Below are 72,089 nucleotides of genomic sequence, written 5' to 3' on the forward strand. Positions count from 1 at the left end.
ATTACCTTTGGAAAGATACATTTCTTCAAAATGCTGTTTTTTGAAGTCAAATGCATGTAGTGCTATCTGCCAGACCCTTTTCTAATGGTTAATCCTCATAACAGCCCTATGAGCTGGGTACCTCAGCCTTATCTTACAGACATGCAGAGATCACACAGCCACCAAAAGGCAGAGCTGGAATTCAAACCCAGGGACTCTGGCCCAGAATCCTTGCTCTCAAACACTATGCCCCCCTGGTAAGAGCACGTGCCTGGGGCTTGAGGCGGAGGGTATAACTGAGGGCTTTTGGAAGCAAGGGTAGTAGGACAGAAACAGTCTGATACGATTTTGTTCTATTTGAATTTTTGCCAGGTGTGCATTACCTTTTTTTTTTCCCCCTGAGGAAGACTAGCCTTGAGCTAACATCTGTGCCAGTCTTCCTCTACTTCATATGCAGGTTGCTGCCACAGCATGACTGACAAGTGGTGTAGGTCTGTGCCTGGGATCCAAACCTGTGAACCTGGGCCACTGAAGTAGAGCATGCAGAACTTTACTACACCACGGGGCCAGCCCCATAATTTTTAAAATAAATTTTAAAAATAGATCATGTACTCAAAATGTCTAGCTGGAAAAACATGGGTGGTAGAAAAAATAAGGTGAAGCTAGATGGTGAAGTACACAGAGTGCGAAACTGGGAGCTCGGGTTTGAGCCTGACAAAGCCTTTGATGTACCTGAATGTAGGCAAGTCTGGGTGGCTCTGAGCCTCCGGATGCCTGGAATGGCTTCCTCCCTGCTGCCCTCGCCCTAATTCTACAGCCTTCCAAGACTAGACAGCACCTAAGCATAGCGGCTAAGAACCAATGGGCTTTGCTGTCAGAGCCCCTAACTCTCATTCCGACTTGGCACTTTCGAAGGGTCCCAGGGCAAGCTGCCTTTCTTTACCTCAAAGATCTCATCTGGAAAATGGGGATAATAGTAAGCACCCCCTAGGGTTGATGGGAAGGTTAAATGAGGTAATGCGTGACACGTGCTAAGGATAACGTGGAGCATGAAGTGCTCCATTAGTGCTCGCTGTGTTACCCTGGTATTGACCACGACCGAAACCTTGACTCTCATTCCAGTAGAACTGTGTTCTTCCCTAAGGTCAACACATATTTTCCCCTCCACGTCTTTCCTCTTTAAAAGAAATGTCAGGCCCTGGACCAGATAATTACATTGAATGCTCCAACAATCCTACCAGGTATACTGTTTTTTCCCTTTTTTTTTTTTTTAAAAGATTGGCACCTGGGCTAACAACTGTTGCCAATCTTTTTTTTTTTTTTTCCTGCTTTTATCTCCCCAAACGCCCCCTAGACACAGTTGCATAGCTTAGTTGCACGTCCTTCTAGTTGTGGGATGTGGGCCGCCGCTTCAACGTGGCCTGACGAGCAGTGCCATGTCCGTGCCCAGGATCTGAACCCTGGGCCGCCCCAGCAGAGCTCGCGAACTTAACCACTGGGCCACGGAGCCGGCCCGTCCCCAACTTTCTAAATGAGGAAACCAAGGCTCAAAGAAACACTGTAACTTAGCCCAGGCACCTCGGCTGGGGCCAGGTGAAGCTGTGGTTGAACCCGTGATTTCAACCCCCACTCCTCTCCTCTGCCCATTCCACCATGCTCCCTCCCTCATTATCCTGCTCCTCTCTCAAAGCCAAACTGACCCTCACCTCATCTGAGAAGCCTTCCCAGACTCCTGTCTCTCTCCTGTGTACCTCTTCAAGTCACGTGCCACCTTTAGTTAAAAACTTGCATTGCTTATTGTTCTCCAAAGGTGACTGAATTCCTCACAGGTCAGACATGGACCGAGTCTAATCTTTGAGCCCCCTAAATACAGAGCAACTCATACAAGTTGCCACCTAACAAGAAACAAGTACTTTCAGCATCTGTACATCGTGTGTACCTCTTCTTTCCATTTGTCAGAATAAGTGAAATTTGATTTGAATGCATTTATGGTTACACATTACATGGAATTCAAACTGAACAGTCAAGCACCTGGAATCCTTTCTGTGGTCTATTACTTTTTAGAAGAAACTATGAAATATACTGGAAACTTATCTACACCTCCTCTATCTGTAACACACTTCCAATAGTCAATACAATACGAAAACATCATAATGACAAGGCACTGCAAATCCTACTGCATTTTGGTTCACCAAATATTAACATGTATTTAGTAGTTTGTGCTCAATCTATAACCCCCAACTTTAAAATAAGTGACACACCTGGAGAGCTGTTGGATCCTCCCTGACACCCCTCACCCAGTGGAGTTCGCATTCACACGGCCACAACTGTGGCAGAGGCATTTTTGACAAACTCACTTTAGAAACTGGTCCACATCTTTCAATTTAAACATTATAGATGCTTAAGTTATAATTCACTCACATTAAAAACTAAACAGCTTCGTGTATAATGGCCTGAAAGCTACCTGTATTTCTAATAATTTATATAAGAAAACTGTATTCTAAATTCCAACCACTTAATTTTAGGAACCCAGTCAGGTTTAAAGTGGGAGATTATGTGTGTTCCTAAATGCACATGGGAACTGTTAGTCACCAACGACTAAACTTAACCCTTCCATTCTGCAGTATTGCAAGCAAGGCAAAGAAACAGTATGATCCGAAAGGAAAACAGCCAAGTTACTGACCACCTATTTCCTCCTCCAAGTCTCAGCAAATATAAGCAGAATTAAAAGCCTATATTCAACTGCGAGGATTTCTTGACGCAAGCATTATTGAACAAATATCAAGTCCCGTCATACCGTATCTAGAGCAGGCCTTGGTTTGTTCACTGACACAGAAGTCTCCTGTCACTGGGATGCACATGTCCTGGTGATTCGCGGACTAACTGCCCATGGATTTCCTGTCAAGGACATCCGACAGCATGTACTGCTCCCAACTCCACAAACCAAGCAGCCAAGAAAGGCTTCAGGGATGAACTCTGCACCCTTCAAGCAGGCAGAAAGTAGTCACATGATCGGTAAAACAAGAATCTAAAGTGGATTGTGTAGACAGCATGCACAACGCTCACTTGATTTCTATTACCATTTGCCAAACACAAGGCCAGCTTGTAAGGTTAAAAAAGGAGTCAACAGTGGAGTCTGCAGACCAGGACACAAGGAACGGCTGGCACTTTTTCTGTCATTATTTTTAGTTAAAAAAAAAAATGCATTGCCTTTGGAAAGGAAAACCCTGAAAGTTTACAAATAAATCCAAAGACCACAAACTCTACTGTTGATTTTAAACTAAAAAAATGTCTGTTGTCCTGAAACTGCTGGAAGACAAGGGAATAGTGTACTACTCTTCATTCTCAACAGGCAAGCAGCCTGAGACTGTGCATCTTCTTCCTAGTCAGTGGAAGAACCAGTCTTCGTATCATCAACCCAAAACTCAGTCCTAGCTATATCATTTAGTAAAAAATAAAGTGGGTATAAGTTAGAGATTAAATGAGAAACTGAAACCCACAAATACTTACATTCAGAAACAATGCTGATTAGCACGTACTATCTCCTGAGTTCAGAGCTACAGATGCTACTATCTACTATCACCTACTGTGCAGTAATGTGTATTAAGAACGAGAACCCAGAATTGAACAGAATCTAGCTGCTATCTGCCAGATACCAGGTTTGAGTTGCCCAGCAAAAAATCAATTGTCCGTTCAACTCGGATGCACCCTCTTTGCAGAAATACCCTGTTATCACTTAAGAAACAGAGCTATAATAAAGTCATGCATTAAGCTTTCCTCCCTAGAGATGAGGAAATGCTTGTGGATCCTGAACTATCTGAGGTGAGTGGGGAGGGGGAAGCCGAGGGAGTGTGAACTATGACAGCAAATAAAGTAATTCCACACATAAAGATATTATTCTAATTTATATTTTATTGCATTATGAAAATAATACATTTATTTGGCAAAGTAATCTAGGCTCCAAGTTGAAATAAAAGAAAATTCTGAAGAAAGTGTACTGAATTTTTTATGTGAAATATTAAGATGTATTCTAACCAATACATACTAGCATTCTTATTAGGCTAATAATCCAGTAAACCTAATTATAATAATTCCATATTAAATTACAAGGTGTTTTTGCATTCATCCATTTTACGATTAGCACAAATCTCAAGAGAGAACTGAGTTTCATTTGATCAAAACCAATGTATTTAAGAAACTCCTGTTCAAAAGACAATTTGAAACACTACCCAAAATTTTTATTTCCTTTGGTTCTAACAAGTTGCATTTTCATCCTTACCACAAGTTACATTTCTCATAATCAAACACTGTAGCAGCTTTAGATTCTGCCCAAGTACCTTTTTAAGTAAACTAGTATATTACATTTACATTACTTGAAAAATTGCTGATTTTACAAATGCAAAAATGCATAAATACATGCCTATCTACATCGTAAAACAAAAAACCTGAACCTCCATGTTTCAACAGGCCATACCTTCTGGCCCAGGATTTGTGGGATGCCTTTCCAAGGCAGGGGCTTACTGTTCCCTAATGGGCAATTCCACTGCTCCGTCCACACTTCTGAAAGGTGTAGTTACAGGAAATCCTAAGCAGATCAGTTCAATTGATCTAATAACCAACATTTAAAATATGACATTTTTCAGTACTTTTTCCATTCCTGCTACATTTTCAGAACTGAAAAGATATTTTTAAAATACACGAGGATAATCTGTTTTTACTTTTTAAAAGGGAAAAGTGCTAAAAACATTTTACATATATAGTCTCACTTGCGTCATCAGCATTTCGAATTCTTTTTATATGCTGGGTTCAGAGTCTAGAGTCTAACAGGTAAACAATCTGCTCAAGGCCAAAAAGGAAAATAATATTTTTAATCACTGAGGTCGTGATTGTTCATTCAGATCTTCTAATATGACTCTGCTGATGTATGTTAACAAAATGTGCCTAAAATCAGCCTTTTAAAAAATTCACATCTCTTATCAGTTATCGTTAGAACTGACATTTTCCTGAAGCAAAGTCTCTATGAGTGCACCTATTCATACCTGCGTAAATTTACTTTCAAATGGGCATCACTATCTTCAACCAGCTCAACAAGGTTTCCCAGTTTAACTACAGAAGGGTTCCACCTATCCTAAAGAAGATATTCCATGAGCATTCTACAATTATCTGTATAAACAGCAACAAGTTTGATCTATGATCAACATATGAATAGCTAATAAATATTAAAACTATTAAACTATAGATTAAAATGCAGATCTCTCATAGAGTTAAGTGATGGCATTTTGGTACATTCACCATTATTGTACTTTATTTAATAAAGAAATACTTTTGCCCTTGCAAAAAGAGCAATTGCAAGTTTACAAATAAAACCACAGACCTTAAAGTCATGATGCTAAATCTTCAACTTATAACCAACAAAAGTAAATCGATTTGTTTACAAATGGTCCATGGCACAATTAAAATAAAAAATATCAAAAGGTCACAAGATCTGAAAGAAAAGGTTTATTGACAACAATTTCATAAATATTCTAAAGAAAATTTCAAAATTTCTAAACTTAAAATGTTTAAAATCTGTTCTCATTGGCAAAAATATCCCTCAACAAAGTCAAGTAATAGGTCACCAGAAATGAATGTCACATTTAAAATTTGCTTCATTTTAACATTTTTTGCAAAATTAAAAAAAAAATTTACAATGTGTGATTTTTCTCCCCTCTTGGGTACAATAAATCAATATTCAGTTTTTATTTCAACTATTAGACATATTCATAAATATATCATCCAGCTGCTGTGAACCTGGCAGTCAAGTCAGTCAGTAGTATATTACCCTACAAACATAAATGGAGCCAAATCATTTCTGTATTTTTAGTTATAGTAATTTAAGTAGTCAAAACAAAATGCAAAACTTGTGGTTGCCGCCCAAATCACCCCAAAGCATATGATACAGTGTCAGAAAATGTTTGCATCAGTTTTATAAGTTCATCTGTGTACTTCAGGTATCTGAAACTAAAAAAGGGATTCTATTTTGATAAAAATGTACTCAAATATTTCATAACATTAATATTTATTGCTTTATATGAATACTGTATTGAAAGCCCAAGCATTCAGTTTACACACAGAAATTATACAATTATATACCGCTTCACAAAGGCAGTGAACACATTACATTCTACAAAATCTACTTTACAGAAATTTAAAAATTCTAAATATCAAAAGGTACAGCTGAAGAAACAAGTATAAATTTGGCAGCCAGTAATTTTGACAGGGAAGTTGCAGCTTGCATGACTTTAAATATGTGAATTTGAAAATATTGAGTTTAGAGTAATCATTGTGCTTTGTGTTGATCTGAAAAATATAACACTGGCTGTCGAAGAAGCATGTTCAAAAATATTTAATTCACTTCAAAATGTCATACAAATTATGGTGGTTTCTATGGACCCTAAAGCTTCAGTCATTCAGCTCTGGTACATTACTAAAGTAATATATTAATCTTCCAGTACAGTGGTGTTTCATATCATTGACATTTGCATACTCTAGAATAATTTAGAAAGAAATGTGTAATATTCACAATGTTCAGAAAAGCAAGCGAAAGGTCAAGGACTCGCCCAGTTCTTCTGAGATGGTCTCACATCAGCTTTTATGAGCATTCATTCTACAAAACAGTAAGCTACATTTGAACACAATTTCCAAGATAAAGCACATTTTCTCATAAATAATGAAGTCTTTTTCTCAGGCACCTCAGAAGTATACAAAAGAATTTTAGTTTGAACAGATCTCTTGGAATGTGTTTAACCTGGTATTTCAACAGACTTAAGATTTCCAGGGTTTCACAAGGGCCAGATTTTATTTGAATTACTCAGAAGAGAAAGAAACTGTCTTCTGAAAGAGGTGAACTCAATCATTATCAATAGAAAAAGTATCCACTGTATTCATCTCTTATAGAAACAGAAAAATATAACATTTCCCCCCTTAGAATAATATATATATATGTATATATGACTTAAAGTTCCATTGTACATAGTCAAACAATAAAATCTGGAAACCAGCATGAAACCCTATAATTCACATGTTAAAATGTTGAAACTATGACCAAAATATGAAAACTGCTAGAGCTGTCAGAAAGGGACAAGACAAAAAGCTTTCTTGCATATATATCAACTAAACGTGATAATCTCCAAAAGGTTTTCAAAATTATAATTATTACCTTCCAGTTTAAAAACTTTAATTCTAAATTTAAAAAAAAAAAAATCTATACACAAACCACTGATTTGACCAGACCAAAAAAAAGTCAGCGGTAAGCAGGACCCAGAGGAGCTGATATTCACAGTTCTTACATGTACAACTCTTTCAGGATTTATCCCATAAAGTACTTTATTTTACAACCTGCTTCTCTTGTAAAACTAAAGGTCCACTTTATTACATAAAAGTTTTATACAGTGTAAAACCAGAACTGTATGTAAAATACTGCATCTAAATGTTTCTAAATAGTTAGTCTTGTTCCATTGGTTCATCTGTGACTTCTGTGGCTTCGTCATCATTTTCCATGGATGATTCTGAGAGAATCTCTCCAGTTTTACTGGAATTGGATCCTACTAATGCTTCTGTTTCATGGCAATCAGAACCACTACTTACAGAGCCTGTATTTTCACTACCTTCAGAACATAAATCTTTCTCAGCTTGAGTCAGATCAGATTCCTCCATTTGATTACTTTCCTCAGAAGTCTCTTCATTCACAGTTAAGGCATCATCAGATTCTTTTTCTTGATTTTTTCTTTCTGGGATCATTTCTCTTGATGTCATAAAAGACTCTAAAAATAAGCAAATGTTGTTGTAGTTAAATTTTATTTTCAAAATACCTCCACAGTTAAGTTTCATGAATTCTGATATTCTACAGTTCAAATCATATCCCCTGAAACTCAGCAGCAACTACATACAGGTAGGAGAAAAGCCCAACATCAGAATTATAAGGAGTTCCATTATGTTAAATTCTTTCACGCAAAAATGAAGTACAAGAATTTGAGGATCTCCTTACTCCACCCTTTTACAGATGGTCTCTAAATACCTTCTTCTTCCTCTTCATCCTCTTCTTCATCCTCTTCAGTACAGTGCTGCCTGGTACAACTACTTTCTTTATCTTTATCCTGAGATGAAGATGATGCTTCTGTTCCTTCTACCATAACTGAAGAAATTTCACTGGCAGATGTTTGACTGGCCATCTCTCTGACTTCACTTTCTTTGTCAAACCTGAGTCTTTTTACCTCGTGCCCCTCCGCTTCCACAGCATCTTCATCTGGATGTTTATTTTTTATAGGGCTCACTGAGGAACCTTCTGATTCAGATGTCGCAGAGTCACTGTAAATGTTTTTTTAAAGCGTCATTAATAAAATGGTTTTCTTCAACTTCTACATTCTCATTTTTAAGGTCTAAATTTTTTTAATTGTATTTCACTGTCAAAGTTAAATTGTAACATCTGGGCAAAGAAAAACACAAAAGAATAATTTTGAGGAAACGTCAACTGCTTAATGAATATTCTCCACTAGGACTAGTCAGCAAGTCATATGACCTTTCTGTTCAAATCATCAGTAAGTTAAATGTCCTTTTATAATAAAACAATAAGTCTTCCATATGGACATACATGGTCTTTCTTTAAGACTTTCTCTTTTTGAGATGGGATATAAGGTTTCTTTTTATGATCTACAATGAGAAATTACTTACAAAATTTCAACTCATTTACAAATAGCTTTTCCCTTTTCAAGTAACTTCCAAAAACCAGAAATTAAAGGTATCATGACAACTTTACTTTCTTAAGAGTCTACTATAAATAGGATCTCCCCAAATTAGCAATTTTAAGCCTTTTCTATATCCATCGTCAGCATGTACTAATGCTGCAAACAGAAGCCATAGCTCCTATAACCACAACAAAACCTTGTTCTATCCCTCAAAACAATTCTAAACTGTAAATGAGTGCTAAAAACCATCAATCAATGTTAACATTTTACAAAACATGAAAACATTTTCTGTTATTAAATATAAATCACATACAAACCTGTGATTTTTGTCCTCATTTTGCTCTAAGTTTGACTCTTTGCTGTCTGTGCTCTCAGGCAAGCCATTTGTTGTCATGGGGACTGACAAAGAAACCTTTGGTCGATTAAGTGGCCTAGGTGTTCCAGGCCCATTTATATTAGACCTACGGTAAGATAAATGAACATCATTTTCCCATTTTTGTAAAAAGTCATCCCTCCCAAGGTTGTTTACATGAACACATCACCGAAGTTTTTGCTGAAATTTTGACTTTCAGATCCGTGGGTTACTAAATTAACTAATTCTGTTTACTATATCCTATACACTCCTTAAAAATGTCCAATTTTTTAAAAAATCTATTGAACCTGCTACTCAAAATTAGGAAAATGCAAACTCTTAGGATATTAAAAATCAATAATCTCACCTCTCAGTATAACTTGGTGAATTTCCAGGAAACATAACACCATTCATTCGATTTAAACTATTAGAATTGTTTTTCCTATGAGCAAAGAATAAAACATTGTTATCGATGCTTTACTTCTTTAATTTTGATTAAGAATCACAAGTCTGTAAGATCTTTCACTCTCACAGAACCAAAGAAAATGACTTCTTTGAGAAATAACATAATTATGGAATTATCTCAGTATCTTATTCTTGAAAGAGTTCTAAAAACAATTTCACCGCTATTGTCTATGAAATCTGAGATATTTTAACCTTAAACCAATGTTTCTAAAGGGGGGGCAACAACTTTCTCACAACCACCCTTCCCCAACCCTGTATCCCCCGGGGACATTTGGCAAGTCTGAAGACATTTTTCAGGGCAAGAGAGGCACACTACTGGCATCCAGTGGGTAGAGGCGAGGACACTGCTAAACCTCCTGTAATTCTTTCCAGGATATCCACTCATAACAAAATGTCAACAGTGGCAAGGACTATGCCCTAAACTGACATCTTAACTTGCTACATAAATCTTGACAACTGGAAATACTTTTCCATCATGAAGAGGAACGTCATCAAGCAGCTTTCCAAACCTAGGAGTTATGCCCTAGAGATGCCCTGGAAAGGTACCTAGGATGGGATCCCAGGGCCCTGAGCGCTCCAACAGTACATGAATCCAACAATGTTAAGATTACAGTAAATCACCAATCTCTTTAATCCAAATCTCTTTACTACAAAAACATATAAGTAATATTACCAGTAATATTCTACTCTGGGGACTGGTTAATAGATTCACAAGTACTTATCAATGTTATCCCTTTTAATTACATATAAAATAAATGCAACCTATTTTAAGACTAACATATTAGAAACGATGTAATAAGTACAATATACCAGGAACAGAAAAATCTCAATACTTACTCTGAAGAAGGATAAACACAGCTAACAACCATCACATTCTGCAATAATGAAAATTGGTGATTTAATATGAGGAAAAGTACTACAACATAAAGTTGAATCATTTGTTTTAATTTCTTAAAAATCACCCTGATAGGTTAAGTTTCCATTTATTCCAATTTTACTAAAACTGAAAATAAAGGTTAAAAATGAAAACTTCCAATCAAACAAGAAAAACTAAAACAATAACAAAAGATCAAAATCTAATATCCTACTAAACCATTTATTTTTTTCCCAGTCTTATTTTTTTTACTCTAGTTAATCTGAAGCCTTCACATCATTATATGTAATAGAGTGGAACCATACTCTCTCATTTTAGATTGAATCATCGAGATATTTAGAGATTGTAGTATTTAGGCCAAGTATGATGGAGCAGTACCCAATCCAAGGCTTGATGTGTAGCAATATATACCCCAAGGAAAGAGACTCAAACCTTTTTTATAATATAATCATCCTGGTAAAAACTTTATTGTCAACAACCACTCAAAGTTTGCTGCGTGCCAGAGTAAGTGCTTTACATTTACTCCCCCTCACACCCTATTATTATCCACATTTTACAGATGAGGAAACTGAGACTTTGGGTTAAGTAACTGGTCCATGGTTATCCAACTATGAAACACTGCAGCCCTGATCTGAAGGCAGGGCCACCCCGATATGACTACTGTAACACTGCCTCTCCATCCAAAGGCCACCAAAGTGCACTTATTAAAGTCCCTGAGCTGAGAAATAAGTACTGATGAACCATCTCAATTCCTTGCCCTTCAGAAATCTCATTAAACTGAGGGCAGGGAAGCTCAGCAAAACATAGTAATCCAGCAAGGCCCTAAGGTCTACTGCAAATCACTAAATAGTTTGGATTCCTGCTCCAAGGGTAAAATAAATTGAATTTGAATTAGAACCTTAAAATGAACACTGGACTCTGTTTTAGGTTCAATCACCAGCTGAGAGAATTAGCAACCCATTGGTCCAATCTTGGTTCCCATGGGGCTCCTTCATTAGTTCTTCATTCCAGACAAGTAAACTTCTTACTTTTCATTCCCTCAAACACCTCAATGTCTTTGTTCACCACGTTGTTTCCTTTGTTCAGAATGCCCTTTCCTCATTACTAACATCCCCCTCACTCACAAAAAACCTAATGCTTCCCTCATTCTCTCTTTTTTTGCTGAGAAGTTTCACCCCAAGCTAACACCGATGGCCAATCTTTCTCTTTTTGTATGTTGAGCCGTCACCACAGCATGGTCACTGACAGATGAGTGGTGTAGCTCCATGCCTGGGAACTGAACCTGGGCCACTGAAGCAGAGTGCACTGAACTTAACCACTAGGCCACGGGGGCTGGCCCTCTCTCATTCTTAAATCTGACCCGTATCTCTCTCAGTATCTAATTTAAATGATGTGCATCAGTGTTTTACCAAAGTTTTGTCCCTCAATTCCAGAACCAAATAAGTGAATTCTGTGGGTTAACAAGTGTGCAAAACACTCTATTAAAGTTAAAATGTCAACTATAAAACTCCATAGAACCTTTAATAATATTGAGGTATACAATGAATTTCCAAGAAACAATAATCTGCTTTTCCCCAAACTTAACTGATCACAAGCCCTCCTCTGCCCCTCCTATTAAAATCTCTCCTTCAAACTTAGAACACAACTCGGAAAATAATTTAGGAAAAACTTCAGGTAGGCTGAGAAAACCTCTTTCAACAAAAGGTGCCTGAACCAGATCTTACTCAATGTTCTTCTCTGAAATCTATTATGCTAGGTTTAATATAATTCCAATGATAAAATAAATACCTTTTCTACTCCTCTGAGAAATTTGTCTGTTCCTGTATAGTTTCTCCTTGGATCTGTTAGCAATTCACATAGTCGCTGAATAGTAAAAGGGATACTGCAAAAGAATATAATTTTATAGTTTGAGGTCATTAATTATCAAGAGAATTAGCAACATTATTAAACTTGCTATTTAAAGCTTTATCTAGTCACCCATGTGTTAACCTATAAAAGGAAATGCTACAATAGGGGAATGAATGGCTGAGTCACTTAAAAACAGGCAACAGAATAAGCACACCTGTCTTTTTATTTAACAAGAAAACAATTTTCTCTTCCTTGCCTTAAAAATAAAAAAGAACATCAAAACTAACAAAAAGCTTCAAAACTGACCAAGAAAAAATTTCAACATTCTCAATTCTGAAGATTCAATTTTAAGTTTACAAGCGAAAGAATACAAATAATAATAAAGTTATTTTAATACAGAAACTTTTCCTCAAGTATTCTCTTGCATACAAAGACTTCTTTCCAGTGTTCAAATAAAACTACAAACACTTTGTTACTGGACAAAATAAGACAAATGATTCCAATGAAAAGTATTATAAATACGTCTTTGCTCCATAATTACAACTTTATATACAATCTACGTTTCATCAAACTTAAAATACTCACAACAAACATACTCAAAGCTCCTTACTTTCCCTTACTTTACCAAATACGTCAACCGTAATCAAATGTTCATTTGATGACAGCAAATACAAAAGTGACCTAAGCTGGAACTAAAATCATTTCATAAATATAAAAATGATCTCACATACTGTTAGCGTTCCTCAGAATTACAATCAGAACAGCAAACATGAGATTAGATAGGACAAATGCAGGTAAAAGTACAAACACAAACTTCAGACTAAGTATGTGCCATGCAATCTATTCTTCTTAGAAAGAGAATTACAAAGCCTGAAATTATCAGAGTTAGCATTCGCAAAGTTCTTTACTAGATTATAGGCAGTTTGACAAAACACTCTCCCCCCACACAAGGTAAAGCAGCTACTGAGTAACACTGCCAGGACTCAAACCTAGTTTCTCTAATTTCAAATCCTATGTTCTCCTTTCCACTATACCACACATATTAAAATCATAACTTTATTTTCTAATTGGAAAACCTACATTTAGTTCTTATATTCTTAGCATCAATATTATTATGTTCTTACAAAGTCAGTATAAGATTTATAACAAATTTTGAAAAGGTAAAAAGTAAATGTTATTCATATAAAAACAAACATTTTACTTATTTGAGAGACCAAGAATCAATCTTGAGAATTCTCAGGTAGCATCAAAACCTAAAAGTCAGAAAACTATCGTTCTGACAAAAGACTGGGCACTAACTAAAGATGAAATGTTTGCCTGATATCACAAATATCCAGACGCAGTTAGAAATACATAACTTCTTTGATGTTCATGACAGTTATAGGAAATTCCTTTGGGTTTCTGAGAAAAAATACTCTCTTCCTTGCTTTTGAAAATCTATTCAGAGTGAAGTATACTGTCAAAACTAAGAATTTTTTAAAATGGATGAGAGAAGCACAAGGCACGCTAACAACATTACTAACAGTGAAACAGTAAGCTAACACATCCGTTTTGTTCATTCCTATAGAGACAATTCATACTTGGAAACCCACAGCTAATATGCAAGACAGCTGTTAACTCCGTTGAAAAAAAAATTTAAGCACTTTTCCAAACTACATATATAATAAACAACATTACTTTCCAAATTGTCTTTGTTCATATTTGAAAGCTTCTTAAGGGCAGGATCTCTTCACATATATTATGTTCAATATGTAATTTATGTGAACAACGTGATTTCAGAGTATTAGTGGTGTACCTGCACCACAGCCCTTCTTCTCGCTCACTACTCTCCAAACCTTACACACACACACCACCTATGCTATTCCCTCATTAATTACCTCACAGTGATTCTGTAATTAAAAGTTTATAATTTATTCAAAAATAGCAGCTAGTGTTAAGAATATTCAAACAGTACCTAACGGGCAAATACTTAAACAGATATTGTCTACTTATGTCTCTTCCTCTAACTAAATTTCTTTCAAAAAACACCAAAAACTAGTATTTTCTCTTAAATTAAAATTACCTTTAAAAGATGAGTAACTTCTATTTAACAATGTTTACAGTATATGATTTGGCTAATTTTCTTTAGGAACTGTGCCAATTATTAACACTGTATGTGTTGGTGAAAATTAATACTGCTTTTAGGGGAAAAACTGTACTATGTTGCATAGCGTGTAACAGAAATAATAGCCAATGATAAAATCAGTTTACTTACTGTCTTAGACATTTTCAACAGCTTTTAAAGTCATTTTACCAAGTGTCCAATAGATGGCACTAAAATGTCACACAACACTTCCCTTCCTCAATGGACAGGCTAAAATTCATGAATAAAACATTACTGGTAAATAAAAGTAACCACTGAAAATACTAATATAATTTTGAGAACTGCATTAAAAGGTCTCTTTACAGTTTGTATTTTTTAACCTTTTATATAAATATGAGAACCTACTATAAAGCTAGAAAAACTTAATAGCCAAGCAGATAGACATGTAAATAATTACAAATACAAAAACAAATGCTAATAAAATTGTGTACACAGTGCTATAACAACAGAATAAACTATATGCCAGGGAAGCAAGCATGAAGCTTAATTTGAGGTAGGTCTTTAAAAGGAAGCATAAGAATAAATCAGATAAACAAATCCAACATGAAGCCCTGGTACAACTCTATGACAGTTTGCCTGCTATTACTCTTCCATTGGACACAGCACATAAAATAGTTTATTTAACTCCTGAAAATATTAAGGCTTTTTCCAATAAAAATGTGGCCAAAGACACATGTGCTAAGAAGAAAAAATGCATACCACCCACTCTCAATGAAAAGTCTGAACCAGAATCCCCAAATTTTGGAGAATGGAGGAAGGATGTTCATTAGCAGAGGTACACTGTAAAATAAATAACTTAGTAGAAAAGTATTCTTCGTTGTTTCAAATAAAATACATGCAGTTTACTCTGCAATATATTATCTTTTGTGCCCACAGAATAAGATGAAAAACTAAGATTATATAGGGAACTAAAAAAAGCTTTTTAAAAAGACATGCCTAGCTAGCATTAAAAAAAAAAAGTATACCTAGAAAATCCAATAAAACTTGGGAAAAAACAAAACCAAACCACATAATTAAGTAAAGCATCCAAAGGTTAACAGGTCCTTTCAAATGGTATTACTCAGAAACACTACAGAAAACTGTCAACCAGTCCACTTTTGTGTGTGTGTGTGTGAGGAAGGTTGTCCCTGAGCTAACATCTGTGCCCATCTCCCTCTATTTTGTTGTATGTGGGACAGCACCACAGCACTGCTTGATGAGCGGTCTGTAAGCCTACGTCCAGGATCCGAGCCTCTGAACTCTGGTCCGAAGCAGAGTGCGTGAACTTAGCCACCACGACGGCCCCTGTCAACGAGTCCACTTTTAATGTACAAATTATAGAGTAGTGTGGTTAAAAAAAAAAAACACTGGCTAGCCCACTGGGAGACCTTGCCCAAAGTGAATTTACCTCTTATGTCTTCACGTTCTTATCTAGAAAACAGGGATTCTGAAAGTACACTTCTCACATGTGTCATGAAGACTAAACATGACATAATATATAGAAACCACTTAACAGCACCTGAAATATTTTATAAAGTGTTCAATAAATCTTAGTTTCTACCTTCATCCTGATTCCATCTATTATTTAATGAGATTGTGGGGAGGCACAAACGCTCCAAAAACCAACTACAGAGAAACAAAATTAAAAAGTATCTTTGTCTCTAAAAATATTCCTTTTAATCCCAAGGAAAACAACTAACTCTGATTAAATAGGATCACACATTTTACATTAGTTATGTATCTTAATTTTACTGTACTCTGTCCCCATTTACTAGTTTAAAAAAAATTGTCAAATCTTATATATCTAAAAGCTATGGGAATTCAAATATCAAGAAAAGCTACTGAACACCAGAGAAAGACATCTAAGCATAAAATAGTAATTCAATGCTATTTTTTAAAAGACAGAAATTTTAAACACTAAAGTAAGCCCTAAAGGAATAATTTCCCACCATATTTTAATCTGAGATTAGACTATACTTTGACTAAAATTTATCTTAATCTGTCTAAATGTCTAATCAACAAAATGTGCAAATATTCTGAATATATAACCAAGGTATTCAGCTGGAAAAAAAAGCATTCAGAAAATAAAAAAAAGAAATGTACATTTCATTTACAGTCTAAGATTAAAAAAAATCAGATAAGTGACTACCTTATTCTGTATTGTATGTGCAATTTTCCTCATGAAAAAGATAACGGAATATAAAGTATAACACAGATCATTAGAGTAAAAAAACTAGAGAGATAATCATAAAATCAGACATCCTATTAAGAAAAATGCTAAAACAGCCAATTCACTTTTGTTTTATGCATAAAGATGTGCTTTACTACGTCTTCATTTTCTGACTATTAATGGCCACATTTATACTATGCCTTAGTTAACAGAATTACTGAAGTCAGACCTGAACTTTTTAGGTGGAAACTAACTTAAATGTCTCTCAGTTATCCAAGGCTGAACGGGTTCCGTTTTGTTTGCTCTTATGAACTGCGAAAGCCAGAAATACCACTGCAATCTGTGATATTACCTTTAAAGCAGTGTGCTCTTTCTGTACACAGGCTTTGACATTTGCATAAATATACACATATATAAATATTCATATGTGTGTATTTTATACCTCAAATCAAACGTCAGAAATTCTGAATCAAATGTCAGAAATTCTGGGATCTACTGAAAATGTCATTGTGAAATGACAAGTATAAAAAATTAAGAAAATGAAGAATTAGCCTCTTTCAATAACTGTAACTAACCTAGTTTTAAACTAATATAAGTAAACTAATATCTGTGTCATTCCCCATTCCAAAATAAACCTACAACGATTGTCAATGCTTTTAATCAAGTTAACTATCTTGCATAGTGCCTAGAGTAGTCTGAATTATTTTACTTGCATCAAATAAAAATGTCAAGAAAAAATTAGATTTCTGCTAGTTCCTATCTTTCAATTTTAAAAATTTTATTAGAACATCACACCAAGCCATATGAGGAGACGAGACAAGGAGGGGAGTAGAGTAGGAGGAAAGGCTACTCAATAATTCTGATTCTCAACTAGTTATGCTAAGAGAAGAAAAGGGAGTGAAGAAAACAGAAATAAATACATTTTAACTAATAGATTCAATACACCCAACAAACAGTGACACAAATACTTAACAAAAAATGCAAAACCTCTATTTTTCCCAACCAACCAAGGAGCAGAAAATCCAGCAAGCAATAAAATAGTTGAGAGAAAAGAGAACTAAGTAACAAAAGGCTAGAACCCACTCTCTTATCCCTGAATAATGGCGAACCAACACAAAATCAAAAAAGGAGCATGTGTTTTATATTTACAATCCAGATTTAAGAGTATAAAAATCTCATCTATGACCTTTAAAACAAGTATGAAGAGGCAAGCTCTCAGGTGCAGAAACTTACGAGACATGTCCGTGTGCATGAACACACATATAAAACAATCATGTGAAAGTTTTCAGGACTACGCAAAATCTGGTTAATCATGTATATTAAAATAACTTCAGAGTAAAAAATGCAACAGTCAGAAAGACTATCAAGCCAAAAGATGATAAGCACTCCTCAGTTGTGACTATACCTGCCTAAGAGATGATTTAACAAAGATTTTTAGTTATTAAATGGTTGTGCACTTTTTCCAGACTCCCTCACAAATAAACAGCCATGTTATTTTAGTGCTACCCACACTAAGTGAAACGTGCTGCTTATTTTAGAGGGGTCTTAGGTCTAACACCACCATCAAAGGAGGGGCAAGACTTAAGTGATTTATACTTTTACAGTATTCTTCCATTCTAAGTAATTCAGAGGACACAAAAAAGTCTTTTTAAAACTACTAGGAATGTAAGTTACATTCTCTGTACCCTTCAAAATTCCCTCTTTGTGTCCCATTATAGGAATTAATTTCTAGCTACTTGCAGTTTCTAAATTATATTCATGGTGTCTATGATAGGAAGAGGATTTTCATAAATAGCCTTGGTTTGAGTAAGCCCATAGATTCTTGTTCATTATAAGCCCAAGCAGAGGGCACAAAACGGCAACAAATATCTTTTAATCCATCATCTCATTTAAGTTTCTGATTTTGTTAGTTTTAATTTTTGGTGTTTCTCATCTAAGAAACTGTAACTTCAGTTCTGGAGAGTAGCTATAATCAATCCATCTTCTCCTATAAAATTTTAAAGTCCAAAAGTAATTTTAAAAGGACAAGAAAATATAACTAACTAAATTTAGAAAAAAGAATTTAAGCATTTGACTATGTAATTGTATGTACCATGCCCTGTTAAACAAAATATAGGCACAGAAGCGTGCTCTTCTTCCTTTCACTCACTTATTCAGTACTTGTTTGTTTGAGAACCCTGTGTTCGGGCATTCACTGCTCTAGGCTTGTTTGGAAAAGACAGTTACCCCTACTCTCCAGAATCTTACAGCTCAGGAAATAAGCAAACAAGTGAATGGACAATTTCCGCTTCAAGGAGGAAAAATGTGTATGATGACAATATACTAGAATAATTTTAGAAAATGAATAACCTTTTTTCATGGCAAAATACTATGCAGCATTTAACACAGAGCAAATTAAAAGCAAAACCAAAACAACAAAATAAACTTACCAATTAGAAAATCGCCAAAAGATAAGAAAAACGAAAAAAGGATATGAAATCACAATTCATACAAGAGCCAATAAGGACAGAGAAAGATGTTCAATTTCACTTGCAATCAAAGAAAAAAATCCATGCACATACACACAAAAATACTGAAGAATTACACAAACTGCACTTACATACACACAAAAGCATAAATGACCACATTTTGTGAGGTCAATTTGGAAGTATCAATAAAAATTTTAAGTGTGCATACACTCTAATCTAGCAATTCCATTTCTACAAGTTAAAAAAAGGGGAAACAATCGATACATATAATCAATACATAACATTCATCAACACAAAAAGGTATGTACAAGGATGTCCACTACAAGCACTACTTGTAACAGCCAAAAAAATCAATGCCTACCACCAACGGGGATGGGGTAAAATGAATTACAACCTGCTCATATAATAGAAAATAATGCAGCCATTTCAAATAAATAGACAAACAAAAGAAAAGCCGTAAATATACTGATATAGAGAAGATTCCAAAACTCTTCTAAAAGGAAAATACAACTAGCATGTAATGTGATCCTACTTTGATTCTTTCCTTTATGTACTCCTATAACATTTGGGGCTCTCCTTAAAACTATGAACATATATCACTTTTGTAATTTAAAAGATGATCTAATACAAATAGTGGGAGAGGTATACTAGAAAGGACAGACACTCAAACTGGTTGAAAAAGAAAAAAATGCCACTTCTACCCACGCCTCCTAGGAAAACTTTTTTTAAAAACAACTACTAGTTTATGTATATTCAAAACATGAAATTGAAAAAGATCACAGACGTGTTTCAATGTACCAATATATAATACAAAAAAGGTTAAATTTAAAAATGAAAAATATTAACGTATCCCTGATAAAGACTTGCATTCTACCTGATTAGGGAAGATGATTTATAAACTGCCACTTTGAAAACTCAAATTTAAAAAATACAAGTTCAAAATACTGATGGTTCAAGATAAAAAAATGTTTTAAAAGCAATTATGTTTAAGTATGTTTAGACATTTAATGATTGTTCAGGTTATTTTGAGAAGGTCAATTAACCTGTTTTACAGATTAAGAAATTAGAAATTTATATTTATTAAATAACCTACATATCTGTGTCTAATCCAACTTAATTTTAAAGAACTGAAAACGGTATTACCAATTTAGAATCATAAGTAAATTAGCGTAACATTCACAAGCAGTGGTATAATCTGACCTATTTCACCTTAACTCTCATTTTTAAATGGTAGCCATAATTTATTGAAATAAAAGATGAGTCACCATAATACCTAAGTACTATCTATCTACGCACTATTTATAAATATCCTCTTCTCCTGGACACATTCAGTTCAATAGTAAATCTTATGCAACATACTTCTAATACATAGCATGTGACTTCTGGGTATGCACTTAAAAAAATTAAATAGTAATAATAAGGAAATACATGCATATGGTTAAATAATTTTCAACAGTACAACAGGGTACACAGTGAAAGTAAGTCTGGTGCTCATCCCAAATCCTCAGGGGTAACTATAATTGATGAACCTCAAAGATAAAGCTGTAATTTCTACACCCCCTCCCAAAATATTTTAGTAACAGACCTGAAACCAAAGCACAGGGATTTGATGTTTTAAGCAAAATGCCTAAACTTAAAAACAGGGGAACAAGACAAATAACAAAGAGTTGACTGAATTATATTATCTTGCTGCAAATCCTATGTGATTAAACATCTGAAGAAGAGACTATTTATGCTATCTAAAAATACTCACAAGTGAAACCCCTTCAAATAAAATCTGCCCCAGATATGAATTCACAGTTAACATATCCACAATTCACTAAATTTGGTATTGTCACCCCACACTCCGAAGTGTTAACGCCAAACTAAACACTGAACAATTCAACTTCACCAATATTACTTCTCTTCAAGAAACGAAACCCTAAAAATACAACATTCTAAAAAGAAAGTATTTAAAATGACACAGAATATGAGACACAGCAACATTTTTTAAAAGATGAGTTTTATTTTAGTGCAGAGTATCTTTTTCAGTGCAATGTTTTACAAAGGGCTAAAAATGTTACTTTTTGGTGAAGGACTCAAAAAAAATTTTTTAAATAAGAAATCACCAAGTAGCATACTTTCATAAATTGTCTTTTTTCATTTTAAAAGAAATATGACTTATCTCAAATGATTTACATGTTCTATACAAAGAATAAGAATTTACAATACCAGATATAAAACGGAAAGAAAAAACATTAAAATATTTCCTGATAAATGAACATTTCCACTGTCATACTCACGTAAAATCTGAATGCCAACAGTTGTAAATATTTTAAATACGTGTAAGCTGAAAATCAGTAACTACTATACATGTTACTAGAAAGACAGAATTTATTCTAATGGATAATCAGTTATCAAACAACCAAACACATTAAGACAAAGAAAAATCTGTAATGTTCTGCTAAAAATTAAACCTTAAAATAGTATTAAGTGCATACCCATTAAATCCAGTGACAATTTTCAGTATTCTTTCCTTCATTTCATCAAAGGGAATATATTCGACATTAGGGTTGGGAGGACCTCTTGGTTCCGGAGCTGAAGTTCTGAAATCATCCATCACTTTCTCCAGTTTGAAAATAAAATAGCCTTTAAATTGGGACCACTGAATCCTACAAGCAAAAAATTAAAAAAATATAATACCATGTAGCTTTACAATTCTTGAACACAAAGCACAGATACAGAATTTACTATGACTAATGCTAACAGAAATTAAGATCTGTCTAAGTAGTAGTAAGAATAAGTCTTTGTTCAGTAGCACACACCATGCCTCATCAATCTGATTCACAAAATCCGATCTGGTTCCATCCAATTCTCCCAACTCTTGACCCAAACAAAATCCAAAACCCTGACAAAAAACTTTAAAATAAGCTATTTCCAGCTGAAAGTCTATTATGTGCTAAGCCCTATTCTTAGCACTTTTAAAACATTTCATTTCGACTCTATCCCTCAACCTAACTAGGGAGATGTTACTAGCCAATTTTAAAAAGCTTATTAGAAACTGGCCCAAGTTCACACTTAGAACTTTAAGTGGACAGTCAGAATGACTCCATACCCTAAGTTCTTAACACAGAAGCTATAATGCTTACAAAGACTAGTAAAGGTTTCTTGTCTTCTATCTGTTAAATAGCAAAACAAAGTTAATTTCTCCTTTATTCTTTTGCTTTCAGCTATTACTTTCAAGATCTTTTGTCCTTTAAAAGGTATATATCATAGGTTCTAACCAAGAGGTATCTGCAAAGTAAAAACATAAATTTAATGGGGCTGATCATTCACACAAGGTTTATAAAACACAACCTTCAAAAGACAGCTATTTGAACCAGCAGACAAAGTATCATAGAATTCAGTCAATCACATCACTGGAACAAACAAAAACAAGTAAATTTAATCTCAACATTGAATTAAGTGAGTGAAGGACTGGCAAAAATAAGAACATACTGTGAATTGCTTACACAAAAATCACGAAAATGTTTTTTAAGAACTAATTTTAAAATACAAATTATAAGCTCAGAAAACCTCTATAAGTGGGGTCCCAATCAAGAGAACATTTCTTTTGCATTATTATACCATATCATAGTACATTTTATTGATTAATTGAGCAAACATTAAAATATATCAGTGGAGGAAAGAGCCCAGAAACAGACCCACGCATAAACTGAAACTTAGTATATGGGAAAGGACAAGACTATTAAGTAAACAGTCTGAGAAATGATAGGACTACTATAAAATTTTACTGGAGTTCAAAACTTAAAGGGCTGTCTTTTTTTCTCTTTGCTGGTTATACCAATAGCACAGTCACTACAAAAAATTAGAAATTAGAGAAAGATAGAAACAAAATAAAAATTGTCCATAGTCTACCCAGTGATCATCACTGAAGTATATTTTAGTGTATTTTTTGCTAATTTTATTCTATTCTACTTATTTACTAAAATTTGGTATCCTAGTCTATTATCCCTTTGTTTCTCCACCTTATTCACCATGGGTATCCTTAGGGGACAAACAGCATTTGAAAGTAAGACTTAATTTGCATCATATGGTTGCATCATTATTTAACAGCCACTATTAAAAAACAATAATAATAACTCAGGTTTGCTTTCAGCTCATTACAATTAAAAATAATTGTGGTTAATATCCTAATAATAAACTTTGTAATAATAAACTTTATTATCCTAGGATAGATTTCTCTAAGTGGAATTATTGAGTCAAAAGTTTGAAGTATCAAGACTTTTGATCAACACTTTTAAAAGCCCCTCAGAAATGCTGTACCACATTATAGCGCCATCAGTATAGAAACACCTGTTTCATTCGAGTATCATCATCTTTCAAAACTTCTGTCAATTTGATAGAAAAATTTTAATTTGCATTTCATTTATTGCTAGTAAAGCTGAATATTTTAACATGTTTACTAGCCACAAGACATTTCTTTTGTGTGTAAGTCCTAATGCATGCCTCATCCTGGAGTTCCTCAACTTCGGCACCACTAACACTGTGAGTTAGATCACTGTCTCCCATAGGGGGCTGTCCTGTGTACTGAAGGATGTTGAGCAGCATCTCTGGCCTCTAAACACTAGAAGTCAGTAGCACCCAACCCCCACTCCCAAAAGTTGTGACCACAATAAATGTCTCCAAACGCTGCCAAATGTTCCCTCAGAGACAAAAACTGTCCCCAGTCAAGAACGACTACCCCCGCCCCCTTAAACTGGTCTTTTTTCTTACTCTCATGGCATTACGGAAAAAGTAAATCATGTGACATAAGTAGGAACATAACTTTTAGATTCTCATTTTGTACTGACTGCTTCAAAAATAAAAATTGCTTTTATATCAATGTTAAAGTGACGCTAAAGAGTTTGTCTAATCGCTCCTATCATGAAATTACCTTTGAAATGTTACACATTTTCTTGTTCAGAAACTCATATCTGAAGACTGCATGGTACCTGCTCCAAAGCAATGAAGTTCTGACACAAATTCTGAAGGGAAAAGTATTTGCCACTGAAAGTAAATTTTTCAAAAGGATCCAATCAGATGCAAAAGAAAGTCTCAACAGGTAACACAAACATTCAGATAATACTTCAGTGCAAACTTGGGTTTCTCTTCTGGCAAGCTGTATATTCATGATAAAGATTCTAATATGTCTAAAGATTCAAGTTACTTTCCTCCACTCTCCCACCTCTCCCTTCCAATTAAAAAGAAAGTTCAAGAAATAGTGTGTTCTGGTTAACCTGATTTATGCTTAATTCTTAGCTAACCTTTGACCCCTTGTTGAGAATCTTTCAAAAGTTTATTAATAGACCAACACTGACCCTTTCCCTTCCACACAGGCAGCTGTACCAAACAAAGATAACACCTCTAACAACATGGCTCAGGCTTATACAGCCAATTCAGAATTCAGGGAGTACTGGGTTTTTTAAATAGCACTAGCTTAATGGCTGCGGTGGATCTACTCTCCTCATCACTTCTACCACTGCTGCTATCACTTCCTCCACAGTCCATTAGATACCAATTCCAAACTGCCATCGACAGGGATTTGTCCACTCTTTCACTCCCACATTTGCCAGAGCATAGGTAGGCCCTGGGCTCATTTTTCATTCTACCAACTCACACTATAACATTAGGATCAACAGCAGTTAGAAAACCCAGGAGAAATATAAGACATTGATCCCTGACTTCCTTGACTAACAAAACTGGTTTGGAAAACAAGATATACAGACAATAAACAAACAAAAATAAGACATCATAAACCACAGAGATTTTAATGATGGTACAACAGAACCTAGAGAAAAGAAACATGAAACGTAGGGTTAGAGCCATTAAGAAAAAGTTTCAGGACAAAGTGGGACTTTAAGCTTGACCTTAAAGGATCAGTAGAGTATGGAAAAAGGAAGTAGAAAGGTATAGGATTTAAAGATAGAAGGAGTTTAACATACACAAAAGAATTTCTCAAACCCAGCACTACTGACATTTTGGGCTAGAGAGTTCTCTGTTGTGGTGAGCTGTCCTGTGGACTGCAGGATATTTAGCAACATCCCTGGCCTCTACCATTTGATGCCAGTAGCACCCCCACCCAAAGCGGCGACGACCAAAAATGTCTCCAGACACTGCCAAATGAATCCTGGGGGGAGGAAACTGCACTCCCCCACCCTCCAAAACACTGCAATAAGAGATCCCTTTTGTTGAGGATTACATTGGTTCCTGAAAAATAATAAGGCTGGGAAAACCAAAGTCTCACAAAACTTGAAGAGTAAAATCACAGGCACATATATTGTGTATATATAGATTTTTTTTTAAGAGGAGGAAGAGAAATTCTAAAATGAAGACAAAAATAAGTACAAAAATAAATGTACTCAGCATTAAAACCTATCTCATGAATCACTTCTGGTCATACAAGAAAATGTGCTGTGGAAATCTGACCTAGAATTTTTTTCTCGGGTGTAGTCTTCTGTGTATTGACAAAGGTGGAAGAAAAACATGAAACACCAACGAAAAAACCCTTTCTACACTGACCCACAGACCAACTCATGTGGTGCAAAGCAAACAATAATTGCTTAGGTTTTTCTCTAAGGTTGAACCGTACATACGTAAATGATTAAGGCTTTACAATTTGTTTTTGAAATATAAAAATGAGTTGACGCAGCCACAGATGGTGAGAGATTACTATACACTTCACTACACAGGTTTCATCCTGGAGAATCTTGAGTTTGAAGGTGAGACTCAAAGTGCATTTAACACTGTAGTGTTTGCAATATTGGCTTTTAGTAGTCTGGTATGTTATCTATTTTGTTCTATTTTATACAGATTATTTTTACTGGTGTTTTGAAGTATGTCCTACAGTTCCATGCTACTTTAAAATCACAAATAAAAGGTAGAATTATTTAGAAAGCCTTTTTCTATATCTACACATTCTCAAAAGGAAGAAAAAAATCATAATTAAAACCCAGCACCTACTGCAAGAACAATTTGTACTCTGGTCTAAGAACTGTCTGAACATGTGGAAAATGAACACGTCAACACTTCTGAAATGGATAGCCCTTCCTGGAAATCTCCATCTACATATGATGAAACTAAGAGGATACACTGGAATTTTCTTTTTAACTGGAAATGTTTTTAAAATGACAAAACTGACAAGCCCACAGCTAACATCCTACTCAGTGGTGAAAAGCTAAAAGCTTTTCCTCTAAAATCATGAAGAAGACACGGATGCCCACTCTCGCTTTTATTCCACATAGTACTGGTAGTCCTAGCCAGAGCTATCAGGCAAGAAAAAGAAACAAAAGGCAACCAAGTCAGAAGAGTAGAGTATAACTGTCTCTACTTATAGATAACATGATATTATCTATAGAAAACCTCAAAGACTCCACCAAAAATCTCTCAGAACTAATAAAACAAAAGTAAAATTGCAGGATATAAAATCAAGGTACAGAATTCAGTTGTGTGTCTACACACTAACAACAAACTACTGGAAAAAGAAATTAAGAAAACAATCCCATTTTCAACAGCATCAAAAAGAATTAAAATACTTAGGAATAAATTTAACCAAAGAAGTAAAAGATCAATATACTGAAAACTAAGACAGTGATGAAACACACAAATAAATGGAAAGATATTCATGCTCATGAACTGGAAAAACTTCACAAACTACCCAAAGCAACCTACAGACTGAATATAATCCCTATCAAAATTCCAATGGCATACTTCACAGAAACAGAAAAAACAATCCTAAATTTGTACAGAACCAGAGAAGACTCTAAATAGCCAAAGCAATCTAGAGAAAGAAGAACAAAACTGGAAGCATCACACTTTATTTCAAACTATCTAACAAAGCTATAGTAATCAAACCTGTACGGTATTGGCATAAAACCAGACACAGAGATCAATGGAAGAGAAAAGAGCCTAGAAACAAACTCATGCATATGTGGACAATTAATTTTTGACAAGGGAGCTAAGAATATACAATGGGGAAAAGAGAGTCTCTCCAGTAAATGGTGCTAGGAAAACTGGACAGCTACATGCAAAACAATAAAACTGCACACTATCTTATATCATACACAAAAATCAACTCAAAATAGAATAAAGAGTTGAAAGTGAGACCTGAAACCATATAACTCCTAGAAAAAACCATAGAAAGTAAGCCCCTTGACATTGGTCTTAGCAATGATTTTTTGGATTTGACACCAAAAGCAAAGGCAATAAAATGTCCAAAGACTAAATGACCAGAGCTCAAAGAAAATGGAGGATAAGAAATCAACAATTGTTTTAAATCAAAAACATTTCCCAAAACAGATAATACCCATTGGCAAGAATGTGGAGAAACTAGAACCCTTACGTCTTGCTAGTGGGACTGTAAAATGGTGCAGCCACTGTGGAAAACAGTTCCTCAAAAAGTTAAACACAGAACTACCCCAAGATTCAGCAATTCTACTCCTAGGTACATACCTGAAAGAAGTGAAAGCAGGGACTCAAACTGATACGTGAACCAATGTTCATATAGCAGCACTATTCACAACAGTCAAAAGTGGAAACAACCCAAATGTCCACTAAGAGATAAATGGACAAACAAATGTAGTGTGTGTATACACACACACACACACACACACAATGGAGTATTATTTGGCTTTAAAAAGGAAATTGACATTTCCTCGGCTCCAAGGTTCACGTGTGCTACAACACTGGTGAACCTTGAAAACATTATGCTAAGTCAAATAAGCCAGATAAAAAAGAAAAGATATTGTATGATTCCACTTATATGAGGTATTGAGAACAGTCAAATTCAGAGAGAGAAAGAAGAATGGCAGCTGCCAGGGGCTGGAGGGAGGTGAGAATGGGGAGTTATTGTTCTGCTTGTGATGACAAAAAAGTTCTGGAATGGACAGTGGGGATGGTTGCACAACACTGTCAATATACTTAATGCCACTGAATTGCACACTAGGAAATCGTTATATGTCAATTATATCTTGATAAAGCTGGGGAAAAAATGGTTAAAACTATAAATTTTATGTTATGTATGTTTTACCACAGTAAAAATAAGTAAAAATTCCCAGAATTAAAAGATACTAGTTTTCAAAGTTAGACAGCTCATATAGGTTGTTGAGAGTGGCCAACACAGGGGCTAACACAGAGACGAAGCAATGCACATCAAAGTAAAATTGCATGATTTTGGAATCAAAGAGAAGATCCTACAGAATTCCAGAGATATAAAACAGGTCACATACAAATAGGGCTTCAGACTTATCAACAACACTGATAAGAAACCAATGGAAAAATGCCTTCAAAATTCAAAGACACAACTGTTTCCAACCTAGAATTTTATATCCCAACTATTCATTTAATTGTGTGAGTAGAATAAAACACATTTCAGACGTTGAAAGTATATTCGCTACTATGCATTCTCCTGCCACCAAAACAATCAAGTAAACCAAGAAAGAGCATGACATGTTATCTAATAAACTGATGACCCCAAGAAAAGAGAGTGCATTTCAGAATGATGATAAAGGCAGCTTCCAAGAAGGTAGGATTAAGGCAAGTCTAGAGAGTGACCAGTCCAGAATGGAGCAGTTAAGAAGGCTTCAAAAGACACTTTTTTAAAACATGAAATTGGTAAAGAACCCAATATAATTCAATATACTACAATGAGATCTAAATAACTAAAGTTTGGGGCTGAATTAGTCATAAGTACGTAGAAAATTAAACAAAAAATAGCATTCACAGAGATAATGCATATAACAAATGTTGAGCTGACCAAAAGTTCAACATAATTTTCTATTAGGGAAACTGGGCAATGGAAGTGGGAGGTACGTATAGAGTGAGAAGGAGCAGGTAAAAGAAACTAAATCTTCACTGTTACTAGTAAATCAATAATTAACTCCAAAAATTTAAATAAAAAAAAAACATTTTAAGACTGTAACATAGAAACAGGAAGATAAACTCCAAAAGAAACAATGATTTTAAAGTGGTTGTCTCTAGGGAGTAGGAAATGGAAGAAAGCACACAACATAAGACTTTTGTTACCTTTGGCGTATTAATAAACTCACTAAATCTTGTGCATGTAAAATTTGATAAAAATACAAACAAAAAGGTTAAAAAAAAACTATTTTAAAAGAACTGGATGGGGCTAGAATCTGGAAGCTTGAGTTCAAATTTCAGTTCAGCCACTTGTATTTCATTTGTATGACCTGAGACAAATAACGCTAGCCTCCCCTTGTTTCCACATCTGTAAAATGAGGGTAACAGTGTCTACTTCAAGGAACTGCTGTGAGGATTAATATTAACGTAAGCAGAGTGCTTAGGAAAGTGACTGACACCTAGAAAGCACCCAATGGTTGTTTTTCCTCAAGAAACTCAAGATGAGGAGAACATCTGAGTAATATAGTAGAGCTATGCAGAGAGCTTTCCAGATGAGTACAGCATCTTGAGATGGAATCAGTAAGAAAGGACTGGAATAGTGAGAAAGACCTCTGCTGGGCCATAATAAAATGGTTGGGCTTATTTTATGCACTGTCACACAACAGATAAATAGCAACTTGAGGCAATCTCTGGCCTAAGAATACCTCTAGAGACTCTCTAAATTATTCCCTTCTATTAGAGAGAGGAGAAACTTCTTTACCCAATATCCCCCTTCTTCGCTCTACACTACTATTTCACAAAACTATTTCCTTTAAAAAAAAAAAAAAAAAGTAAAATTTTCCGCTAACAGATAAGAAGACAGAATAGGGAAAAAACCCTATACATCACCTAACTTTGTCAAAAGATAGTTGTATTTGTACAGTTCCTGACAAGCTAGAAGATATCTACACATACTGCACTAACTCCAAAAGTTCTGACTCCTCCAGGATCTCCAATCCGTTGATCCTACCACTTTTACTGCCTCCTAACCCCTTTGATATTCTCTCCCTTCATTATCCAGCTTAAATTATAATTAATAATTAATCATCACAATTACCACCTTGCATACAGTTGATTCTCTAGTCTCTCTCTGGCTTCACTGTACTAAAAAAATCAAGTTCACTGGTTAAATGCAATCTCACCAAATCTACGCCTATTCGGCAGTGCACATGGGGATGAACACAAGGTTAGAGAAAAATGCACAACCATGCTGACTGGTCTCAAGTACCCTATTAATGCTGCCAGATTCTATTTCCCTAGTGTACTCACTCTCAGACTCTTCTAGATAACGATTTCATATCTTCCTTCTCCTCAAACTCCCAGTGTGTTCTCCCTCGCCCTCACCTTCAATGCCCTTGCCTGCTGTTTCACTTGGAAAACTGAAGCAACAGAGGGGGAATTTCCAGAGTCTCACCAAATTTATCCACCTACTAGCATGTTCACGTACACACTCTGAATTCCCACTTGTTATCATAAATGAACTGCCCATTCTCTCATCTATTTACATACCAAATTCTCTATTTGTGCGTCTGCTCGAGAGCATCACTTGTGTAATTCTCCCCTTCCATCCACTACCTCTACATCAACTGTTTAATCTCTAAACGGATCATCCCCACTACCATATAAATAAGGTCGTATTTCTCCCATCTCAAAAAATTTTTCTTTCCTCCACTTAACCTCCCAGCTCCCACATCACTTATTTGCTCTCTTTTGAGGGAAAATTCCTTGAAGTTGTCTCCCTTCCATTATCTCTCAAACCCACTCCAATGAAGCTTTCAGCCCCACCACTAAAACTAATCTGCTCTTATCAAGGTCATCAGTGACCTCAGTATTGCTAAATCCAATGGCCAAGTCTCACGCCTCAGTTAAGTGCCCTAAAAAGAGTATTTTACACAGTTGATGGTTTCTTCTTAATTATTTTCTTAGTTTTTTTTTTTTATCTCACTGGTCTTTCCTGCTCATTTTCCTTTTCTGGTTCCCCAAACTGCTTAATGCTAAAGTAACCCAAAGTTCAGCCTCTCTGTCTTCTCTATCTACACCTGGTGATCTTATCCAGTCTGGAGATTTTAAATACATACTACGTATATGCCAATTTTATCTCCTCATCCCCACATTCATCCATTCAAGCACTCTCTCCACATCAACATAATATCCAGCATGTCTAAAACTGAACTCCTGATCTTACCCCGACAGTTGCTCCTCTGACAGCCTTTCCCATTTCAGGTGTGATGAAATTTCATCCTAGCTGCTTAGGTAAACCTAAGTGATCCTTGACTCCATTCTTTCTCTCACATACCACACCCTGTCAGGAAATCCTGTCAGCTGTACTTTCAAAATATATAAAGAATGTGACTAATTCTCACCACCTCCTGCTACCACTTAATCCAAGCCACTATCATCCCTTCCATACTATCATCATCTTCAGTAAGCCCTGCTTCTAGCTTACTTTATACCTAAAGCATATTTTCAGCATAACCATTTGTACTCTTAACACTCAAGTCTGATGTCACTTCTCTGCTCAAAATTCCACAATGGCTCCTGATTTCACTCAGAGTAGAGGCCAAAGTCCTTACAATGGTCCACACTGCCTAACATGATCTGACCCCACTCCTCTTTACCTTTCTGACCTCCCCAATTGGTCTGTTTACTCCAGCCACAGTGACCTCCTAGTTAAGTCTGTGAAAACGTGGGACACAATCCTACTTAAAGGGCCTGTGCATTGGAAGTCCTCTGTTTGGAATGCTCTTCTACTATATACAGCATGGCTAACTTCCTGTCTTGCTCAAATGTCATCCTCTAAATGAGACTGACTCTAACCACCTTATTTAAAATTACAACTACCTCTCTACCCTTATCTCTCATTTCCCTTACTCTTGTTCTTATTCTTCTATTGCCCTTACAATCTAGTAACATAATAATTGTTTTGTTATATTTATTATCTCTATGCCCAAATATCATTCACCAATATATATCACAAGTACCAAGAATGTGCCTGGCAAACACTGCTCAAAAATTATTTTGTGAATATTCTGAAGCCGACTTTGGTGGGAATAATATTCACAACCCACCTACTGTGGAAAAAAGAAATCACAAAGAAAATGTCACTTTCCAAGCAGATCTGAGAATTATTATATGTGCAACTATTTTAGCAATAGGGGTACAGATTCACATTTGAACTACAACGTATAATAATAACAGCAGCAAACTCATAACCACAATGCCAGACACTGTTCTAAGCACTCTGGAAACAAAGAGGTTAAATAACCAAGGTTGCACAGCTATTAAGTGGCAGAGCCAGGATTTCAATCCAGGCATTTTTGGCTCCAGAATCCATACTCTTACTAAGTCATGACATCTAGTTATAGGAAAAGTATAAGCCAAAAAAAACAGTCAATGCCACTATGCAGCTCTAAGCTAGTCTACTAGGAAAAGATACAAAAAAGACGCTAGTTGCCTATGGGGAACTCACAATCCAAACAAAAATGACAGCATAGGAAAATATACATAGGACAATGAAGTAATCATAAAGTACCATAAGCAGGCGAAGACACACTTAAGCCAGGGTCGAGGAAAGTTTTCCAGACCCTTAGTATATATCTTAAAAGATGAGCACAAAAGAAAAGAAAGCTCTTTGTTTCAGGGAGAGGGAACAATACGTGAAAAGGTACTGAGAGGAGGCAGTGTGATCCAACAAGGAATCCTGAGGAGTTTAGGAGAGCACAAAAACAAAGAGAGTAAATTGGGGATAACAAGTTAAGTAGACAATCATATACATCTGAAATTTTAACTTGAGCAAGGAGGATGCATAAAAATTTTAATTATGGGAATAGCATAATTTTTATTGTTGCACAACCACTGGTAATCGTATAGATTAGAGAGACTAGAAAGGGCAAGCAAAACTTCAGGTAGGAAACACTTTACAGAAACCCAGGCAAGATGAGAATGATGGATAGGGAATGTCTACAGAACCATAACTGGATGTTGTCTGTGAATCTTCGTGTCCATTCCCACTAACACTGCCCTATTTCAAGTTCTCATTTCCTCTAGCTTAAACTCCCATAATAGTCTCCTGAGTGATTTCTCTGGCTCCCCTGAATTAGATGCAAGTTCCATAGGGCAAAGCTCTGATTTCTCTCTCCTCTGCTCAAAAACCTTTAATAACTTTTAACGTCTTTCTAAATTCAAAATTGTACATATTAGCAAGATACTCTCTGATCTATGCCAAATCTACCTTCACAGCCCTGCACTTTTTCCTGACTATTCCTTTGCTCACTGTTCACTCCGACTAAACTGAGTTAAAATGCCTCTTGAACTAGGAGGCTTTCCCTAACCTTCCTTGCCAGAAATCAACTTCTTACTCCACCATTCCCAAAGGACTTTGTTTATAACTTCCTTAAAGCAACTATTATATCCTGCCCCAGACCATAATCACTAGTTTTATGCCTTTTTTCCCTTTTAAGATCAGGTTCCATGAAGCTAAGAATCATGCAACAGAATCTCTCTTTTGGGAAGGAACTGCCTTTGTCATGAAAACACTTTGATACTAACCTAGCAAAAGCTAGGACCTCAAGAAATTGTAAGCATTTCAGCAATTCAAAGATGTTGGTAAGAACAGTGAATTTCTCACAATAATAGAAGGATCAGTGCTAACTTTATCTAGATCCTTAAAGGTCAAGGTGATTTCCTGTTGACATGCAACTCACAGTTATAACCTCAGAACAGTTTTAGGACAATTTTAATACACTTAACCTGAATGATGAACTGGGGTACTGTATATGCATACAAGCTGGTGACAGTATACAGCAATGAGCTGGCCCCCCAGATCCTGGTTCCCACTTTACTAGAAACAGATGTAATACACAGGTATGGGCCTCCAGTAAACAGCCAGCTGTTTCCCTGCCCATTCTACCCACCCCCTGCAAAGAGTGGATAATCCTGGGGTAGACCAATTGGATGTTCTCCCCCAGAAATGTGAAATATGGAGAGACCAGAGACTGTAAGTCATTGTCAATAATTCATCTCTTTGGCAGCAACCTAAAGAAAACGTCTAGAAACTTCTACTGCTGAGGTGCCCGAGGTACCCCATCCTCATATCCTTAGCTTCGTGGTATAGCTTCAACCTTTGATTCTAAGTGCTACCTCAATATCCTTCCAATAAATCTTTCTTTCCCTTCTCTCGCTTTCTTTTGGGCTTAAGTCAACCAAAATCAGTTTGTGCTGCTTGTAAGCAAAAAAAGTTTTAAATCAATTTGATGCTTTCAAAAAGCCAAATATTCTTTTGGGATTAAATCTTTAACACTCTAGCTTTAAGCAGAAACCTGAGCTGTGAAAAAAACCTCTTCTGGATTTTCAAACTACAATTTAAAGTTTATTTCTTATATTTTAATATTTAAAATGCTGTGACACTAGTAAATTAATTCAGCAAATTAAGTTTAAGTGGACGTTCCCAAAGGACCCATCTGAACATTCAGTCTGGCAGACTACCCGTGGTATTCAGAGAATCTGGGTTTTAGTCCAGTCCCCTGCATGTAACTCGCCAGAATGTCAAAGATCCTCTGTGTTGTTATACACACTGACAATCTCTTTATGACAGATCACTGCCAACAAAGTAACTTCATTGCTATTTTCCTCTTTATTAGAACTTTATTCCTTGATTACAGTTTGGAGAATTTTATCTTTTTCCAATATAAATATCCTAGGTCTTCAAAACACATGGATGCTCCTCAATCAGCCCTAAAGCTTGATTTTCCTACATTAGAAATTAGATCTGAATTTATAAACATATATATTTATAAATTTAAAAGTCTGAAGAAGGTTGTACATTTCAGTCAATTATATACCTATAGTTTTTCCTTTTCATGTGAGCGTTTTACCTTTTAAAAGTATAAAAAGGTAACTGCTTAAAGTCAGTGAAATTATAAATTGAGAAAAATTAAGCTACTAATGGTGAAACTGTAATTCAGAAATAAAAATATTCAAACTGAATAATAAAAAGCAAAGTTGATCCAATTATATTTTTAAAGGGCTACTGGCATTTCTTCTTCAAGTATACGTGAAAAATCTAAACTTAATTCCTTAGAACACACAAGTTTGCTCAAGTATACTTTCATTTTTCCTGTTGACTATTTTTAAAAGCTATTTACTAACTAAATTCTCACTTCTATTTTGTATTTTATGGAGTGTATATAAATATTATGCATATTTTGGGGCACGGAATGGAGAGACTGTTACTTCTTCCTTTTATGAAACAGTGCATTGTTCAAATTGTTTCAATTAAGGTATCCTACCTTTTATAATAAAAAAATACATTTTAAATATCTGGCCACATTTCTTAACACTCTATGCCTCACATCAATACCAAATTCAGTAATTTTAAAGATTAGCACATTTCGAAACTTCATTCCATTAACGTGACTCTTTAAAGTTTTTGTACTCTTCAACTACAAATTTTTAAAAAGTAAAATCTTCAGTCACAAATACAGATACAATTTTATCCACAAATTCTCATACTGACATGAACAACTTTTGAAGACTGCAATATACTAAAAAATCCTCCTTAAAACATTTTCTTCCTTTAAACACGCCAACTTGAATCAACCTACTTATACTGAATACTCAGAAGCCTTTCTTTCAAGATGAGTCTTCCAAATTGTGCTTTCAATACGTGCCTTTCCCAAACTTTCAAAGAGTTAAGACTATATTCATCAAATCTAAATCAGGATCAACTGTAAGACTCTCCATTATTTTAAGAATTCTGGGGCCGGCCCCGTGGCCGAGCAGTTAAGTTCGCGGCGCTCCACTTTGGCCGCCCAGGGTTTCATCAGTTCAGATCCTGGGCGCAGACATGGCACCGCTCATCAGGCCATGCTGAGGCAGTGTCCCACAGAGCACAACCAGAGGCACGCACAACTAGAATATACAACTATGTACTGGGGGGCTTTGGGGAGAAGAAGAAGAAGAAAAAAAGATTGGCAACGTTAGCTCAGGTGACAATCTTTAAAAAAAAAAAAAAAAGAAGTCTAAGATACTACTGATGTTTCAAAGATATTCAATTTCACAGATAGTAAAATATGGAAAAAACATGCTGATGAGGACTATCGAAGTTTTAGTTTTAAAACGTCTTTTTGCGTAGTGAAGAGATTCTAAGTTTAAACCTTTACTTCGATAAAATTTGTAATTATGTCAAAATTTTGAGGACTATCTAGAATTTATATATATACAAAGCAGAAAAAATTCAAAAGACAAAAATTTAACACAATCTCAATTTTATTCCCATCTAATCTAACCAAGCTCTCTCTAGTGCACTTAAACATTCTGAGGCTAGTACCCCTTGACACTAAAGCTTTCACCTCCCCACTCTAAATTTAAAAATAGAAACACGTAACAAAAATAATTATTATTGGTTGGCTCGTTCTATAACTGATTAGCCTTAGGCTCAGAGCATATGCTGATTTAAGGATCAACTGAAAAAAAAATACTCTCTTAAGGAACTACATTTATAAAAGTATCCCCCGGTCCTAATTTTAAAAATGAAGTTAACATACTTGGTGCCAGCAAATGCTGAGAAAAGCAGTGAGCAAACTATTAAATGAGGTAAAATACTTTACTGTTAAAATAGTAAATAGTATAAGAGACTGGTTTGTTTGTTCCCCACTGCATCCCCAGCACCTAGCACAGTACCTGGCACAGAAAACATGCTCAATAAATATTTGTTGACTTAAGATAAGTGACATCTCAATAAAGATGTGAAGAGACTTAAGAAAACTTAATGTACAATCAGAAATTACACAAAAATTAAGTGGTAAATAGTATATAACAAAAGGAACTTCCACTTTGAGAAAATTTCACACCAGCATTTTTTACATAGAACGTCCCATAGTATGCATTCAAAAGTCCCAGCCCCTTCTCCTTCCTACTTTCTTTTAAAGAGGGTACACCAAAAGTACCTACTTCACAAAACTCAACATCAAAATTTTCAAGAACATATTTACATAAACAATTCATACCTGAATTTAATCAAATATAAAAAGATGTTGAAATGCATATGCTGAAGCCCTAACCCCCAATGTGGTGGTATTTCTGGATGAGGCCTTTGGGAGATAAGCAGGTATAGACAAGGTCATGAGAGGGGGGCCCTCATCGTGGAATTAGTACCCTTATTAGGGGAGACACCAGAGAATGAAGGAACAAACCAATGATTCCCCGCCCCCACCGCCCCACATGAGCGAAGATCAAGAAGGTGGCCATCTGCAAGCCAGGAAGAGAGCCCATACTGGGCTCAGACTTCCAGCCTCCATAAGTGTGAAAAAACATTTCTGTTGTTTAAGCCACTCTATTTGCTATAGGAGCCCAAGCTAACACAACAAGTCTACTATTTGAAAGGAACACTGACCAAATTATAACCTCTAAGGAGCCTAGCTTGGTAGGAGAAATAATATTTATATTAAAATACCCATAATATAGAATAGAAAATGGCAAAACAGAATTTAGAAAGACAAGGTATAAAAATCTGGGAAGGCTAAGATACAAGCAAAGCTGACAAAGGATAAACAGAATGTGCATTTACTCAGGGAAATTGAAAGGGAAGAGAGAAAGCAAGCTTATCTCAGAATATTCACACACACACCCCCCTCCAACCTACCTCAAGATTCTGATACCAATAATACTTTATAAAGCTGTAAAGAATATTTAAGAGATGAAGATGAGATTTTGATTTTTCTTCCATTTATATATTTAATGCTTTTATTTTGTGCCACATTTTGAGCAAGGCAATCTCAGCCCCCTCAATTAGAGAATCACAAGTAGAAGGAGACTAGTAAGCAAATAGCTATAACAGAAAACATGATCAATCATGTCAGAAATATGGCAGTTTCTACGGAGAAAAGGGGATCTGAGAAGGCTATGTAGTAGACTAGTATGTATTTGAATGAAGCTGTCTGAACAGTCTTAACTTGAACAGACAAGTTGAAGTTATCCCATGAGGAAGCACATGAGAGGCGATGAACAGAAAGATGCTATTAGAATTTAACACTAGCAAAATAAGAGCACTGCATATTCAGTGAACTGCAAGTAACTTGAGAAAGTTACAAATGTTGGCAAGAGACAAGACTGGAAAGGTAAAAAGAGCACAGATCAAAAACAATTTTTAAGAGTAAGACAGTATTTACTTCACTGAAAGGATAAAAGCATAAAATGGATTAATAACGCTATACAAGGAGACTCCAAAGGAAACAAGGTAGAGTGAGGATACATCCTAGTTAGAACAGTCCCAGTCCACATCTGCACACCCAGTGTTCCACCCAGTTTATCATCATTTGTACCATATTTAATGAAGTATTATTAATTACTGCATTAAAATACGCTAGTTTGGTAGACCTCTCCACTTTGTACTTCCAACTTCTATGATCTTGACTATTTGCGAAATGCACATATAATGGACTGACTCCTCACTTTAATGTGCAGTTAAATCTGAAAGATAACAAAAATAACCAATTTATCTTTCTCTCACCCTTTTCAGACTTAATGTAGCTAATGATTCCCTTTCAGGACAGCATGCAGAGACTCTCCAGTGGCCAGGGCAGCTGGCTCTATTGGAGGTAGGAGAAGTGATCAACATTGCTGCCACTAATGTTCCGTTGGTCTATCAGCCAATTGTGTGGTGGCCTGTGACTTGGTCTGTGAGATATACATAGCTGCCAGGCCGCCTGTGAGCAGAGTTCATGGGAAATCATAGGTTAGGCATATGCAGAGCAGCTAGCAAAGGCTGGTGGATAAGAATGCATTCACGTGTTGGGAGGGTAGTGCACTGCAAACTCCATGGGACAGAAGCTTCTATGCTCAGGCCCCTCCAGACCTCACCCTCTATATCTCTTCATCTGGCTGTTCATTCGTATCCTTTAATATCCTGTGTAACAAACTAGTAATCTAGTAAGGAAACTATTTTCCTGAGTTCTGTAAGCCACTCTAGCAAATTAATGGAACCTGAGGAGTGGGTCATGGAAATATCCAATTTTTAGCCCGCTATTCAGAAGCAGCATAGGTAACAACCTGCTCTTTTGATTGGTGCCTGAAGGGGGAGGGAGCAGTCTTGTGGGACTAAGACCTTGTGAGATCTGATGTTAACTCCAAGTAGACGTGTCAGAATGAAGTGAACTGTAGGACACTCAGATGGTGTCAAACAATTGCTTGGTGTGGGGAAAACACCCACACACCGAGTGCCAGAAGTGTTGCATGAGAGAAAGAGTTTTCCTAGACAGTATTTGATTAGATAAGAGGCAAAACATCTGGGACTTTCATCCTTACTGAAAATCAGGAAAGAGAACACCTATAATTAGACTATGAATCTTTAACAAGAAATATTTATTTCTCAAAATTAGACTTTTCCAAGTTTCTCAAAAGGAATTCTGAAAGGCAAAACCAGACGCCTTGGTTAAAGACCTTGATGGCCTTATCATATCCATCACTGTTTTCATTTCACAGGTCACAGAACAAAAATACAAGACACTTTTTAAAGTTTAATGTATGCTTTTTCCTATGAAGCAGAATCTTTCAACCTAGGCACTGGTGACATTTTGAATCTGATAATCTGTTATTGTTGGGGGCTGTCCTGTGCACTGTAGGACGGACGTTCAGCAGCATCCCTGGCCTCTACCCACTGGATGCCAGCAGCGCTCCTCCACTTCTAACAACCAAAAATGGCTCCAGACACTGTCATCCCTGGTTGAGAACTACTGCTATGAAGGACTGAAGAGGAAAGTGAACAAAACGATTATAGCATAAAATGCAAATCTGAAGAAAAATTCCACACCTCAGAAGTCTCACCCATCTTCAGTTACTTTTACTTTCAATTTATTGCCAAGTCTTATCAGCTTAAGTAGACAACATAGGTCAAGTTAATTTTACTAACATTTAAACAAAAGTACCTATTTATTCAAAACTAATTTTAAGATAGTAGAGAACAATCTCAAGACATGTCCATTTTTGTGGGTAGCATTTTCATTCCTTCTGCTTGAGTAGGACTTTATGGCATTTCTGAGATCTCACAGTGCTCTGAGTACTCAGTCAACCTAAGAGCAGAATGTAATTTTTTTTCCTCAAACTAACTGGTTTGCTTTGGCCTATTTACAAATAAACAGGCCAGGACCAGATTGTTAGGAAAAAAATTTACAAGAACAAAATTTCAAATATTTATTCAATTAAAGGCATTGCTCACTCTTTGTATTTGAAGTCTCTTTTATTGATAAATACAGCTACTTTTCTTTGGAATGTGACTGAAAAGACAGATATATGCCAGAAATAAGTTAAATCTACCAGTCATTACAAAGACTATCCTTTGCTATATAGTTGTGACCATCCTTTTTAAGCAACTTGCTACTTCAGATACTTTTAAACTCAAATTATTCCTAACACAATAAAAATATAATTTATTTAGAAGTAAATTTATCAGGCCATTTTATCACTTTTATCAACAAAAATCTAACAAAAAACTGGAAAAGGAACAAATCATAGCTTAATAAATGAGGAAGACACAAAACTACCAATCACAATAAACAAATGAAAAGATGCTGGCACAAAATAAAAGGAAGCAAATGAAAAAGAACATTTTTCATCTTGTCAAATTTTCAGATTTAAAAGTCTAAACGCTTGGTGCTGACATTCGATACAGAGATAACTTTTACACCCTGTTGGTATAAACATAAGTTGAAAAAAATTTTTGAAGGCCAAATGACAATATCTGTCAAGATAATAATGCACATAAACTTTAACCAATAAATCCCATTCTTGCAACTGTGCCAATGTAAATATGCTCACTTAAGCAATGTTTGAACTGTTTGTAACCATAAACAACCTAAAGAATCATCAAAGAGGACAGGTTAAATAAATTAAAGCACATCCAAAACACTGAAATACTATGCAACCCATAAAAAACGAGGTAAACTTTCATGTTTTGATAAGAGATATCCAAATACAGCAAATAACAAAAGGCAAACTGCACAAGTCTGATACTGTGTTTTTCTCAAAAAGAATTAACATATATACACTTATATATGCATAGAAAAATTGTTAAGAATATACAAGAAAGCAGGTTAATAGTATAGTTTGCTTTTTCTTTTTTCTTGTGAGCATTTTTATAACAAAAAACTTTAAAATGAGATAGGCTTATCTAAAGCAGTATTAATTCCATAGTATTTGCACAGGAGTTTTTTCACATTATAGGCACAATAATACTTATTTAATTCATGTGATCCATTAAACTCAAAAAACAGGGGGTGGGAGGAAGGGAAATTAGAGGAAGGTGGTCAAAAGGTACAAGCTTCCAGCTGCAAGACAAATGAGTACTAGGGATGTAATGTACAACACGATGATTATAGTTAACATTGCTGTAAGATATACAGGAAAGTTAAGAGAATAGATCCTAAGAGTTCTCATCACAAAGAAAAATTTGTTTCTTTTCACTTTTTTATTGTATCTATATGAGATGATGGATGTTAACTAAACCTACTGTGGTAATCATTTCACAATACAAGTAAATCAAACCATCAGGCTGTACACCTTAACCTTATACAGAGATGTATGTCAATTATTTCTCAATAATACTGGGGGAAAAATACTTAGACAAGGAAACAAACAAACAAAACCCTCAAAATGCTGTTATTCTTACAAAACTTCCCCTTAACCAAAATGGAGATGTAAGTAGAAAAAGTGTTTATATAATACTCTCCATATTTAAGATACTTAAAACTATGAAAGACTGAAAATTTTAAAACAAATCTTTAAAAATTACCACCAGTCCATATACTCATCTAATATTTTGTCAGAAAATAATTTTTTAAAGTGGCCATGGCCTGGCTGTGGCATTAATTTCTGTCATATCCTAGAGCAACTAAGACAGAAAAATCAAATGCCAGGGACATTATTTACAAGAAAACTGACGACCAAGTAACAAGGTATCATCCCCATGAGCCTCTAACAGGAACAGTTAGGACAAGACTAGAGAGGTATCAGTATCTATACAGGAGCAAGAGAAAGAGAACCTGTCTTACAACAGCTTATGAACAGGAAAACCCCAGATTCACCAACAGTACTCATTGGGGAAAAAAGAAAACTAAGCCACATTTTACCCACATTTAAGATTACTCCTGGCAAACTAGAGTTAGTGTGCAAAGGCCCTAGAAAAGGTACACCAGTCTCCAGTTAAAGAACACTTTGAGACAAAAATAGCCACAATCTCAAAAGTCACCCTGTAGTCACCACGGATAACAACCCTAAAATAAGACCAGAATAAAACAATCTCCAAAAATACTAAATTCACTTTGGTACATACAAACAATCTTACATAGAAATATTTTATTGTTATTTAAAAAGCTACCTCACCCTCCCTCCCAGAGATACATAATAATGCAAAATCTACAAATGCACTTGTAAGACCTCTTACATCTCTCAAATTTCAAACACTTCTACAGCATATATTTTCTCAGTTTCATCAGCTGTAAACGGGATACCACCTACCTCCCAACATTGCAAGGATAAGATTTTTGGTTAATTGAGAATAACAAATCCAAGATGCATATATTAAAGAGAAAGCTAGGCTCACAGAGTTTCAGTTAAAATACATACATCAGTCTCATCACCTATATGCTTCAAATTTATGCCTCTGCAAAATTACAATTACTAACAGTTTTCAGCCTTTGAGGTCACTAGAAAATAGCCAAAATTACAAACATTAAGGGTACATCAAACCATCTGCCTTACTGACCCTTTCAGTAAATATCTCCTGACATAGTTTTCTTAGATCACAAACCACCACACCCAACCTACCTATACTTGCCATAATCTCCTTCCCCAGGAAACTATCTATGGTGTCAGTGCTTAGGAGGTCATATTATGATGTGCCACAAGGAAAAGGCGGCTGGACAGGTACGTGAGGTGAGGCAGCCTGAAAGTCTCAGAAATAACAGCAATTATTAGATTGCTATCAAATGCAGAGCTTCAAATTCTAACAGGTTTTGAAAGGATTCTTAGACTGCTACAGGTAAGAGGAAAGATGTGAGAAGACAACTGAACAAGGGACAAGTGATATAAAGTACAGGGGATGAAAGGATCTGAAGTCAGAATGCCTGAGTTTAAATCCCAATTCTGTCACTTAGCAGCTGCAAAATCGTAGGCAAATTATTTAAGTTCTGTAAGCCTCAGTAACCTCGCTGTTAAAAAGGATACCTACTCCAGAGTAGTTGTAAAGATTAAATTTGTGTAAGCATATAAAACATGTGATAGTGTCTGGCACAATATAAATGCTCATTAAATGTCTGCCTTTTAGGAAGAAGGACAATAACCCAAAACAGAAGTTCCAATGTGAAAACCCTAGTCCCTTAAAGATAAATCACAACTTCAGGTTCATCATTTTAAAAACAATCAAAGACTTGAGCGAGGTAGGAGTACTGAGAAGCACCACGTACAAGAAATAAGATTAGGAGAATAAAATTTTAAAAGGCTCAAAAATACTAAAGAGGCCCAGCCCCTGCAGGGAGCCTAGAAAAATCATAGAGAGATGAGAAGAGAAAGTAGAATGTACTGCACGTCTGAGAGTGTCTGAGTCGGATCTGGTTATAGGAAATAAGAGAAATGAAATAGCTGAAGCAAAGTCGTGGCAAGCAAAATGAACGGCTAATTCAGTCATAAGTACAAAGAAGCTTGATGAGACTTAGAAAAGTACTGCGCCTGGAGAGAGATCCCTATATCTAGTTAATGTGTTTTCATTCTTAGAACTTCATTTCAGTAAGCTGCAAAACTTTTAGCTATCAAAATTAGTATTAGATATGTTATTTTTACTACTAATAATTTTTATTTCTCATATCACAGCGCATAAACAAAATAAGGAATCTAAGATTTATTGGATGCCTGCTATTTCACAAAAATTCTCTGAAATAAGTGTTGTTATCCACATTTTCAGCAGGGCATCTGAGGAAAAGAGGGCTTAGGTAACTAACTTGTGCCATCATGGTCATTCAAATAGGTTATAATAAAACTAGAATTTTAACCAGGACTAAGTTCGAATCTAGGGTCAAGCAGATTACAATCACAGAGGCAAGAGAGAGACCCTGACATATACAGCTCCAAGTGTGTCTTCACTCTACCTTAGAGCCTCTCAATAAAGGTTCCCACCCCCACAAAGTCAAACCAGTAAGTGATAACAAAAAAGCCCTACTTTACTATCACATGTATAGCACATTTTTACAAAGCATTGGGGGCACTATTACTACTCTTTTATATTATTACTAATTTGAGACTTTAGCTATTATTCACTTTACATTCAATCATGTAAATTCTCCATAATATTCAACGTATTTGGTGGGAATGGCGTTTGGAGAGTGGTTACAGAGTGCCTATTATACAAGGTAGATTCCATAAAAGCAGTGGCCAAACCCAGGCAGCCTCATACACGAACAGGACAGCTGTGGTTCAAACCAGAGAGAGCAAAGACAAGCAAATGAACACATCTGAGGGTCTACCAAAAATGAAGATCCAAAATACACTTCTCAGATTCATTAGGTATTTTGAAAGTATAATGCTTTCACAAGCATATGTATTAAACGAAATAACAGCCAACATTCTTCTCAACTGTGTATATGTTTTAACCTTTGACTAGATTTAAGTATTTTGCTATCGATGCTGAAACCTGATTTAGGCAGATAGATACATACACACACACACTCACCCCGATAATAAACTCCCATATCAGAAAGGTAAAAGACCTACAGTCAACAAAACAGAGGGAAATAACAGTAAATTCTGGACCATAAATTCCTTATCTTCTTACTAATGAGATGTTCTGAAGCAACATGAAGTTTTTGACAGACTTCCAATAACAGTCCATAAGCATTATGAACTCATACATTCACCGGCAGGCACAAAGAGGATCTCTGGACGGAGATAAAAATCACACAGGTGCATTCAGGTAACACTAAGATAAGCATTCCGGGAAACTCTCTGTGACGCTAATGAGTTAACTGGTAACAGTGACTAGTATTTCTCATCCAAGTACAGACAACTGATTCTCAATTTTTTTACTGTCTCCAAACCACTCACCTATGTAACATACTCCCCACAGTTAACATCTTTCACCACAAGCAGACATTTTAGTATCAGCCACTATCACCACGCCCTGTTCTCCACCCTTAATCACTACTGCTGCAACACCACCCCCAGGTAATAATGCTACAACAGAGACTCCTATAGGCTTTTCAGGCTGGAAGGAACCTTGGAGATCTATTACAAACCCCTCATTTAGTATCTGAGGAGACTGGCTCATAGCAATTTAAGTGATTTTAAATAATGGAGACAAAATAATTAGTTACAATAGCTTTCATTTGGAAGAGGCAAGGGGGTCAACTCACTATGTGCCAGTCACTGTCTTAAGCACTTTCTATGTATAAACTCACTGAATCTTGACAACATCCCTTGAGATAGATCTACTGTACTATCTATACTTTGCAGATGAGAAAATTAAAGAAAAGTCAACCTTAATTACATGGTAACTAAGTGGTAGAGGTGGGAATTCAAAGCCAGATCTGCTTTGTGCCCTCCTGACTTTCATACCAGAGCTCTTTCCACAGATTAGGACCTCAGACTTGTTTCTTGAGCCAAATTCACTCTATTTATGCCCAATCATACAGACAGGTCTAATTTTTACTCCCTCCCAAATTTCAGTATCTATAGCTATATACTTCCATTTATTCAAGTCCTCACAATAGCTGAGGCAACTATATGGTATAAACCCCATTTTTCAAGTGAGGAAACAAGCTCACAAATAATTTGCTCAAATTCACACACAAGTTGCCAAGCTAAATTCAGAACTCACGCCAAGCTCCTTCCAAGAATCACATTATCACATGCTAACTCTCATGAAATTAGGGGACTAGCTCACTACTAGTAAAAATCTGGACTGAACATGGAAACTATGAGCTCACTAAGGCACCAAAGAGACTGAAGATCTGAAGTTCAGTCAGAAAATAAAGTTAGCAACATGTCTAGCTTTGAGTGCATCCTTCAGTAGTGCAGTATACATCAGGTTTGCAGCATGATGTGACGAAAGAAATGAAAGCAACCATAATTTTCCTCACGTCCATACTTTAATCATTGCAGTTTCTGGAATATTTAAACCCCAAAGGGTATCCATTTAACTAACATTTAGTGAAAATCTACTGTGCTTCCTCTGTGTACCACTGTGATGATGGTACATGAGGGGACCTTAGGTGGCCCAAGGATAATTCACATTAGTTACATATTTTAGTATTTATAGATTTTAAAGTGTAATAAGCCAATGATCTCACATCATATTTCTCACAATAAGATTACGGGAAAAAATTAAACCTAGTGATTATATTTCTGGGGAGAGCTAAAAAGAGGGCTTGACCTCACCTGTAATATTTTTCCATTTTACAAAAATCTGAAGAAAAAAGTAAGCCAACCTAAAAAAGTGTAATAAGTAAATAATTGTACAGTTGTTACAAGGATGTGGCAAAAATCATGAAGGTAGTATGTGAGACTGACGTTTTACAAATAATGCTCAAGTGTTCAATAAACACTATGTTAGACAAAACAAAATTCCCTCCCTTAAGAAACCCACAGAAGGATCTAATAGCCTCATGGGCTTAAGGAGATTTTATTTATAATAATGCAAGTCTTAGCTGTTGATGATTACTTTTAAGTAATCTAACTTTTATTTTCCTACTGATATGTCAAAATTGCTGAACACACAAAACTTGAAATTGCAAGGAGAACAAAAAGCAGACTCAATATAAGCATTATCCACACAGTTAACAACTACTAGTTATTGAGCATTTACCCTGTTTACCAAGTACTGCGCTAAGTTTTCCATGTATTACCTACCCATACCATGAGGTATTATTATTATCATCCCCATTTTATAGATGAGGAAACTAATTTACAGGGCCTTAAAAATGTTTTCCTAAAAAGTCAAATTCTGAGACGATGGCAGCAGTGCTATAGCTTGTCATCTCTCCAAAATCCCATATATCAGACATAACTAGACAGCAAAACCAGAAACCAATGAACAAAACCATTTACAACAAAACTAGCTGACAAGGTAGGTAATCTCACCAACTCCAAAAATAAGTGGGTGAGGAAAAACTGATAGTCACATGACCCATACATTATCAGGATCTGTGCAAGAGAAGGCAAAGAGAAGTTACAGTGCACCTGAAGGGCCTAGGAACAGGAGAATCACAAAACAGCCAAGAGGTATTCACTAGAAATTATGCCAGGCCATTCTGAGAACAGCAGCTGTGACTAAGATGGGATGCGCCCACTGCAGTAGGGAGTGAGTAGAAGGGCTCTGCAGTGACAGCTGAAAGAGAGAAGCAGTCTTGCTCCCATGAGCTCCTGAAAGTGACCCATCAGAGCCACCACCCAGAGGCCACTCCACAATGAAGAGAACAGGACAACAGAGACGAAGTAAAGACAAGGTTCAAATAAAGGTAGGAGTGGAGAACCTAGAAATTTCAGAAAGCAAGCGGCCATGTTCTTCAAACACGTCACAAAAACAATGAGAGTGCTCTGTGAAGTTAGAAAAGATACTCTGAACCACACCTCCTCCTCAAAGTTCAGGAAAACTAATTTCACGTAAAAACGCACAAGAGGAAAATGTCAACGTCAAATCCAATATGAAGTTATTATAAGAAAAACGGAGACTAAGGAGAGTAACATCTTTACAAAGAAAGGAAGCTAGAAAGACATTCAAAAACAGACCAAAACTGTATGATACTATTTCAAAATGAGTTAAAAACAGATCAAAACCGTATACTATTTCAAAATGAGTTAAGAAAAACGATTCAAGTCAGAATTAGAGAAATTCAGGAAACGGATAGAATTCAGCAAAGAATTAAAATAAAAGTAATTACTTCAAGAAATACAGACTAAACTAGAAAATACACAAGAACAAATAAATGACTACCACAGATAATGCAGTAAGAATCCTTCAGAGGAAATTTTTTAAAACTTAAGTGGAATCAAATTAAAAATTTCACTTTGAAAGACACTATTAAGAGAATGAAGACAAGCCGCAGAGTGGTAGCAAGTATTTGCAAATCCTATGTGATATAAAGGACCTGTATGCACAATACCTAAAAAACTGTCAAAATCCAGTAAGAAAACAATCCAATTTTGAAATGGGCAATGATTTGAACATTTACCAAAGATATACATTTAACAAATAAACACATGAAAAGATGCTCAACATCACTAGTCATTAGGGAAATACAAATTAAAACCACTATGCAATATTCATCTATTAATAAAGTGAAAAAGACTGGTGATACTAAGCATTGAAAAGAATGCAGATGGGCTGGCCTGGTTGCATAGTGGTTAAGTTCATCCAGTCGTCTTCAGCAGCATGGGGGGTTCACAGTTTGGATCCCGAACACCCACCTACAAAGTGCTCATCAAGCCATGCTGTGATGGCTTCCCACATGCAAAACAGAGGAAGACTGGCAGGGATGTTAGCTCAGGGACAATCTTCCTCACCAAGAAAAAAAAAAAAAAATGCAGAGGAACTGAACTCAACTTCCACACTGCCGGTGGGAATGCCAAGTAGTGTAATCAATCTGAAAAAGTTTGGCGGTTTCTTAAGAAGTTAAACTTACATCTACCATATGATCCAGCCATTCTACTTCTAGGTTTTTATCCAAAAGAAAAGAATGTATGTGTCCATACAAGGACTTGTACACAAATTTTCATACACTTTTATAATACAAAAAACTAAAAATAATCCAAACGTCCATCAACAGGTGAATGTATAAAAAATTGTAGGATTTCCATATACTACTACTCAGAAATAAAAAAGAATGGATTGTTGATACCCGCAACAACATGGATCAATCTCAAATAATTATACTGAATAAAAGCCAAAGAATACATACTGTATGATTCCATTTATATAAAATCCTAGAACATGCAAAATAATCTAGAGACAAAAAGCAGGTCACTGGGGAGAGGAGCACACACAGAAAGGAAGGACTACAAAGGGGCATGAGGAAACTCTGGGAGTAATGGATATGTTCAATCTTGAGTGTAGTGGTAGTTTTGTGAGTGTAGATGTCAAAACTTAGCAAACTATAGATATTCAATAAGTGAAGTCTACCGTATGTCAATTATACCTCAATAAAGCTGTTTTTTAAAAACAGGAATAAAGAAAAAGAATTTAGGACAAAATGACAAATACTGAAGATGTGTAAGATGATTCAACATAGGAATACAGAGTCCCTGAAAAAGAAAACCAAAGAAAATAATTCAAACAATCACTTTCCTGAAATTAAAAAGAAAAAAACTGAACATGCATACTGAAAGAGCACATCACATAGCTGAGTATACAGATCCAAAACCCCAAACACTAAGACAGTCTAGAAACATTACTGGATTTTAAAGAAAAAGAAAAAATCCTCTGGGAATCTAGGCAAAAACAGTAGGTAGCTTATAAGGTAAAGAAAATTAGATTACCATCAGATTTTTGCCAGTAACTCTTTTAAATTTGGGAAAACAATGAAATTAACACTTTTAAGTCATTCAAGGACAAAAAAAATGTGAACCCATGACCATTTCCAGTCAGACTGACCTTCAAGAACAAAGGTCACAAACTGTTAACATACAAGAATTCAAGAAATATTGTTCCTATCAGTCTGCCTGAAGAATCTACTAGAGAGTGAGCTTCAGAGAATCAAAGTGACTAAAGACAGTGACATAAGGACTGGTAGTGAGCATTAAATATAAAACTGCCGTATAACTAGAGTAAACAGTTAAAAAGGAGAGTTATGTAATAGCTACATGTTCAGATAACATAGACACAACTACTGTTTTTTAATTGGGGGCTAGAAATTGGGAGAATATATGTAAAAATTTATTAACATTCTTAGTAATTACATTAGTGGTATTATTCTTAGACTCTTTGGTGTGTAATGTTAAATACAGTCAGAAATTATGAGAAATCCTAACTCTACCATCCCGTGTCCTTGAAAACCAGGATTTTTGGTGTGGAAGAAGTAAAAAACACCACAGTCCTGATTTTGACCTGGAAGTATCAGTATGAATCACAAAGTATTTTATCTAGTCCTGTCCACTGAAGAGGCTAAAAACAATCACCAACTCAATAATAATAAACATCTCCAGCACCCAGATTGTAGTCTTTAAAAACCATTTCCCACTAAAAGGAAGATAGCGCTTCTTGAGAAATGGCTGATTCCAGGTCTAAGGCAGGAAAAGAGCGTAGAACAAATTCTTCCACCACAAAGTAAGGAGAAGCTATCAAAGACTACTAGGATCAAGTCAAAAGGACTCTGGAATCAACTGGACCAGGCTCCCATAGGCCAAAGATGGGACAATTTGAGCATCCAAAAGAATTATTTCAGGGCCCGCCCCGTGGCCAAGTGGTTAAGTTTGCGCACTCCGCTTTGGTGCCCCAGGGTTTCACTGGTTCAGATCCTGGGTGCGGACATTCCACCGCTCCTCAGGCCACACTGGGGCGGTGTCCCACATAGCACAACCAGAGGCACTCACAACTAGAATATACAACTATGTAACGGGGGGCTTTGGGGAGAAGAAGAAGAAAGGAAGACTGGCAACAGATGTTTCCTCAGGTGCCAATATTTAAAAATAAAAAAAAGGAATTATTGCAACTAAAACCCATCAAATATGTTTAAACCCATGATCGAAATCCATCAAATATTTAAATTCATGATTGAAACACACCACATATGTTTCTGTTTATTCAGCACATAATATATACTTGGCATTAAGTTAGGAACTGTTACCTTCAGACAAGTGTTACTGAAGGAAACGTCCCATTTTCAGGAGAAAATATCCTTTTCAATATAAATACAATTTTTTTTAAGTGGCCAAAAAGAACAAATTTGGGGATTGTTAGATGGATAGATAGATATGTCCCTCTTCATAACCATTTGGTACCCCATGTCTTGGCATCTTTCCCAGCTTTCTAAAATTGATGTTTACAGGTAACTTCTAAAAGACTAGGAAGGAAAACTCCTCCAATGCTCTTAATTTTCCTACAATCTCCTCCTAAGAACCTATACTTCCAAATCCCAAATCTCTCTAAAGCGAAAAACACAACTGTCAAAGGAATTTTTTTAAGTGAAAAATAAATATCCTACACATATTTCTTCTGTTAACGATTTCTTGCCATAATGTACCAAGGAAAATAAAAACAGAACGGAGTTCTTAAGCAACTCATCCATCCTAAAACATCAGAGAGATCTAACTTGTTCTTTAGATTTTCATTCTTTTGTTATAATCTTAGAATTCAGTTTAGCCATAAACAGATAAAAACTCTGCAAATTTCAGTATCAAAAGTTAAGACATGCCCAATTTGATTAAGAAAGAAACCCAAAAGCTAAATAAAGCTAAATGTATAAACACCAGCTGCTTGAATGATAAATTTAAAAATATTTCCCAAACTCCATAAAGAATCTACCACCACCCATCAGTTTAACACAAATCACTATGAGTAAAATGTACAAACACCTAATGGGGGGAGAAGAGCTAGTTTAAGCCCTATATCAGGATAAAATAATTGTCCAGAGACACCACGTTAAATCTCCCTAGCCATTTGATGATCTCATCAGACGGGATATTAAAAAGCCTTCTTTTGGAAACTTTCGACTATTTATACATTTACAGACAATGCCAAAAAGGAAAGGCAGTTTGTACAGACCTGATAAGCTAAATAATTGACTTTAAGTATTTATTGCCAAATAGTTTGATATAATCTTATGTATCAAAATTCTGAAAGTAAAATATTTTTCCTCTTGATATTGTAGAGAGGGGTAAGTTTGGACCAACGAGCAATTCAAAAGAAACAGTGGCAATCTAAGCATTTATGATTTAGGGATTATTTTTGAAAGCTGGCATCTTGTCATTTTTAAGCTTATCTATATAAACACCAGTTATTTTGCATCAATTTTTAAAAATCAAGATGTTCTAAGAGACTATAATTCAGAGGCAAAAATGACCTTTTTCCCTAAAGGGTTCCATTTTTAAAATGTAATAAACATAAGATTGAACACATCACAGTCACACTCCTAGGCTGACTGGTAATTTTAATAAAGCACTAAGGAGGTTCAGCTTGTCTACACAAGCATTAAATAAGAGGTTTTCACCTTTTCTAAAATTAGGTGAATTATTAGAAGACTATACTACAATCATAAGCAAATCCTCTGAGAAACGAACATTTCCTAACAGTGAAAGAAATATACATCTCTTGCTGAAGGTTACACTCTTCTACCAGGTCTCAAAAAGAATTTTAAAAATAGGCAAGAAGTAGGGGAGCCAAAAGAAAGCCCACTTACTCACACTGCACCCAAAGACGCCTCTCCCCTCCTGCTCCCCACTCCCCACTCCCCGCCCAAAGAAAAGACTACAAGGAAGTCACCAAATCCCCATCGCTCTCCACAAGTTAACTTAGCCATAGTGTGAAAACAACTCCTGCCACACAAACTACTCACAGAACAAACTGGAATGGTCCTTTTGAAAACAATCCTAACTTCATAGTGTAAGTTTCAAATTCACAACATTTGGAAACAAGCCTAACAAAATGCTGAGCACATGTAACAAGTTAGCTATCCTAGAAAGTTTACAGGACAGTCAAAACTGTAGCATCTGGAATTTGTCAGATAATCACCCTGGGTCCTCAAGAGAATAAATAGAAGTGACACTTCAAACACCCACATATATAAATATGACAACAAAAGACTGGATACAGGACAATACAAAAAAATACCACCAACAAAAGAATCTGAAACAGAATTAAAGCCACAAAATTCTGGGAATAAGCCTGTTAAGGCCAAAAAATGGTTATAATGGGAATAGGCATTCTTCCTTTCTCTGGCTCTAACTAGTAACTTCTAAATGCACCGGAAAGAGAAAATTTTTTTTAAAAAATTTAAAATTCATTACAGAACACTCATAAAGTAAATAAAGGATGTGCACTTAGTAAATGCTTTACATGACTGGGGCTTGTACAGTTTGGCTGGATGGATTATTCAATTCTGAAAAACACTTTTCCCCTTCCTAAGCACTTCTGAATACTCATAGGTCTATAACCACGACTAAATGTTTTTGACTCACATCGTTTCTCCAGTCTTGGCTACATGACAAAGGAACTGATCCAGGACCGGACAAACTTCCTTTTTCCCTCTCTTCTCAAAATCTAAATAAGGAAAGAAAGAAAAGTCATCAGTAATTCTCAAAGTCCATCGACCATTTCCAACGCCCCCTAAAAACAAACTTTCTTCCCAGTCCTTCCTCATATTAACTAGTAAAAAAAAAAAGAAAAAAGCCTCTCAGTCACATAACCACCTTGACTCTGCCAAGTTCAACTTCCAACCTGTCACCCTCTTCCCAGGTGACAAGAATCCTCCTAAAGGGGGCACTCAACTTCTCCAGACCATCCTTAGCGCAGTGCTTCTCAAAGTGAAGGCCGCGGGAACACGGACGGCAGCTCCATCCGGGAATCCGGTGAAAACACAAACCCCAGGCCCCGACCCCCACAAACTGCTTCTGGAAGGGAGGTTCCTAAGTCTGCGTCTCGGAAAGAGACCTCCTGCAGCCGCCCCCAAAAGACTCTGGACGTCCCAGCGCAATTCCCGAAACGCGGCGATCACGCTCGTCTAAGTTCCAGAACCGCGGGGCTCAAGCCTGTTGCTCGGCAGACGAGCGATCCCGGGCAGCGAGGGCGACCGCTCGGACCGGGGACGCGGGGAGGGGGCCTCTGGAGACACTTCAAAGTTGTTTGGCCGCCCCCGCCCCACCCCCCCACCCCCAGCCCCGCACTCTCTCTCTCGCCCCGACGCCCGGCGGGAGGGGGCCTGCCGGGGAGCCGAGGCCGCCGCGGAGTGGGCTGCGGGCCCACGACCTGCCCCCGGCCGGGGGAGACCGGCTGGGCCCCCGCGGCGGCGGCCCCGGCTCCCCTCCCCCGCCCAGACGCCGGCGGCCGACACAAAGCCCCGAGCGGGCGGGCGGGAGCTGCCCACAGGGCTCCCCGCCCCCGGGGAGGCGGGAGGGGGATGGGAGCCGGGGCAGCGCGCCGGCCCGCGCCCGGCCGCGGCCCTCCGAGGCCCCCGGCCCGAAGGGGAGGAGAGGGGCCGCGCGGGGTGAGAGGAAGGGAGGGGGGCAGCCACCCCCACCTTTCAGCGCCTCCTGCAGCCTCTCGACGTCCATGGCTTCCCGGAGTCCCTCGCAGCCTCCGCCTCCCTCCGCGGGTCTCCCGGGGACCGGAACGCCTCCCCCCACCCCCCCGACGCCCTCCCCCTCCCTCGCACACACTCCGGCACGCAGGCGACCGGGGGGGGCACCGAAGGGAGCTGGGGGAAGCGAGCGAGAGAGCGAGACCGACAGAGCGAGCACCTCCCCGAGCCGCTACCACCAGCCCTCCAACATGGCGCCCGGCACGTCACCGCGCGCACGCTCCCCGCCGCCGTCCTCGCGCCCGCCGCGCGCCCCGACCCGGGCCCGAGTGCGCGTGCGCGGCGGAGGCGTGCCGCGAGGACCGGCCCGGGACTCGGCTGGCGCCCGCCGCGTCCACCGCCCCCGCCGCGTCCGCCGCCCCCGCCGCGCCCCAGCGGTGCTGGAGGCTGAGTCGTCTCGGCGAGGGGCTGGAGGCTGACCCCCATGGCTTGGACTGCCTGTCATTTGCCGGCTGTGTGCCCTTGAGCTACGTACTAAGCTTCTCTGAGCCTTAATTTCCCCGTCTCTACAATCCAGTACCCACTACCCTCTTCGTTGCTGTGAGAATTAAGTGAGAGTGTGTACACAGGGCGGTCAGAGTATGCATAAACAGACACTCAGTACGACTAATAATCGAAACAAGAATGCCTCCCTGCCTGAACCCAACGTTCGTGCCTGACCCACCCTTGAAGAGAAGCAGTGCATCCCGCAAAGTGATTAAAAGCTTAGGGATGGGAACCAGCTGGATTCAAAGCCCAATGCAACTCAACTATTCACTCCTTGTGTGATCCTGGACTAGTTATTTAAACTCACGGAGCCTCAGTTTTCTCATCTACAAAATGGGGCTTTGTCAACCAGCCGTGAGGCTTGAGTGAAATGGCGAATATGAAGCAGTGAGAGCCCCGCCTGCAGCGTTGTCTGCTGGGGCCGGGACGGGAGAGGATGGTGCAAAACAAGGCCGGGCATGCCTCTCCTCGGCTGTGCACCGGGTCACTGGGAGTGGCACTCGGCTCCATGGCACTAACAACAAGTAGAACTCGTAAGCACTCAGTTAACGTGGCGGTTGTTTTCATGATCATGATTCTGATTCCATTGCATAAGCGCCCAGGAAGTCAGAGAGGGCGGGACCTGGGACGTCCTCTCCAGCCCTGGCATTTTTACAAATAGGACAGCTGAGGCGTAGAGAGCTAGTCCGGAAAACAGCATCAGAACCCAGAACATCTGGCTCCCAGCCAGCGTGGGGACATATTTATTATCTTCTCTTGTCAGTGAGCTTTTCAAGGAAGATGCTGACTTGTTCCACCTACTCCTCTCAAATCCTAGCACAAAGCTGTGAAAGGAAGGAAGGGAGAGAGGGAGGGAGGAAAGAAGCCTATTTCTTGACTTGTCACAGAAGGTGCAAATTTGGACACAAGCATTACAACTGTTGACTGTCTTAAAAGACAGTGGCCCTGACGGTAGGTGGCAGATGTAGACAAAAGTCACCGTCACCCAAAATACTTCTCTCAATTTTGTCATCAGAGAACCAGTCCCCTGTGTCTTTAGACCCTTTTTTGTTCAGAGCAACCAGCTCAGTAACAAATCGCCTTGCAGAGGGGTGTCATAGGGTGGCATCATCAAACATTCGGCCAGCACTTACCGTTGAGTTAGTTTATTGGGGTCCGTTCCAGACTGAACAGGCCGACTCGCTTCATAGTAAAGCTCAGCCTCCACTTCTCCCCATCACCCTGTCCTCCATTCAGGCAGGTCTCTTCCTGTAAGAGCTGTGAGGGACAATACAGTTGCCACTAGCCATGTGTGGGTATTTATATTTGAATTAATTAAAATTAAATAAAATTTATAATTTGGTTCCTGAGTTCTTCAGTAAAATTCGGTTCGTCAGTCACACTAGCCACATTTCAAGTACTCAATAGCCACATGTGGCTAGTGGTTTCTGTATTATACAGCATGGATAAAGAAAATCCCATTATGGTAAAAAGTTCTTTTGGTACTTTCTGTTTAAGAACATACTATGCTAATTTCTTTCACCTTGCTTTGTCCCTTTACGTCACCTGGTCCCCTCCCTTGGGGATGCCTCAACTTCCGAACACCAGATAAAGTCCCTGACGGGACAAAGTACACACAGCAGCGGCAGCATAAGCTAATCAGAGCAAGTTTCCCCAGAGGAAGTCGTATGGAAGCTGAGACCTGAATTATGAGAGGAAGGCAGCCAAGTGAAGTGGAGAGGAGTTTTCACACAGAAAAGCCACAGGTGCATAGGCCTTGACGTGAGAGAGAAGAGCCTGGTGGGTTCTGAAGAGCCATAAGAAATTTGGTCCGAATTGAGCTGAGAGCGCAGGGCAGAAGAGGCAAGAGGTGAGGCTGAAGAATTATGCCTTCAGTTCCTTTCTTCCTCCTTCCTTGGAATTCTTCTCTAGCCAGCACGCATTCCAATGTTTGCGATTGCTAGGGCTTCCCACTGGTACTAATCCCCTTGGAGGAAAACAGAATATAAATGTGACAGCCAGCCCCCACCACTGCCCCAGTGATCCTTGCCTCCTGGGATTCCCGTCCGAGTGTAGTCTCCTCCCACAGTGAATCAGAGCTGGTCTGTGTGACCAATAAGAATATGGCAGAGGGAATGGCATTTGACTTCTGAGGTTGGGTCATAAAAGGTGCTTTGGCGTCTGCCTTGGGCTCTTGGATAGCTTGCTCTAGAAGAAGCCAGCTGCCATGTCATGAGGAGTTTAGAGCAGACCTGTGGAAAGGCCAGAGTGAAGAAGAACTAAGGCCTTGGAAGTGGGTCCTCCAGACCCCAGAAATCCTTCAGATGACTGCAGCCGCAGCTGGGCTCTGGACCACAACCTTATGAGGGATCCCAAGCCAAAAGGCCCCTTGGAGGGACCATCCAAGCTGCTCCTTAATTCCTGATCCATAGAAACTATGAAAGAAGACAAATGTTTATCATTGTTCTAAGTTTCCAGATTCTGGGATAATTTGTTACACAGCAATAGACAACTAATATAACAAGTGAAAATATTAATAGTAATATCTAACATTTATTAAGCATTTTCTATATGTCTAGCATTCTTCTAAGCACTTTACAAAAATACCTAATTTAATCCTTGCAAAACATCCTATGAGATAGGTGATATTATTATCCCCACTTAACAGAAGAGAAAACTGAGGTATAAAGAGGTGAACTAACTTACCCAAGGTCACACAACTATACAGGGAAGTGACTGACCCATGATTCAAACCTAGACTGACTTCAAAGCCCCCAGACACTTTCTTGTCCTCAAGAAGGTTGCAAACTACCGGGAGGAATAAGAATACACTGTAAGAGTAGAGTTTGGTGTATCAGGTTATAGATTCTAATGCAGAGTAGAAGGCAAATGTGCAAATTGGGTGGTCAGAGCCCTTCGAAATCTCTTCCACGCAGGAATACAAGTTTCTCTTTAGAAAGGCCTTGCTTAAAAACTGGAAAAGATGTGCACCCACAGAGAAGAGCCTTCCAGGCAGAGGGAATGATATTCACCAGGCAAACGGTCCTTGAGGGCCTCCGGGGTGCAGGGAGAAGATGTGCATAGAATCTCTTTTCCCCACGGAGCTCATGGTCTAATGGAGGAGATGGACCTTAAATAAACACAAACCAGACATCAGCATGGAAGACTGGCCTTTTGCTCCAGGAGAATGCAAGCGGGAAAAAGCCTGAACTTGAGAAGACACAGAGTGGGAGGTGGAAGGTGGAGACAGAAAGAGAAGTGTGAAAGAGAAAGCAGCTGGGACCATGTGAGAGAAAATGTTCCAGGATCTTCTTATAACCCCAGAGAGAATTACTGGAGTTTGACCATCCCTCTGAGATGAGTCTGTGCGGAGGGACAAGAAGAGGGGATTGAGGAAAAGTCTAGAAAAATCATACCCTGTCTACAAGAGTTGGAGGGCAGGGAACAGACTGGATTAAAATACCACTACAGAAAGCCTTGGAGGCTCTTTGATTCTCGTGGCCTTTTCTTCACGCTTTTGGGACTTTATTTGCATATCATAATGGGTGCCAGGATGAAGCTGAGGTAGGAAGGGGGACAAAGTAAGGTGAAACAATTTTCTAAACAGTTAAGAGGGTAGCTTCACATATCCTCAGGGTTAACTTTTTTCCAGAGACTCTCAAAAGCTAACAGATTTTTGTTGGAAATAATGGTAAACAGAGAGTCTGCTCAGAAAGACTCCAGTTGCTTCCTGTGGTGCCACCGTGGTATGATTGCCACTGGTGCCCACGTTGAGTCGAAGAGCAGTGTTAGTTAAGAAAGGAGGCTGGCAAAGAGTGCTACTGCTGAGGTGGATGACGTTGTTAAGTTTGACTACCAGTAATGGGAGTTCGCTTCAAATCGTGTGAAAGAAAACGGGAATTTGTTAGGAGAATAGGGTATTCCACGGCCTCCAGGACTCTCACTGAACCCAGTAGCCATTCTCTTCTTCAGCTCTGCACCTTCCTTTCTCTCTCTGAATCAGTGTTCACTGCTCACAAATAGATGTCCTCGTTTCCAGTGACTTGGTGAGACAACTGAGTAGCATCTCTCAGTCACAACCAGAGTATCTTGGGCCAAGTGTCCACTCAGCTGTGGCAGGGAGAGTGCAGGGGCTCCTAGGGTAAACCTGAATGCTTTGGCTGTGGATGTGGGGCCGCGAGGCCAGGCAATGGAGAGTTCCCAGAGAAGTAGGGGGAGCGGTGGCCAGAGACCCCTAACCAAACTCACACAGGAGGCAAGATGGTGCCATGTGGAGCCCAAGCAAATAGAACCTGAGAGAAAGTTCGTCCTAACTGAGGGTGTCATTTAGAAACTGAATCGCGTCCCCATGTGAGAGTACACTCCTCCTTTGTGTGCAGGAAATGGCATCTCCCTTCTCCATCAGGCGGGACTAGATGGACACTAATCAATTCTTGCTTTCACTTTTTAGACTAGTCAATCTCTCTCTCTCTCCATACACACAAACACACACACACACACACACACATGCATATTATATGTAAATATACTCTGATGGTTAATTTTATGTGTCAACTTAACTGGGCCACAGAGTGCCCAGATATTCAGTCAAACATTATTCTGGGTGCCTTTGGAGAGAAACATTTTTTTTTTTTTTTTTTTTGAGGAAGATTAGCCCTGAGCTAACATCCATGCCCATCTTCCTCTACTTTATATGCGGGACGCCTACCACAGCATGGCTTGCCAAGCGGTGCCATGTCCACACCCAGGATCTGAACCAGTGAACCCCAGGCCACCGAAGCAGAACGTGCACACTTAACCACTGCACCATCCGGCTGGCCCCTGGAGAGTAACATTTAAATCAGGCTAAGCAAAGCAGCTTGCCCTCCTAAATGTGGGTGGGCCTCACATTCAGTCAGTAAAGGCCTGACTAGAACAAAAAGGCTGACACTCACTCCCTTGATGAGTAACAGAGAATTCTTCCTGCCTGATGGCTTTCAAACTGGGACATTGGCTTCTTTTCCTACCTTTGGACTCAAACGGGATCTTTGACTCCTCCTGGGTCTCAAGTCTGCTGGCCTTTGGATGAGAACTGCACCATTGGCTCTCATGGGTCTCCAGCTTGTAGAATGACCCTGCAGATCTTGGGGCTTGCTAGCCTGCATAGTCACGAATTATTATAAGCCAATTCCTTAGAATAAATACACACACACTCACATATGCACACACATACACACATCTAACTAGTTCTGTTTCTCTGCAGAACCCTGACTAATACATATGCATACGCATATATAGACACACACACACACACACACACAATATTCAGTAATTGAGTATGATAAAATTGAACAATGTACTGATTAGGAGAAAAGGGTCTAAAATCAAACCTGGGTTTAATTCCTGGCTTATCACTTCCCAGGTGTGTGAACTCTGGTAAACAATTAATATCAAAATGCCCCAGTTTCCTCATCTGCAAACTAGAGTTAACAGTGGTACCTCACTCACAGGTTTGCTGTGAGGATTAAGCAAGTGATTTGACTCAATCAGCGTTGGCTATTGTTGTTACTTAGGTTAAGAATTACAAAAATAATATTTGTGATTTTGTTTCCTTTTTCTTTTGAACTCATTTCAAACTCACAAAAAAGCTGCAAGTACAATACAAAGAACATTTTGTTTCTAAACCAGTGAGGAGTAAGTTGTCCAACACACACCCTAAAACCCCTTTAGTAAGCAATTCCTACAAGGCCATTCTGCTACATAACCATAGCAGTATCAAGATCAGAAAATTAGCATTGATACATTACCTCCGTCTGATCCTCAGACCCTCTTTAAATTGTACCAATTGATTCAATAATGTCCTTCCTAGGAGGATTGAGTCCTGGACCGTGTGTTGCGTTCAGCTGTCTCTTTAGTCTCCTTCAGGCTGAGAGAGTTCCTCAGTCTTCCCTTGACTTTCATTGCCTTGATCCTGTTGAAGATTACCATTGCAGACAGTCCCTCATTTTGGGTTTCTGTGACATTTCCTTGTGATTAGATTCAGGTGATGCATCTCGGGCAGGAATGTCATAGAAGGGATGCTGTGTTCTCGTTTCATCCTAGTGGGTGGCCCACAATTTCGGTTTGTCCCATGATTGATGATGCTCGTTTTGATCATGTGATTGGGGTCGCGCCTGCCAGATTTCTCCTCTGTAGGATTGCTCTTTTCCCCTTTGTAACCGTATGTTTCCTGTGACTGCTGTAACAAGTGACCACAAACTGGGGGGTTTAAAACAACAGAAATGTGTTCTCTCACAGCTCTGGAGGCCAGAGTCTGAGATCAGGTGTCAGCAGGGCCTGGAGGCTCTAGGGGAGAAGCTGTTCCTTACCTCTTCCAGCTTCGGCTGTCCCTTGAAGTGTGGCTGCATCACTTCCACCTCTGCCTCTCCGGTCACATTGCCTCTCCTTCTGTCTGTCAAGTCTCCCTTGACCTTATTCTTAAAAGGACACTAGCTATTGGATTTAGGGTTCACCTAGCTAATCCAGGATGATCTCCTCAGCTCAAGATTCTTAAACTATATCTACAAAGACTATTCTTCCCAATAAGGTAATAATCACAGGTTCCAGGGATCAGGATGTGGGCGTATCATTTTGGGGGCTACCATTTAGTCCATTATAGCAATTAAAATTGTTTTGTGGGGAGGTACTTTGAAACTATGTAAATATCTCTTTCTCATCAAACTTTCACGCTTGAGTTTTCACATCCATTGATATTTCTTGGCTGAATTAATTATTATTATGATGGTTGCCAGATGGTGGTTTTCTAATTCCGTCATTCCTTTTACATTTATTACTTGGTGTTCTAACATAAGGGAAGCTTCTTCTTCTCTCATTTATTCATTTTCTAAAATTTATATTAGTTTGGACTCATGGATTCCTATTTTATTCAATGGGTTATGATCCATTACTATCATTATTTCTTTTGAAACCTAAATTGTCCTGAACTTGGCCAGTGGGAACTCCTTCAAGCTGGCTTCTGCCTCCTTCTGACACATCTCCATCATTCTTGGACCACTTCTTTATTTTCTGGTACAAAAAGCTATTCCAGGCTCATTTTGCATCTCCCCTTCCTCACCTGTGAAATTAGCCATTTCTCCGAGTCCCGATTCATTTTAGTGGTGACTACTATTTAGGAATGTAGATGGGGCTGCTACGGTATTCATTGCCGTTGGGATGTCATTGCTCCCAGGCCCTACTGACAGACAGAGCTAGAGAATATATACATGTATTCATATACACATCCACATTCATATATGTATTTATTTCTATATCTATCTATATAAACATATATATTTATTTATAGAAAAATATGAGTTCACATCTTCCAGTTCCAATCCAACACTGGAGGATTCATTCTAGTTTTCTCCCTTTCCATATGTTTAACTCCAATGGTAAAGATCCTAGCTGCCATTATCCTCAATATATTGACTTACTGGATCAATCTCCACAGTATGAAACTGACCTGTTACCACTGCCAATGCTTTAACAGTTGCCCTTCTCACCTCTCTTGGGCTCTGACACCCTGCACCAGGCTTCCTTCCCCCACCCCCTTGCAGATTCCTATTCTTCTCAGCTACACCTGACTGGTTTTAGACGGAATTATTCTGGAAGGAAGGGTAAAAATTATTAGTATTTATGATAATAATAATAGTAATAAAAGTAATTTTTTTTTTGAGGAAGATTAGCCCCGAGCTAACATCTACCACCAATCCTCCTCTTTTTGCTGAGGAAGTTTAGCTCTGAGCTAACATCTGTGCCCATCTTCCTCTATTTTATACGTAGGATGCCTGCCACAGTGTGGCTTGATGAGTCATGAGCAGGTCCACACCCGGGATCCGAACCAGCAAACCTCAGGCCACCGAAGCGGAGTGTGTGAACTTAACCACTGCACCACCAGGCTGGCACCTAAAAGTAATTTTTAATTCCTCAAATAACTCATAAATAATGTTTCATAAAGCAACTCAAAGAATACAGGGCAAGCCAAAGTCTCTTATCCCCGTCTCCCGCACCCGACACCCACCGCAGCTATGCGGAGCATTATGAGTTTGCTGTGAGACTTTCTAGATGTTTATTTGGTGTGTATGTGTCTCCCCTGTGTTATTACAACAGGCTGCAATAGTTCTCCTGCCTTCTATCCTTGCTTTCCTTCAATTTATTTTCAACACAGCAGCCAGGGTCCTTTTGGGAAGAAGATCAGATCACGTCACACCTCTGCTCAAATCCCTGTGTTGCTCCTCGTCTCACTCAGAGTAAAAGCCACCGTTCTTACAGTGAGCCTCTCTCGGGTCCTAGAGGCATGATCTGCCACTCCCCTCCCTCTAACCTCATCTCCTACCACTGCCAGGAGCCCTTCTTTAAGCTGTTCCAGCCTCACTGGCCTCAGCGGTGTACCCTTAACCTGTGGGTACTCACCCTGCGTAGGACATTGCCCTGGCTCTTCCTTCTGCCTGATCATTCTTCCCTGGGACAGCTGTGTGACCCCCCCCACCTCCTCCAGATCCACCTTCTCAAGGAGGCCTCCCCTGACCACACTAAGTGACATGGCGCCCTCCGCACTTCCCTGCATTCTTGACCTGTCTCTTTTGCTTATCGCCTTTCCCATCTCCTAACATGTTACATAATTTCCTTTTAAAATTATGTGTGCTGTGTGTCCCTGCATTCCTAGAACACAGCACCCCGAGGAGAGGAAACTATGTTTTGTTCACTGATTGTTCTCAAGTGCCTTGAAGCCTTGCACCGTGTCTGTACACCATAAGTGCTCAATAAATAAATACTTGTTTCATAAACACATTTTGAAGTAGTTATTTTTGGCTTAATTTTTTCTCTTTCTCTCTCTAAATAATAACATATTTTTCTGCAATTTTATTTTTTTTTTACTTAATATGTTTTGGGATCTTTCCACTTTATTTTATAAATACTAATTTAAATCTTATTTTACTTAGTAGTTTGGAGTATAGATGGAATATTATTTAACCAGTCCTCTATGAATAAGATATAGGACTATCCAGTTTTGCTCTATTATAAACAAGATCTTGGATAATTCAAGCATCAGTGTCCTCTTTTATAAAATAGAGACAGTATTCACCTCATAAAAGACCCAGATCCTGGGGTAGTGCCAGACAAATCTTTTATTGTGTTTTTATATCATTATTATTCTTACCTGTGCTGCTGCTGGTATTACTACAAGACTCTCTGTGCCTATGGAACACGATTGTGGTAGGAGAGCAATTGCTGGATAGGTGCCTTTTTCATTGATACCGCCAACTGACTCCCTCAAACAGCGCTGTCACCCTCCCAGAGTGTGTAAGTGTACACATTGTTTGTGGGCTCAGTAATTTTTGTCAATCTGATGGGTAAAAAAACGAATCCTTCTGTGTTGTTTTGATTTTCATTTCCAAGTTTTATCAGTTGGTTGCAGCATTTTCTCCTGTATTCTTTGGCCAAGTATATAGTTTCATCTTTCTTTACATTTCAGTCCCTAAAGACAGACCATCCAAAGTCACATTGATTGGATTTGGCTATTTTCTGGGTTGTCACAAGATATGTCACTTCTGCAACTGCCTGTGGATTTTGTTACAGTGTCACCACTCCAGAAGGGGAGAGGTCAGGTGGTGAAAGGATCAGCCTCTGTCAGCAGAGGCACAGGCTTGGACCCCAGGAAATTCTCAGGGCTGAATATTTCCTGAGTGCATAGTTTATGCCAGGAACTGGTCTGTGGAGACAGCGGTGAACAAGGCAGACAGGATCCCGGCCCTCATGGATCTTGCACTCTAGTGGAACAGATAAACATGAAGGAAGTAGACAGTTATGCAAAAGCCCAAGAATTGTAGATTGTAGTAAGTGCTATGGAGGAAAGAAACAGGATATTATGGTATGAGAGCCATATAGGGGGGCCACTTTGGACTGGGTGATCAGGGGAGGTCTCTCGGAAGAGGTGACATTTGGCTTGAGACCTGAAAATGTTGAGGAAGAGCTAAGGAAACAAAAGATGCAAAGGCTCTGAGACAGGAAAGGGTGTGGTCTGTTCAAGGAAGCTGCAAGAGAGTCAAAGCGTAGTGGGTGAGGGGAGAGCAGAGCAAGGATAAGTGAGGGAGAAGCCAGGCACTGTGAGTCTCCCTAAGCCAGCTAAGAAGTTTGCTTTTCATCTTAAGGGTGATAGAGTGTGGAATGTTTTTAGCAAGGAAATGGCACGACCCAGTTTACGCTTGTCAAAATCACCATGGTTTCTTGTCCAGTCTTCCTTTCTAGGAGCTCTGAATGGCACATTCCTCTTGTAGTGATTTCCCAGTTCCTGTCATTTCCCTCTAGCATCCTAACATCTACAACTGAGAACATGCCACTTAGATCTGTCAGTCTCAAAATTTAGAGCGGTTAGAATTACTTGGGAGCTTGATAAAAATGGGTGTTCTGGGTGCTTGCCCCAGAGATGCTGACTTAGCCGCCTGGAGTGGGAGCCAGGGACCCTCGGTCTAGAAAGCTCCTACGTCAGTGTTTCTCAGACTTCAGTCTGCATCAGAACTACTTGGAGGGCTTATCAAAACACAGATTACGGGCCTCACCCCCAAAGTTTCTGATTCAGTAGGTCTGGAGTAGGGCCCAAGGATCTTGATTACTAAGAAGTTTCTAGGTCGTATTGATGCTGCTGGTCCAGGAACCACACTTTAAGAACCACTGCCCAGTGTGATTCTAATAAAGGTGACTCCTGGGCCGACACTTTGAGAAACACAGGCTCTCCAGGGACTAAAGCTAATCTTACCAGTATGTCATAAAGGGCCTTCATAGTATGCCCCCAGCCCATCTTTCTGGCCTCAGCTTGTTCCATCCACTCTCTGCCCTGGGTCACCCGCTAGCATTCCTTGCTCTTGGCAGAAAACTTCTCACCATGCCTGGAACTTGTTGTGACTGTGCACACCTCCAGGCCTTTGCACATGCTGTTCCATCTCCTTGCCATGCCCTTTCCCCAAACATTCCCTTAAGACTCTGCTCAGGGGCCGCCCAGTGGCGCAGCGGTTAAGTGCGCATGTTCTGCTTCAGCTGCCTGGGGTTCACCAGTTTGGATCCCAGGTGCGGACATGGCACCACTTGGCATGCCATGCTGTGGTAGGTGTCCCACATGCAAAGTAGAGGAAGATGGGCACGGATGTTAGCTCAAGGCCAGTCTTCCTCAGCGAAAAGGAGTAGGATTGGCAGCAGTTAGCTCAGGGCTAATCTTCCTCAAAAAAAAAAAAAAGACTCTGCTCAAATGTTATCTCTTTTGTGTTGGGTGTCCCTCAACTGTCTGCTAGATGATAATTGCTTCTTTCATTGGATTGCTTAACACTTTGTATATATCTCTAACATAGGGCTTGAAAACTTTTTTGATCAAGACCTGTAGTAAAAAGTTCATTTTATATTGCAACCTAATAAACATATACCAATATACAACATAAAATTAAAATACGATTTTATAGAACAATGCTTATCTTAATATGAACTCTGATATTCTATTTCATTTTTTAAAAAAGGCTGGCTGTGACTTTTTAAATTGACTGTGAAACATACAGTTCTGATATCACATATAATTTTCTCATCTCCCATTATAATTATTTTCATATTTATCTCCTCAATTAATGTGTAATCTATTTGAAGGTTGGGGTTGTATCTTATTCATCATGTGTCTCTGAAGCTTACTAAGGACTTAGCACTTAATAGATACTTGATAAATATTTATTTATTGAATGAATGAATACAAGGCCTATCCAGCATTGATCCAAACATTGATGTCTAGCTAAACACAAGTCAGTTGACTCAACTGTTGAATCAACTGGGTGCCCATATGGAAATCAATGAATGTCAACCCTTATCTCTTGCCATACATAAAAATTAACTCAAAAATGGGCCATGTATCCTCACAATACTGAGAGAGAAATCATATCTTTCATGTTTCTTCTTTTAAGAATCCACATTCAAGAGCTAATTACTTCCCAAAGGCCCCACCTCCCAAAACACTCACATTGGGGGTTAGGATTTCAACATATGAATTTTGGGGGTACACAAACGTTCAGTCCATAAAAGTATAAAACCTAAAACTATAAAATTTCTTGAAAAAGACACAGGATAAAATTTTTGCAACTTGGGATAGGCAATCATTTCTTAAAATGAAAAGCATAAAACAAAAAAGAAAAAGTTGATAAATTGGACTTTACCAAAATAAAAACTTCTGTTCTTAGAAAGACACTGTTAAAAAAGTGAAAAGGCTAGCTACAGACTAAGAAAAAATATTTGCAACACCTATATCAAAGGATTTGTGTCTAGAATATGTAAAGACTCCCAAAACTCAATAATAAGAGTTGAACTACACAGTTTTTAAAAAATGGGCAAAAGTTTCGAACAGATATGTTACCAGTGAAGACATACGAATGTCAAGTAAACACACGAAAGGAGGCTCAACATGATTAATCAGTAGGAAAAGGCAACTTAAAACCACAATGAGATACCACTTCATACTCACTAGATTGGCTAAAATTAAAAAGATGGGGGCTGGCCCGGTGAGGTAGTGGTTAAGTTTGCACACTCCACTTCAGTTGCCTGGGGTTCGCCAGTTCAGATCCCAGGTGCAGACCTATGCACCATTTGTCAAGCCATGCTGTGGCAGGCATCCCACACATAAAGTAGAGGAAGATGGGCACAAATGTTAGCTCAGGGCCAATCTTACCCAGCAAAAAATGGAGGATTGGCAGCAGATGTTAGCTCAGGGCTAATCTTCCTCAAAAAGAAAAAAAAAAAGATTGTCCACACAATCCTGGCAAGGATGTGGAGCTACTCGAACTACTAGCAGAAATGTAAATGGTACAGCCAACTGGAAAACAGTTTAGCAGTTTCTTGAAAAGTTAAACATACACCACCATACTACTCACCCAATCCACTCCTAATTTTTACCCAAGAGAAATGAAAAAATACATCCAAAACCTTGCTCGTGAATGTCCATAACAGCTTTATCTGTAATAGCCAAAAACTGAAGACAAGCAAATCCATGAACAACAGAATAAATAAACAAATGAGAGTTAATCCATAGAAAGAAATATTACTCAACAATAAAAAAGAATGAACTATCGATACACGCAACAATATGGATGAATCTCAACTACGCCAAGTGAAGGAAGCCAAACAAAAGGAGTACACACTGTAAGATTCCACTTACACAAAACTCTAAAAAATGAAAACTCACATGTAGTAGCTGAAAACACATCAGTGGTTAGCTGGGGATGCAGGTGGGGGAAGGGATGGATCGAAAGGGGTAAGAAGAGCATTTTAGGAGTGATGAAAATATTGGTTATCTTGATTGTGGAGATGCTTTCGAGGAAGCGTACATAAGTCAAAACCAATCAAATTGTACCTTTTAAATTTGACTAGCTTATTGTATTTCAATTACACCCTACCAAAGTTGTTCAAAAATATTAATGACTAGCTAAACACAGGTCATAAATGCAAAAACAAAAGTCCTAGTCTAAAATATGATGCATTTAAAATGAGTACCTTAAAAAGGGAAATAAAGGATAATAGAACTCAAAGCATCTGGGGTTCTTTGGAGTTAAAATAAATCACACAACTATGTTACTATTCATAATACAATTAACATAACAGCCATGCCACAGACTGGAGTGTAAATGCTACAAACCTTGAGTATGTAAAATAATAATGGCTAATAAAATCTAGTGATTGGAGAAAAGTAAATAGGATATATAAGAATTCTAATTTCCAAATATTTTGTGCAAGGAATTAATTCAAATTTTCCAAAATGGAAACAAGAAGGAAGAGGAGGAGGGGAAGAGGAAGGAGAAGAATTATTCTCATAATAAGTAAAATAAGATTATAGTATAATTTAAATTCAATTTTTTATTAACAAAAACATTTATCAGGGGCTGGCCCCGGGGTGCAGCGGTTAAGTGTACACGTTCCGATTCGGCGTCCTGGGGTTCGCCCGTTGGGATCCCGGGTGCAGACATGGCACCACTTGGCAAGCCATGCTGTGGTAGGGGTCCCACACATAAAATAGAGGAGGATAGGCATGGATGTTAGCTCAGGGCCAGTCTTCCTCAGCAAAAAGAGGAGGATTGGTGGCAGATGTTAGCTCAGGGCTAATCTTCCTCAAAAAAACAAAAAAAAAAACCCAAAACAACAAAACCAAATTTATCAGTTGCAGATGATGCAACAAAGATTTGAGTGCAAGTGGTGTATTTGGGGGCCAAATTCAAGGAAACACTGGTAGAAGACTGGGGAAGTGAAATAGCGAAGGGAAGGAAGCCAATAAAGAATATATTGCCAGGGAAGTTACTACTGTGCCTGAGTGGTTAAAGTTCCATGCGCTCTGCTTCAGTGGTCCGGGTTCACAGGTTCAGATCCTGGCATGGATCTGCTCCACTCATCAGCCGTGCTGTGGAGGCATCCCACATACAAAATAGAGAAAGACTGGCACAGATGTTAGCTCAGGGCTAATCTTCCTCAAGCAAAAAAAAAAAGAGGAGGATTGGCAATAGCAATGGATGTCAGCTCAGGGCCACTCTTCCTTACCAATAAACCCCGCAAAAAACAGTTTTAAACATTTAATAGACCAAAGCTGGTATCAGCCCTTTCATTTTTCCTTCAACTCTGTATGCTTGCAATCATTTCTAATAACTATAATTTAGACGCAGGAGAATTCAATTTCCTAATATGACATTCAGACTCGCTTTGTCACTAGACCCAGAGTAGCAATCCTAAAAAAAGGAAATGCTATTATTTTGATAAACACCAATTGTTCAGTAAAGAGACAGGCACAGGCATTCCCAGGAGTCTCTTTATAGTCATAGCCTAAGAAGACACATCTACACTCATGATTTTGACCATCACCTCCGGGCGTTTCTGTGGACTGTGAAGTTGAGGAATGGTGGTAAAACATTCTCACCCAACAGATCAAGTGTATGAGAATGCACCTCCCCCCTCAAAATCATCCATTCATATTAGGTTGTTGAATCATTTCTGGTATGAGGGCTTTGTTTGGTTAATGGTAGGTCTCAATGAGGGCGAAAAGATATATTACAGTTGTTTTAAAATGTACACCAGGAGGACAATTTTCTTGATGCTTTGACCCAGGCTGGCAGTACCATTTTCCAGCTGGACGCAGAGACAATGTATTTTTCCAAAGATGGAATGATTCTATTGAAATGACATGAAAATTTTATGGCTAGAATCCTGGATGGATGTGTGGTTTTCAATAAAATATTAATGAAAAAAGCCTTGTTAAAATGATACATTTCCCTTGGCATCATTGGAGCGTTTGAACCCAAAGCGATATCTGGATTTTTCACTTACTTGAGCCAATACATTATTTTTTTTTTTATTCTGTACTAGTTTGAGTTGTGTTTGCTGTCATCTGCAATTTAAAGAGTTTTAACCAATATAGAAATTGGTACCAGGAGTGGGGTGGTTTCCAGGCAGCTGAAATCCCACAAATATCTACAACAGAGCTGTAAAGAACAGATTATGGAGACAGCATTTAAATAGAAAGGAGCTTAAACATGATCTGACCCAACCATGTCATTTTATGGGCAAGTAAATAAATCTCCAAGAAATTAAATGAATCAATATACTTTCAACGAATGAGACTTTATATGATAGGTTGTTATGGCCCAGGACCCTGAACATTTACAGGAAAAATTGTTTTTGAGAACAACACTCAAAATCAATACAGTGTGTTGTGAAGCTTTGAGGACAGGTATTGGTCCCAGTTCATGATGCAACAGAATCACTTCAAGGAGCTTTGTGTCTAGTGGGGAAGGCAGTCAAAAAACTAATGGTTTTACCCAAATAAGTATTGTGACTGCTATAATACATACTGCAAAGAAAAAGTGCAGGATGATATGAGGGGATATAAGAGGAGGACCTGCTCTGATATGGAGGCCCAGATGAGGCTTCCATAAGGAAATGATGTTTCAATGGAGACCTGAAGGATAGGAGAAATTTGCCAGGTGAATTTGCAGGGTGGAGGATTCCAGGCATGTGCAAAGCGCCTGTGGTGGGAAAGCTGGGCTTCTTAAAGGAAGAGAAATCAAACCAGCCTAAGTGGAAGTTAGTGATGTGGGAAAGAGTAGCTCCAGAAGAGGGTAGGAAGATAGGTAGGACGTAGATGACAGAGGGACTTTCTGAGATGTTTGGAAAGGAGCTTGGATATTATCCTGAGAGCAAAGGGGAAGCACTGAAGGGCCTTACACAGGCTGAGGGTGAGTTACGGCTTTGGGTGGGGGGTGGGGTGGGGTGGGGGGGCGGCCAGAGTGAATGCAGAGATAAGAGAAGCATTAGAACAACAACCCAGGGATCCAGAGAGTAAAGGTTTGCATGGAGACGACAGTGCAGATAAACAGAGGAAGCTGACTCAGTCAATATTCAGGAGGTAGGAGCAATACATTCTCTTTTTTTATGTACTAGTTTGAGTTGTGTTTGCTGTCACTTGCAATTCAAAGGGTTTTAACTACTACAGAAGTAGGCACCAGGAGTGGGGTACCAGAAGAGGAGAAGTAACAGTTTAGCGATGAAGGCGATGTGAAATTCGGGGAGAGGGAGGAGACAAGAGCAATGGGCAGGTTTCCGGGATAAGGCAGGAGGTGGATGTTGGCGACATTTACTGACTGATGGAACAATGGAGGAGGAGAAGGAAGGGGAACTGAGACTGACGCAGGAGAGGAGGGCTACTTCTGAGCTGTGTGTGAGCAAAAGGTCTTGATTGGGAAGCAAACACACAGGATTGCAGTGAGAATGGTAAAACTAGCGAAGCCAGAGATTCTCAAACTTTTCTACCTACGTTCATCTAAAAAGACAGCAGGCAGAACCCCAGCACGTGGACCCTCTGGTAAGTAAACATCTGACACCATGGCAGACTACTAAGTTGCCATTCCTTCAATCTGACAATCTTTAAAAATCCATTAGGCATTTATTTGGTGATGGTAGGGGGCCTCAGACAAAGATCTTTTAAAATTTTGAAATTCCATGTTTTTGTGTTTATTCCTCACAACAATCTATGAGGAGGGTCACCATCAGCCCTGTTCTGGTAGGTGGGAAGTCTGAAGTGCAAAGAGGGTCAACAAGGTTGTCCCGAACATGGATGGACCTTGAGGCTATTATGCTAAGCGAAATACGTCAGCCGGAGAAAGACAGACACCGTATGATTTCACTCATATGTGGAAGATAAACAAACAAACAAAGAAACATATAGATAAGGAGAACAGATTAGTGGTTACCAGAGGGGAAGAGAGTAGGGGGAGGGCTAAAAGGGTAAGGGGGCACATATGTATGCTGACGGATACAGAATATTGATGGTGAACACGATGCAGCCTATACAGAAGCTGATATATAATAATGCATACTTGAAATTTACACAGTCTTATAAGCCAATATGACCTCAATAAAA

At 38.1% G+C, this 72,089-nt stretch overlaps 1 protein-coding gene across 3 annotated transcripts; it reads right to left on the reverse strand.

Moving 5' to 3' along the window:
- Nucleotides 1-5,262: 5,262 nt before the first annotated feature.
- On the reverse strand, nucleotides 5,263-54,403 carry PPP4R2 (protein phosphatase 4 regulatory subunit 2). 3 transcript variants are annotated; one of them, XM_046667767.1, is made up of 9 exons: nucleotides 54,125-54,403; nucleotides 53,067-53,148; nucleotides 21,482-21,652; nucleotides 12,182-12,275; nucleotides 10,357-10,394; nucleotides 9,422-9,496; nucleotides 9,020-9,163; nucleotides 8,036-8,325; nucleotides 5,263-7,781 (listed from the first exon to the last, which is right to left on the reverse strand). In XM_046667767.1, the coding sequence occupies exons 1-9, from the start codon at nucleotides 54,156-54,158 to the stop codon at nucleotides 7,462-7,464; spliced, it is 1,248 nt and encodes a 415-aa protein (XP_046523723.1). In that variant the 5' UTR covers nucleotides 54,159-54,403; the 3' UTR covers nucleotides 5,263-7,461. The 3 variants fall into 3 exon arrangements, with proteins under 3 accessions (XP_046523723.1, XP_046523728.1, XP_046523732.1); XM_046667772.1 differs by lacking the exon at nucleotides 54,125-54,403 and adding an exon at nucleotides 53,298-53,915; XM_046667776.1 differs by lacking the exons at nucleotides 53,067-53,148; nucleotides 54,125-54,403 and adding an exon at nucleotides 23,917-24,030.
- Between the last annotated feature and the right edge of the window lie 17,686 nt (nucleotides 54,404-72,089).

This window comes from Equus quagga, chromosome 1 (assembly GCF_021613505.1).
Source record: "Equus quagga isolate Etosha38 chromosome 1, UCLA_HA_Equagga_1.0, whole genome shotgun sequence".
Taxonomy (NCBI): domain Eukaryota; kingdom Metazoa; phylum Chordata; class Mammalia; order Perissodactyla; family Equidae; genus Equus; species Equus quagga.

Bases quoted from the DNA above. Each gene is read 5' to 3' on its own strand.
- PPP4R2 (XM_046667767.1), bottom strand. From the start codon at position 54,158: ATGGACGTCGAGAGGCTGCAGGAGGCGCTGAAAG. The intron at 9,497-10,356 runs GTAAGTATTGAG...CTTTGCTCATAG, and splicing joins TGTGTTTATCCTTCTTCAGA to GAAAAACAATTCTAATAGTT. The intron at 9,164-9,421 runs GTGAGATTATTG...ATCTTACCGTAG, and splicing joins TCACCAAGTTATACTGAGAG to GTCTAATATAAATGGGCCTG.